Source organism: Anolis carolinensis, chromosome 3 (genome assembly GCF_035594765.1).
Source record: "Anolis carolinensis isolate JA03-04 chromosome 3, rAnoCar3.1.pri, whole genome shotgun sequence".
NCBI lineage: Eukaryota > Metazoa > Chordata > Lepidosauria > Squamata > Dactyloidae > Anolis > Anolis carolinensis.
The window spans coordinates 27158301-27221860 of NC_085843.1; the positions used below are offsets into that span (position 1 = coordinate 27158301).

The 63560-nt window shown below is 39.4% G+C and overlaps 1 protein-coding gene and 1 long non-coding RNA gene across 2 annotated transcripts; one reads left to right on the plus strand and one right to left on the minus strand.

Moving 5' to 3' along the window:
* Nucleotides 1-18408: 18408 nt before the first annotated feature.
* Nucleotides 18409-33884, plus strand: fdx1 (ferredoxin 1). Its single transcript, XM_008107963.3, has 4 exons — nucleotides 18409-18641; nucleotides 29032-29156; nucleotides 30431-30560; nucleotides 30974-33884. Exons 1-4 carry the CDS (start codon nucleotides 18514-18516, stop codon nucleotides 31086-31088), a joined length of 498 nt encoding a protein of 165 aa, XP_008106170.1. The 5' UTR covers nucleotides 18409-18513; the 3' UTR covers nucleotides 31089-33884.
* On the minus strand, nucleotides 23951-25078 carry LOC134297362 (uncharacterized). The gene is made up of 2 exons (XR_010004069.1): nucleotides 24532-25078; nucleotides 23951-24446 (listed from the first exon to the last, which is right to left on the minus strand). It is a non-coding gene; the product is annotated as an uncharacterized LOC134297362 (long non-coding RNA).
* Nucleotides 33885-63560: the final 29676 nt, after the last annotated feature.

Genomic DNA, 63560 nt, shown 5'->3' on the forward strand with positions numbered 1-63560 from the left:
TTTTGTTGTTGTGGATAAGAAAGGGAAGAATTGGAAAACATTGTTTTACCAGAAAATTTTGGTGGAGGTTGGAGACCTTTAGGAATTGTACTTTCTCATATCATAAATTAATTTGTGAAACAAGCCTTGCTGTCTGATCCTCTGGATCAGAGCTTCTGCATCTTTCCCCACTTGCAACTCTTTCCACTCAAGAAAACAGGTACAGTAGAGTCTCACTTATCCAACATAAACGGGCCGGCAGAACGTTGGATAAGCGAATATGTAGGATAATAAGGAGGGAATAAGGAAAAGCCTATTAAACATCAAATTAGGTTATGATTTTACAAATTAAGCACCAAAACATCATGTTATACAACAAATTTGACATAAAAAGTAGTTCAATACCCAGTAATGCTATATAGTAATTACTGTATTTACGAATTTAGCACCAAAATATCATGATATATTGAAAACATTGAATACAAAAATGCGTTGGATAATCCAGAACGTTGGATAAGTGAGACTCTACTGTATATAGATGTATAAAATAGGTATAAAATCAAACATTAATGATAATAAATCTGCATTTGCAAACCTTGCTAAACAGGTTGATTATAGCTGAAGCCTTTTATGGAGTACTATAATCACGACATATTGTTACTAAAAAATGTGTTCAATAACCTTTTACTGTTGCCAGATTTTTTTGTGATCCCAATATTGAGCTAAAGGGACCCCATTTGGGGTTGGGACCCACAGTTTAAGAAGCAGTGCTCTAGATTTAACCTTTAAAAGTAAAACAAATGGGAAATCAGCTACTGTTCATGCTGCTCTGCAAGCCTCTGCTGCGAAAGAGCACACAAGGTGCAGTTTGACACCACTTTAATTGCCATGGTTCCATGCTATGGAATCCTGGAAGTTGTAGTTTGGTGAAGTACCAGAACTCTTTGGTAGAGAAGGCTAAAGGTCTTGTAAAACTACAACTCACAGGATTCCATAACATTGAGCTGTGGCAGTTAACGTGATGTCAAACTGCACTAATTCTACAGTATGGTGCACCCAAAATTCCTGTGTCCTGAATTATAGCTATTTATCATTGGTCTTTGAATATTCTGAACCCTAACTTCCAGAAGCCCCCAATCCTGGCAGCAAAAAGTCCAGAATATCAGATGAGAGGTCAAGGGCCACTGATGCAGAAGAGGGATGTTTGGGTATAAATTAAGCAGTAGGTGTAACTAGACATGCAAATTTCATCTTCCAAAATTCTCAGGACAGCCCTACTAGTAAGTAGATTTAGGTGACCAATGCTAGGGATAATCATGGCAATCCATTTCCTCTTTGGTAATTCTGATCCCATCCCATTCCCCCTGAGGTAGTCCATTCAGCTTTGGAATTTGCAAAATAGCACATGATCTTGCACCACTGCTAGTGTGATGTAGAAGTTTGAGCATGGAAACCTAGATTTGTTTGGGGTTGGAATCCCCACTTGACCATGGAAACTGACTGGATGACCTTGGACAAGTCACAGTCTCTCAGAATGCATCTAAGCTGCAGAATAAATGCAGTTTGACACCCCTTTAATTGCCATAGTTCAACAGTTCAGAATCATGCCCAAGAGTGCTGGTGTCTCACCAAACTGATACTCCCAGGATCTCATAGCATTGAGCCATGGCAGTTAAAGTGGTCTCAAACAGCATTAATTCTACCGTGTAGATGCACCCTCAATCTCAAAGGAAGGTAAAAGCAAGCCTACCCTGAACAAATCTTTCCAAGAAAACCCCATGAAGGTGTTGTCTTAGGATTGCCATAAGTCAGAAAGGACATGAAGGCCCACAACAACAACTTGGTCTTGTCTTTGGCTGGTTCTGCACATTCCTCTTTTCCTTTATGACTTTCCAAGGTGCAGAAACTCTTTGTGGCCCCTGGCCTCACCATTTGGTGCCCCTGTTTTTAACTTTATTCTCCAACTTCTTTGAAAGCTCTAGCCCAAAACTCGGAAGAGAATTACCAGCCAAAATACAGTTAGGCTAAACTAAATGGTGGAGGAGTAATATCATGTGGTTTCAGAGCTGATGAGTCCGAGTTACAGGTGTTGATTAAAGAATGAGAGAGATTGTGTTTTGTACCACATGTCATGGACTGGTAACATACAGCATTTTAAAAAAAACTCATAATATTCTAATTAGTTTTTAAATTAAGTTTTCCTTACATTGGAACTATACTGATAAATTAACATTTTGGGGGCTTCAAATGGTAACTGGGACAACTTACTGTTTAAAAGAACATTGAGTCTCTATATTGGTAGAAAGGAAGATAAAAATCAAGTAACTAATGAAATACTTTAAGTAATTTTTGTCAAGTGCTGTTCATTTCTGAGATGATCTTTCCCTCAAAAATAACACATTTATGAGTTCTAATAGTCCCTCATCTCCCACTTACTTCAAGGTGAACAGCTAAGGTCAGCTTCCTAGTCAGAATGTGTGTTAGTAGTTGACATATAAGTTCAATTCATAACAATAATGATCTAGTGCTGACAAGTGCAATTCAATTGAATATGGATCCATGTTGCTGTTCAGTGTGTCAAAATACTTGTTGAAAATACTTCAATAAAGTCAATATTATTTCCCAAGTAGCAAAACATTCTGCTGCATTCATATTCCAAAAATGCTCTCATAACACTTGGCTAAATTCCTTTTTAATTTTTTTTTATTTAAACCACCTTTGCAGTGACCTTGCACCATTTCTATTCGTCTCCCTATGACATGCACAGGATAGCCACTTAGCAAATTTGTGTTCCATTTATTTAATAGAAGAAGTGCCATTTAATCTTTTTATTTCGATTACCAGAATGCCTTGTACCAGTTTTGAGAGTCAAATTAGAACAAAGATACCAATATAGTGCATCAATACATGTCTTGGACAGGTGGATGAATTTCATTTCATTTTATTCACAAGAATTTACCAAAAAAGGTCCATTCTTTTTATTCAGGATGGAAATAATCTGAGATCTGAAAATGTGCGAGAAAATTGAAGTGACAGAGATGTTCATCTAAGCTTAGGCTCTGAGAGCTGAATTTTTTAAAGTGTTTAAATCTCTGTGTTATTACTGTACCATGTTAAAATGAATTAGGGTTATCACTTCTTAATTCTGCAATGCTCCTCTTCTTTAACATCTGTATTTCAGGCAAATACATCATAGTAATTTCCATGTTGGGAATAGCAACACTGGTGGGAATTTTTACTTTATTTTGGGGAAATTTACAAAAAGCTGCAAATTTCTTTATATAAGAAGAAGCTGGAGAAAACAAAACTTGCAATGTTTTCATCTTTATGCTCTTGTCATGCTACTTTTAAAATATTTGAATATTGATTTGAATATTTGTCCAATGCATGTGGTGTCTTCAATAAACGGATGTGATCTAAAGGGCTCCTGTTCAGGAGTCCAGGAATTATCTAATTCTTTCGTGATGTTCCATTCCATTTCCATTCCATTTATACTACTTTCCCACAGTTTTCTCCCCCCCCCCAAAAAAAAACCCCACATCTTGCAAATATTACTTTTTACTGTAGCTCCCAGAATCTCCTATCCAGCATGGCTGTGCTTGTCAGACCATTCCAAAGGCTAAAAAGAAGTAACATTTCCAAGTACTGCAACACACTTTTGGTATTCTTCAGCTATTGCTCATAATTATCATATATACTCGAAGATAAGCTGAGTTTTTCAACCCTTTTTTTTTTAGCTGAAAAAGCCTCCCTCTGCTTATAATGGGGTCAAGGTCAAGGCCAGGCAACAGAACCTGGAGGCCATTGCTTGCAATACATGATAAATTTCTTTCTTACCCTCCTTTTTCAGTGTGTTTTCCAAAGCCTCCCTCGCTCTTAAGCAAGAGAATGTTCTGAAAAGACGCCCTTGCAAGTCAGGAAGAAAAAAAAATCCATTAATCTTATAAAAGCATTTTCCCCTGAAATATTTGTTAAACTCTCCTACAGAGATATAGGCATTAACCCCCTGCATGCATTTGCAATCCCTATCTACTTATCTATCTATATACATTAATTTTATATATGAATTTTCCCTTCATATGTTTGCAGATCTTTGCAAATCCTATATACATATAGATCCTTGTACCTGTATATCTGTATCCATATATATACATTATTTAACCTACTGATGCCTCAATTAATGTAATTTTGTTGGTATCTATTTTTATTTTGAAATTTACCGGTAGCTGCTTCATTTCCCACCCTCGGTTTATACTCGGGTCAATAAGTTATCCCAGTTTTTTGTGGTAAAATTAGGTATCTTGGCTTATATTCAGATCGGCTTATATGCGAGTATATACGGTAACTCCCTTTGGTTTTGAGGGGTAGAGGAAAATTAGGATCCCCTAAAATTCTGGGAAAAAATGGGAATCCTTTTTTTTTTTTTTAAGCTGCATAAGGATCTATACCAGGAGGCTGACGTTGGTCATATCACACATCCCTTTCCCATTACCTCTTCAGGTTTTGGAGCTATTACATCAGAGTTAGGATGTCTTTGGATCATAATGCATTTTAACTACAATGGTAGTTTCTTCTGCATTCTAACTACAGACACAGACAGATGGCAAATGTTTCCTATAAATTCAAAGCAAGCTCTTTTCAACTAGCTCTAAATAAGAAGGCAGAATGGTCTTTAAAAGTTGGGTTTCTGCCATCACAGTATTCTTTCCTAAGCAACCAAGCTAAAGCCCTAAAAGTTCAAGGAACTTGTTTCCAAGTCTTCTCACTGGCTTCAAGAAAACTGTTCTCACAGTTTTCTCACGCTTTTCTCACAGTCACTCACTGCCATGATGATCACTTAGTTGGACGAGGGGGACTAAAATGTGATGCTCAAGGAAGAAAACCAATGAAAAGGAGGCCATAGATGATGATGATGATTATTATTATTTATTTATTTATTTATACCCCACTTTCTCTCTCCATAAGGAGACTGCTGCTAGTGTATACACATAGATGCAAAGTTAAACATAATTCTGATAATTAAAAAAAGAAATAAGACACATTATCATTAGAATGGTTCTGACTAGGTGATTTAAACTAGGTGAGTTCATGAGGAAGAGGCCTGGTAGAGTTCACTCTGAGCATGCAGGATTCAAGCAGAACCAAAGGAAACCAGAAAGGTCGCTTCCAAAAACAGTCTAAGGTCTGAGCAGGGAAGAAGTCATCCATAAATAAGTTCTGGAGTTGTTTCCAAACAAACATGAAGGAATTGTAGACATACGTGACCTGGAACTGATGCTCAAAATATTGTTCCAAGAACCAATTATTTGTTTGGCAATGAGGTTTTTCAACAGGAATGCCCATAGTTCCATCAGAAGCATCAACAGAGAAAATGTAAGTGAAGTGAAAGTACAGTAGGCCTCCGCTTTCATGAGGGTTAAGAATGCAGGATTGCCATGAAAATGGGAAAACAATGAATTAAAATAAAACTATTTTGTTTAATTTGAGAAAACAGCTCTTTAGAAATCTATGGTTAACTTCTGCTGGAATTTAACAATAGAATTGCATTGGAGAACCTCCAAATGCCTAGAGAAGTGTTCTCACTGGGAATCCCTAGATGTTCCAATGGGACCTATAGCAGAAATTGACCATAGAGTCTGTCGCACCCCAAGGCTGCATAGGCACCTTGAAAACCACACTGGAGCCCAGAATATAAGCAATCAAACTGTTTATTGTAGAATATAAATAAGCACAAGCAAATAGAGTTCAAAGTCAATAAAGTGGACGAAAGTATAGTTCAAAGTCAATAAAGTGGACAAACCACCCAGCAATATACTTAACTGTCCTTAAACAGAAGTCCAAGAAAGTCTATCACTGATGTACTCCAAACTGGAACTGTGCTTAGTCCCACAAGAAGTATCAAAGGTAGTCCACACAGAGTTCCCTTTCCAAGTAGGAAACAGCAAAAAGCCACAAGGAGCAAGAACCAACCTCAAGGTACTCCAAGAAATTATAATCCACAGGGCAAGGAATCAGGAAGGTCCAACTGGAACCAAGATTGACAAGACAGGAGATCTTGAAATTCACAAGGCAGGATCTTGACTTGAAATACACGAATGCAAGAGCACAAAGAGAGATCTTTCTCACTTGAATTGCAATGTTGACACCTCTGCGGTGCAAAGGAAGCAAGGAATATTTAAGGAGACTTCAAGGCTATTATTCCAATGGGACCTAGGGAGTGCTGTTTGTCTCATGAGAAAGTTGCTCATTAATGCCTCTGTGAAACAAATGCTGACTTTGTCTCCGAAACTCCCTTTCACTTCACTCTTGCATAAACATCCCCTTTCTGTCAAAACCATCCATCTTCTCCTCCAGGCTAACAAACCCATCTGGCTGAACTGGCTTTGACCGCTCATCAGAATGTTCATCCCTGGTTTCAGAGTCCTCTGTAGAAACCAATTCAGGTGCCCGCAGCTGGATTGCAGGCCTATAAACAAAGTCTTGGATGGGGCCAAAGTCAGATTCTGATTCCAGCTCAGGCTGAGATACAACAGAGTCATCCTGGAGGGCCTAGAAATTCCTGGAGTGAATCTATGAATAATCAAATCAGAAAATATTAAAACCCATAAGCATGGAGAGCCGACTATAGTATGAGGGTTGAATGAAAAGTAATGTTTCCACCTTCATTACTTGGGTTTGGATGGGAGTATTTTAATAAATCAAACACAGAAATAATCCTTATAATGTGCTCTTTAACTACCACTATTCACTTTTCCACATAATCACCAGACAATTGGATACATTTCTGCCAACAATGAACAAGTTTTCTGAATCCATCATGGAAGAAGTTGACACTTTGTTTCCGCAACCAGCATCTCACAGTACCCATCATGCATAGATCTTCCGATAGCCAAGCAAAGCAATAATGTGACACGCACATTCTTGTGAAATGCCGATAATGCTGGAATTTCTCTCTGAGTGATACGACGATTGTCCTGAATCAATCTGTCAACCTTTTGCTTGTGAAATTCGGTGGTTCCTGTCACAAGACGTCCAACTCTTTCTTTGTCACGCAAGTCAGATGTTCCCACCTCAACATCTTTAAACTTACTCACCCAACGACGCACAGTACTCACATCAACACAGTCACCATAAACAGCTTGCATTCTCTGATGAGTCTCCTTTGGGGTGACACCTTCTGCTGTCAAGAATTCAATGACTGTATGTTGATTAAGTCGTATTGACCAACCGTCTGCACAGGGTTCCATACTTCACACTTTAACAACACAACTGCTCAATGCTAAGGCTTCCCACCAAATGGAACTAATTGTAGAGGAGAGTCTACTGAACAAGCCAGTACCTGCCGCATACCATTACTGCCATCTGTTGAGGAGTTACAAAGGTGGAGGCATTACTTTTCATTCAACCCTCGTATAAGAGGAAACTATTTTAAAAGGTTGAGTCAAGCCCCTCCTAGCCAGCTCCAAACAATTCACTGGAAACAGGTATTTTGTTTCCTTTACCATTTTTTATGTACCAAATAGATTTTTTTATTCTGATCACATAAATAACTTAGACATTTTATCACCCAAAATTGTGGAAGAAAAAAAACATTCCCAAAAAATTGTTGATCTGCTTTTGTATATTCCACCATTTGGATCAGCATCTCTCATGCTTTCTACTTTTAAATGTCTTGATATCCATCAATTTACATTGAATTTACAAATCACTTTCACTGTTTGTTGTGTATTTGTTCAGTCGCTTCCGACTCTTCATGACCTCATGGACCAGCCCCCCCTCCCCCGAGATCCCTGTCAGCCGTCGCCACCTCCAGCTCTTTCAAGGTCAAGCCAGTCACTTCAAGGATACCATCCATCCATCTTGCCCTTGGTCGACCCCTGTTCCTTTTTCCTTCCATTTTTCCAAGCATCATTATCTTTCCCAAGCTTTCCTGTCTTCTCATTATGTGACCAAAGTACTTCATCTCACTACTTCCAGTTATATTTTATCAGAATGCTATCCAGGATTTCAAGCAGGAATCTGTGGGTGTTTCTATATAGACTCTATAATGCAGTTCAAAGCTGGCTCAAGGGCAGAGTGTTCACAAAATGCACATTCCCAATGCACGCTGTACCGCAGATCAAGCTGCAAACTGCATGTCAAAAAAACTCACCAGAGAGTCCAGAACAACCAGATAATGCATTGCACCCGACCAGAGTATATTCCATGCAGGGCTTGAATCCAAGATAGAAAAATGTGGAGAGACATGGCTAGTGCTGAAGCATTTTTAACAATGCTGAAATACAGCTGGCTGGAGGCTAAAAAATTACTCCAGAAAACCCACATCACTGCACTGAAATGCCAGATAACATTATTTAGTGTTCTAAATATGAAATGTCAGATAAATACCTGATAAATGTCTAAGTCTCTGAAAAGCCAGATAATATTATTACAGCTCTGTACGTATAATGTTATCTGACTTATTGCATTCGGTTTAAAATGTTATATTGAAAGCAATTCAAAGCTTCCTGTGGAAATTATTTTATTGGAATAAATTGTAATAATATAAGTAGAATAGCATATAATTCCTTAAAGGGAGCCATATCTGATATATCAACTGTACTTTTTGTTGAGGTATAACTGCATAAATACTTTACCTTCACTGCCTCATTCTCAGCTGAAGAAAAATCTGATTACAGTACAAATAGCTATATATTCTATTTCACTAGAGAATTGATTGCACTACAACAGCATTTGAACAGCATATAATGTAAGCAAGTGTGTATCTTCAAATCGTCTTTTGATTTATGGTGATTCCATGAATTAGAATGTGTTTTCTTGAATACTCGGATGGTTTGTCATTCCCTTACTCTGAAATATAGTATACAGTACCTTGGTCTCCCAACCAAGTACTAACCAAGGCTGACCCCATTTAACTGGGATCTGGTGCCTTCATGGTATTTAGGTCTTTAGAGCATACATGAGCAGCCAACTAAACAGAAATATTCTCTTCTTTACTCTTTTAATTTCTCAAAACTATTTTGTAGTTTTCAATTTAATTTATAAATTAGCATAGATTAATTATGGAAATCAGTGCCATCCTCTATTTTGATTTCTTTCTCTTCTTTACAATGTCAATATATACAAACCAACTGGGTGGAAACATATTGAAGTGTGGTATTGCAAAACTGTCTGATTTTCATTTGACCTCACTTCTGCTATCTCTTGGTTCTACTTATTTGACTTAGACAAGGAGACAGAGGACTGGATACAGGTTATAGAACTCCAATATGCTAATGACAACGTAGTCTGTGTGCACTCAGAAGAAGAGCTACAAGCCACTCTAAACACCTTCGCAGAAGCATACGAGACGCTCAGCCTCTCATTGAACATTGAGAAAACCAAAGTGCTCTTCCAACAGGCACCAGCGAATCCCTCTGCAATGCCAGGAATACAACTTAATGGTGTAACATTAGAAAACATTGACCATTTCCGCTACCTTGGCAGCCACCTCTCCACAAAAGTCAACATTGACACTGAAATACAACACCGCCTGAGCTCTGCAAATGCAGCATTTTTCAGATACCAAGGTGCTTGTTTACAAAGCCATTGTCCTCACAACCCTGCTCTACGCCTGCAAAACGTGGACGGTCTACAGACATCACACCAAACTCCTAGAGCGTTTCCATTAGCGTTGCCTCAGAAAAATCCTGCAAATCTCTTGGGAAGACAGGCAGACAAGTGTCAGCGTGCAGGAAGAAGCAAGGACCACCAGCACTGAAGCGATGCTCCTATGCCATCAACTCCGCTGGACTGGCCACGTTGTCCGAATGCCCGATCACCATCTCCCAAAGCAGTTGCTCTACTCCGAACTCAAGAACGGGAAACGTAATGTTGGTGGGCAGGAAAAGAGATTTAAAGATGGGCTTAAAGCCAACCTTAAAAACTGTGGCATAGACACTGAGAACTGGGAAGCCCTGGCTCTTGAGCGCTCTAATTGGAGGTCAGCTATGACCAGCAGTGCTGCGGAGTTTGAAGAGGCACGAATGGAGGGCTTAAGGGAGAAACGTGCCAAGAGGAAGGCCCGTCAAGCCAACCCTGACCGGGACCGCCTTCCACACGGAAACCGATGTCCTCACTGCGGGAGAACATGCAGATCAAGAATAGGTCTCTTCAGCCATCTACGGACACACCCCCAAGGTGGAAGACAATCATCCTCGAACTATGAGAGATTGCCTAAGTAAGACAGGTAAATCAGCTGAGGCCAAATCCAGACTGCAGGGGAAAACACTGTTCTATCAGTAAGCAGAGGTTGCAACTTTTTATAACTGCATTGTATATATTAAAGTACACTGTGGAAGACTGAGATGATAAAAAATGTAAGCTAGCTGATGAATGGACCTTCCTTGTACAAACACTGTTAATGTGTGATTAGATAAACATACAGCTTTTTATTCTTTGCAGCAAGAATTTTATTGTAAATACTCAAAGTCAACAGGAAAACCACAAAGAGAAGACAAAAGACCGCTCTGTAGGCTGATCTATGTACAGAGCTATAGATGATTTGTTGGAAGGTTCAACTTAATCTACTAGATACCACTATAGAAATTGCAAGTCTGTAGAAATAGTTTCGCCATGAATAGACAAAGCTCTCAATAATAAAATTCAAGTTAGTAATTAGGTGAAAAAGTGGATCCTTAAATTCGACCTCCTTCAGACTGGATGACATGGAAATTTGAGTTGAGGTTCCACTTCTGATATCAAAGGGGGAGAGTCCAGACCCTTGATGTCATCAGTTCTCTATTGAGTCAGTTAGGAGCCAGCTTTGTTCTGGCCATACCCTTCACAACTGAGGAACATGGGGTATGGATGAAGCCCCAACTGTGTGGAAGATTACATTTTTTGTAATCTGGGGTGAAGACCAGAGGCATGGATGAAAAACAAGCTCCCCAACATCCACTGCAGGCCAAATGGCAGAACAGATTCGTTTCAGGAATTGAGACTAATTGATACAGTTTGTACCACAGTCCCAAGAATGACAGCTGTCTTACTATTGTAGCACAATAATAAATAGGACATAAAAATATTAAATACCCAAACTGTTATGCCACATACCACCACATGTAGTGGGAATAATTATATGGTGCTTTAGTTATTCCATAGAATCATAGAAACATAAAGTTACAAAGGAATTCAAGGGGCATCTAGTACAATCCCCTGTCAATGCAAGGATATAAAATAGAGCATTCCTCGTGAATGATCGTTCAATCTTGATTTTAAAACCATCAGTGCATCAGTTCCATTTACCATTAGGAGGTTCTTCCTAATATTTAATCAAATTCCCCTTTCTGTAACTTGAATCCAATGGCTCTAGCTCTATCCTCCTGAGCAGCAGCCAACAAGCTTGTTTCATTTACAACCCTTCAAATATTTTATAGTTACCATATCATCTCTGTTTTCTCTACTTCAACCAAAGGTATCCATCACTTCAGCTATACTGTATTCATATGGTTTAGTTTCAAGGTTTTTTATTACTCAAATAATTGTTCTGTGAACATATTCCAACTTGGCACCCAGAATGGGACATAGCAATCCAGAGGATCTCTGACCCAAGAAGAATAGAGTGGTATTGTTATTTCCCTTGACCTGGACACTATATTTCTGGATACAGTCAAGGTATCAGAGTATGAAGCACTATTACTAAGCAACTACCATAAAAAATGAACCAACCAAAGCTGGTAAAAGATGGTCCATGAATCTACCAGGGTCACCTAACCTACAGGGACAATACTGGATCAAAGGCAGCGTGTCTAGTTTGGGTACAATCTGCTCTAGAATAACTGTTCTCAGATCCAAGAAAGACCTACTCACATAGGACTTCTAGCACGTCAGCTTTCTCTTTATTTTTGCCAGCAATTGAAAACTTGCTCCTGTGTTTCTGAGAGGTGGGCTCTATAATAATATAGCTGCTGCTGCATAATGAGATTGACATTTTATAAAAGTGTGTATTTGGAAGTTAGATTTCTTTAATGTGCTGCATTCTAGATAATAACTGCTATAAGCCTAGTGAACAATTTTATCACCCCTTGACTCCGGTATTTCTAAAAATCATACTTTTTATTATAGCTCCTTGAATGGGAGATTCCAGAAGTTGCAGTTAAAGAAATAACATTTTCAAACTCAGCTCCCAGCTTTGCAATCCCCCATTTTAAATATCAAGCTCCATAAACAGGTTTAAGGAATTCATAGTCTTGCTATTTCCTCATACATACATATATGAGAAAATGAAATATTGTAGTGAAGTTATTGCTTAGTTATAATTTTTTCTCATGGAACAATGCAGCTCATTCATACATTCTGGAATAAAAGATTAAAATAAGTGGATAGCAATGTAATATACTTTTTGATATCATGATTACTTTGCCCATACTGTTTGTGTTATTGCCCTGCTATAAGCAGCATGTCTCTCACTATGCTACAAATGCATCTATTTCATATATCAGATGCTGAAAAATATACATAATGTACATAAAACATGTTCCCTTTAATACCATGCGTATTTTCCCTTTCTGGGTTTACTCTGCCCCCTAATGGCATAGGATTGTATTAGATATTATGTTAACTTAGTTGTGAATGCTAAATGGGGGGGGGGGGGAAAGCTCACCTTGGAATTGTGTGTAATTAGCAGGATTTATTTGCTGAGTAACACAACACCAACTAGAAAGCTGTGAATTCATGAAAGTCTAATAGAAATTCATAACAAGACATTGCATCCCTGACAAATTCCTAAAATACCTCTTGTATCAAAGTAATAGCTTTGTGCCACCTTAAAACCTAATTACTTTATTAGAGCGAGAACCTTCATAGGGAGGAATCTGCTTGTCAAACACAGGATTATGGAATGCCTCTACACCAGGTGAGTTTAAAGGATAAAGGAATATATCCTGCAAGTACAAGTCCTTTGTAGTAATTAACTGGTTAAGGCAGCAATCCTATACATGTTTACCTAGAAGTAAGTCCCTTGAATTCTGAGAGGGTTATTACTAAGTAGACATGTGTAGGACTGCAGTGCACACCTGACGAGATCCTAAACACAATTTAGTAGTTGCATTATATCAGTTTATAGTGACTATCTAGTCTCTGAGCCAGACGCAGCCTCTAGGAAGTCCTCTTCCTACTTCCCCCTTCCCGCTTACTTTTATGTCTGATAAATGGAACAGTGGTTGTGTTTTCAAGAGCATTGTAGATGCATCTGTTGTTTCATTGCTATTTCTTATTTCTTCTCCATCTTCCTTTCCCTTCTAAAGAAAAGCAAGGCCATGATCTGGTAACTGATATAGCAGAAATTGATGTATCCAACATTAAGGTAAATGTAGGATTGCTCAAGCATGCTACTTTGGTATGAATGGGAATTAAATGGGATTCCTTGCCAAGCCATCTGGTTTAACTTGTTTGTGGGCTGAGTCATGGGGATATCCCTACAAAGTAGATGTTGCTGTTGTGCTGATAAGCATCTTGAAGACTAGTGCCTAAATCTGGATGATCAATTGTGCAAATGTTGCAAAAGCTGCTGTCAGTAATACACACACATACACACAGAATGAAGTTCCTTATATTTCAAGAGAGAAATATTCCCGAGGAGAGAAGTCTATGTTATTGGGTACCTTTCTAACACTGGGACCCTAAAGCAAATCTGTCATAAGGTTTTCCTGGCAGAATTTGTTCAGGGTTTGACCATGCCTCCTTCTGAAGCTGACAGGATGTGACTTGCCCAGTCTTCCAGGGGGCTTCCATGGTCAAGCAAGGATTTGAACTGTGGTGTTTCAGTGTCCTAGTCTAATACTCAAACCAATACACCATGTTGGCTCTCAGTGTTTATCGATCCATATCCCTCAATTGTTGGCCGTCCATACCACCTGTCCAGACCCCATTTCCCAGTTCCAAAGTGAATGAAATGGTGGGTAGCATGAGCCCCCAGCCTTGGTGATGTGAATTTGAACACAGTTGAAACAGATGCCCAGAGCTGCCCCATATCACTATTCTCAAAGGATGGCGCCTCTTGTCCTGGCAGTGCTGCCAAACTCTTGCAGTGTACAGCTGGCACTCCATCAGGGTTGGTCAGTCACATATGAGCCAAAAGATGTTGGTCTTTAGAAAGTGTTCCAAGACCTCATCTACCTTGACAGTGCCTCACCTAAATGCATGTGTGCCAACTAAAATAAAATGTAGATGAATTTTCATGTCGGTCTTGCACTTAAAGGTGGGACTATGGAATTTCAGCTGAAGCAGTTTACTGCCTGGGAAGCAACCCAAGTGGGAGAAAGGTCATAAAGTTATGTGTTGTGTTTACAGGTCATGATTTACAAGAATAAAGGGATTCCAGACTGGGGGTTATCAGCCACAGGATAACAGCAATCCTAGCTAGCCCAAAGACTAGAGGATTAGCAAGATCAGCACAAGTGGCATTGTCCAGTTATAACAATGGTATCTTTACTTTTCACCTATTTTCATTTTAGTTCTTCAGAAGGAGGAGTGTTAAATATTTGGCTGCATGAAGACAACATGGTATTTCCATGTTAGGGGATAAAGACAGACCATATGACATATGCATCTCTGTCCTTCATCAAAGAGGATGGGTCCAAAGGACTAAAAGATGGGGATCTCTGTTCCTGTCCTCCCATCACCTGTAATCTGAAACCATCACGACTCAGGCATGTAGCCAGGGAGGGGGGGCTTGAGGGGCTTTAGCCCCCCCCCCCCCGAAATTCTCAGGGTGGGCCGCGAGAAGGCCTTACATTTATTATTTAAACTGTTATGTTTATTCATATCATGATCTGATCACCATGCTCAATATATCCCATATGCATGGGGTATTGGAATAACTATACAAAAGGTTTGCTAGGGTAGATCATCTCTCACCCAGACTCAGCCCCCCCCTGCCCGAACTAAAATCCCAGCCCCTCTCGAATCAAAACCCTGGCTACAGGCCTGACATGAATTGATAAAGCTTCCTTTGAATGTATATCAGTCCTCTTCCTTATACTCCTTCTTTTACAGGAGTACTTCAGTTAACAAAGTCTCTAACAGAAAAGGTCCTTTCCATGGTCTTTTCATGCCCAATAAGCCCCCTTTCCCCCATTGTCCTCAGTCTAGCTCAGAGGTTCTTAACCCTTTTTGTTCCACGGACCCTTTTGTTAGTCAGGTAACAACCATGACCCCGTTTTCAGAATGTTGCAGTTTTATAGCATGACTTTAAATTTAATTTTAGGATTTTTCAAAATTCCAAAACTACTCCTATCAGGCATCACTCAGGAGATCTCCTTCTCTCTTCTGTATTGCCAGATTGTTGATCAACTACATCACACAATAGATGTACACAGAAGAACTGTGATCAAGTGTGATCTACATCGGGTCTAACACCCACCATAATTTCAAAGTATGGATGAGTGTAAGCATTTTTAAAGATATACAACAACTCCAATTGTATACATTCATAAGTGAAGGAAATGCTAGATTTCATTTAGAGGTTAAAGAAAATAAGTTGATTTTTTAAAAATTCAAATCATTCAAATCACTGAAATCATGGGGATCCACTGACCCCTAGTTAAGAATCTGGCCCAGCTGGAGGGTTTTTTTAACAGCATCAACATTGGGAGGATGATGATGGAAAGCTGGAGAAACATATTGTTTCTGCATCACATTGCAACAGTGTGTCATTATCATGTTGTCTTTACTTCATACAGTATAATAAAAACAGGACTTGAGAAATAACAGATTTCTGCTCATGTTGATCCTACTAGTGTTGCATTATTTGCCTCGCAATAGCAAGGTAGCTCCCTTTATTTAGCATCTATGCTAAATAACAAACAAAAGGGGAATGCAGACATACCTATCTCACCAGCAGCGTGATAAAAAGGTTTGGCTGCTAAAATGGAAAGCATGACAATAATGGAGGCTAGTGAAAGAAAGGGAAAAAAATCACTCCTTAATGCATTTTGAAAGAAGTTTTAAAGTTGTCTAGAAGGTTCAAGATCCTTTTGTTTACTAATGCAAGATTTTCCCTCATTTGGTTGTTTTATTTTGTGGTACTGTTCCGGGATCCCAGGTGAGTTGTTTAAAATCTTGAAAGATGATGCTGTCAAGGTGATGCATGCCATATGCCAGCAAATATGGAACACACAATTGGAAAAAAATCAGATTGGAAAAAAATCAATTTATATCTTCATACCAAAAAACGGAAACGCTAAAGAATGCTCAAACTTCCATACAGTGGCACTTATTTCACATGGCAGTAAAGTAATGCTCAAGACCCTGCAAGGTAGATTCCTGCAATACATGGAGCGAGAGTTGCCAGATGTACAAGCCGGATTTTAAAAAGGCAGGGGAACAAGAAACCAAATTGCCAATATCCGTTGGATAATGGAGGAAGTGAGGGAGTTTCAGAAAAATATCTATTTCTGTTTTATTGACTATTCTAAAGCCTTGAACTGTGTGGATCATAATAAATTGTGGCAAGTTCTTGGTGGTATGGTGATACCAAGTCACCTTGTGTCTCCTGAGAAATCTGTATAAAGACCAAGTAGCTGCAGTAAAAACACATCACGTAACAACAGACTGGTTCAAGATTGGGAAAGGAGTACAGCAGGGCTGTATACTTTCACCCTACCTATTCAACTTGTATGCAGAAGACATCATGCGACGTGCGGGGCTTGACGAATCCAAGGCTGGAGTTAAAATTGCTGGAAGAAATGTTAACAACCTTAGATATGCAGATGATACCACTCTGATTGCTGAAAGCAAGGATGAGCAGAGGAGGCTTATCACCAAGGTGAAAGAAGAAAGTGCAAAAGCTGGATTGCAGTTAAACATCAAGAAAACCAAGATTATGGCAACCAGACTGATTGATGACTGTCCGCCTGGAAACTGATGTCCTCACTGCAAAAGAACATGTGGATCACGAATAGGTCTACAGTCACCCACCGCTTACATTTGGAAGGCAATCATACTCGGCCACGAGTTATAGCTTATGATGCTGACTCAACCTGTGGCTAGAAAAGTGCATCTTTTCTAAATACAGTAGGGTCTCACTTATCCAAGCTAAACGGGCCGGCAGAAGCTTGGATAAACAAATATCTTGGATAATAAGGAGGGATTAAGGAAAAGTCTATTAAACATCAAATTAGGTTATGATTTTACAAATTAAGCACCAAAACATCATGTTTTATAACAAACTAGCTGTGCCCAGCCACGCGTTGCTGTGGCGTTGTCTGGTGGTGTTGGTGAGAACTTGTTGAGGTAGTGGTGGTATTGAATGCCTGTTGTATGGTTGTCTTTATGTTTAGTATGCATTTGGTTGTTTGTGTATTGTGAAAGTGGTGAGGGTAGAGGGGGGTCTATGTCCCTGTGTAGTATTGTATAATATTTATATGTTGTGTGGAAGGGCCTTGAGTCTACACTGCCATATAATCCAGTTCAAATAAGATAATCTGTATTTTATAGGCAGTGTGGAAGAGGCCTGAGGCCTAACTGTGCCTGTCCCCTGGGCTGAGTAGGTTGCTAGGAGACCAAGTGGGCGGAGCTTAGCCTTCTAACTGGCAGCAATTGGATAAAAAAACAATTATTCCTCTCCCTCTAATTAGGACTTTTTCTTTTCTGTTGTATGAACGTAGAGGCATGGATGAGGGGTTGTGTTGCCAAGTTTAGTGTTTCTGGGCTGTGGAGTTTTGTTGTTTTGTCCTAGGTTGATTTTTTTTTTATCCTTTTATATATATAGATTTGACAGAAAAAGCAGTTCAGTACACAGTAATGTTATGTTGTAATTACTGTATTTACTAATTTAGCACCAAAATATCACGATATATTGAAAACATTGACTACAAAAATGGCTTGGATAATCGAGAAACTTGGATAAGTGAGACTCTACTGTATATAAAAGTCAAAAGTATGTGTGTATGTATGTTGGTTTGTTTGTACCACAAAAGGCACCTACATGGCTTGATAGATCTGGATCATACTTGGTACACATACCATTCTTTATCCAAGTTAAAATGATTGAGGGGTTTGAACTAAAAAAAAAAAACATCCTTTTGAGTGTAGGTCATTTATGGGCCAACTTGGACCCTCCAGGTGTTTTGGACTTCAACTCCCACCATTCTCAGGCCCCTTCCTTTTCCCCCTCAGCCGCTTAAGCGGCTGAGGGGGAAAAGGAAGGGGCCTGAGAATGGTGGGAGTTGAAGTCCAAAACACCTGGAGGGCCCAAGCTACCCATGCCTCGTGTAGATGCACCCATATAATCTACGCACAGTCCACCATCCACTTCTCTTTCTGGTAACGCTTGGCCTGTGTTACAATCCACAATCGAGAGAAGCCAAGGAAGACACATCGTGTGAGGCTAAGTTGAGGTAACCCCTCCTCAGCGTTCGTTGCGCAATTTGCGTGGCTTTACGCAACTGATTCCAAGCGGAAGAGGCGTTCCATGGGCGGTGCCAAGGGCTAAGTAAGAGAAGAGCCGCGGCCTTTGGACTCTGAGAAGCCGGGCCTGTTCTGCTTTCCGACATGGCGGCCCCCGGCCTCCTCCGCGCCGCGGCTTCCTCCTGCCGCCGGATCCTCCTCGCAGCGCCAGCCGGGGCGGGAAGGCCCAACGCAGGCCCCCGCCGCCTCCTCCACGTCTCGCCGCGGCCCAGGTAAGGAAAGAGGAATAGTAGTTGGGCCTAGTGCCAGAACATTTCAGTTGGGAAGGCTCAAGGCCACGTAAAACCACAATTCCCACGTAAAGTGGGTGTCAAACTGAATGGATTCTCCAGGCATTGACAAACTTACCGGCTGTTAGCAATTGTGGGAGTTGAAGTCCAAAACACCCGGAGGGAAGGCCAAAGTTTGCTCATTCCTGCTTTAAAATAATTCATATTGGATGGATGAGATAATGACACTTTTGCTTTCTGATAATGTAATGTACACAAACTTTGCTTGATGCATAACATTATTAAAACACTGCGTATGCAACTATAATGCTTTTTTATGAGGCGTATATACAGTAGAGTCTCACTTATCCAACGTTCTGGATTATCCAACGCATTTTTGTAGTCAATATTTTCAATACATCGCGATATTTTGGTGCTAAATTCGTATATACAAGTAGAGTCTCACTTATCCAACGTTCTGGATTATCCAATGCATTTTTGTAGTCAATATTTTCAATACATTGTGATATTTTGGTGCTAAATTCGTAAATACAGTAGAGTTTCACTTATCCAACGTTCTGGATTATCCAACACATTTTAGTAGTCAATGTTTTCAATACATCGTGATATTTTGATGCTAAATTTGTAAATACAGTAATTACTACATAGCATTACTGCGTATTAAACTACTTTTTCTGTCAAATTTCTTGTATAACATGATGTTTTGGTGCTTAATTTGTAAAATCATAACCTAATTTGATGTTTAATAGGCTTTTCCTTAATCCCTCCTTATTATCCAACATATTCGCTTATCCAACGTTCTGCCGGCCTGTTTATGTTGGATAAGTGAGACTCTATTGTATATATGAAACATAAATGAACGTTGTGTTTAGGGGGGAAATTAGGCAAGTACCTACCCTGTTAGCCTTTAGGAAAAGTTTTAAAACTTGGCTTTTCCTGTGTGCTTTTGAAGAATGAATATCTAATTCCCATGTCAGGTCCCATCTTAGTGTCAATCTGTTTTTCTGGTGCACTTTATTTCGTCCCTCAGTTGAGAATAACCTCATTGTTATCCCACCCCGAGTTTCGTACTAAATGCAGCACTTTATCCATCTGCCTCACCCACAGGTTTTATAATTTTCACTCCTTGCACTTTGGCCCAGTTCACCCTCGTTTAAGTCTTTTGTACTGTTTTTATACTGTGTGTTATTATGCTACTGTTTCTATTTTATTGCTTTACTATGTTAGTTTTGTATACATTTTATTTTGTTTTATTGTAATTGTCTGGGCTTGGCCCCATGTTAGCCACCCGAGTTCCTTTGGGGAGATGGAGGTGGGGTACAAAAATATTATTATTATTATTGTGTTTAGACTTGGTCCCATCTCTATTATCTACATGTAGGTATTACAACATCCAGAAAAATCCAAAATCTAAACTTCTGACCCAAGCATTTTGGATAAGGGATACTTGTACAGTGTTATCACTGTACAAGTAGTCTACTTTTTTGGCATCTAGTAGACTACTCTACCCTACTGAGAGAAGAAGACTACACAACCTCTAGACAATTGCTTCCATTGCCATATTGTTCTCACTATCCACAGATACATAATTCTCACTTTCCAACAGACCCCTCAACCTCTGAGGATGCCTGCCATAGATGTGTCAGGAGATAATGCTTCGGGAACATGGCCATATAGCCTGGAAAACTCACAACAACCCAGTCCCCTCTAATGTACAATTGAAATCTATTGTCTTGTAAGTTAAAATGAGGTAGCAGAGGGCAAACCTGCATCACCCTCCTTGCAACACTACTTGAGGTACAGAATTTAAATAATGCAATCATGTCGCCTCCAGACTTTCTCTTTATCTGTTTGTTCTCCGTATCTCTTATCATATTCATTGTTGTCCTCTGAACTCATGCCAACTTGTCATTCTTAAAATTTGGCACCCAGAACTGAATGTCCTACTCCAAATGAGATCTGAGCAGCACAAAATATAGTGGGAGGATTACTTCATTGACTTGGAAACTACAGTTCTATTAATTCAGGCTAAGCATTTGCTTTCTTTGCCATAGCATCACACTGTTGACTCTTGTTCGACTTTGCCTTAGAGTTGCCATAAGTCAGATATTACTTGAAGGCACACAGCAACCACAATAGTTGTTACAATACATTCCTGGAATATTGTGTTGATGTGGAAAATAAAGATAATGTTCAAATTCTGTAGAACCTTTTCAGAGAGGCAGCATGATGTGATGATTTGAACGACTGTGACTCTAGGGACCAGTTTTTGAATTCCCACTTGGCCCAGAAACTCCAAGTAATCTTGGGCAAGTCACATTCTCTAGACTTAGCCTCTGAGGAAGGCAAGTGCAACTTCCCTCTGAACAAATCGTGCCAAGAAAATCCCATGATAGAGTTGCCATAAGTCAGAAACTGCTTGAAGGCACAAAACAATGACTCTTAATCAGGTTAGTTGCTACAGAAAGAAAGACCATAAGGTGGGTGTGGAACCAGAAAACAAGAAAAGTGGCTAAAAGCTGTGACTGTAAAAGTATGTAGTGTAGACCTTGTCTCATAATTTAGATTTAAGAGTAAATTAACTGGCTGGTATTTGAGGTATCAAAGTATGCCTAGATATATATTCTGGGACAAAAGCAATGGCTAATATTTTCTTTTTGAATAAGTGCTGCAACCACTCACATCCCTGTCATGTCCACTAGTCTGAACCTGTCACAAATTATGTGTAAAACTGTGAGTTATTAAATAAACCTATTGCATCATTTGATTTAATGGGAATAGTTAAAGCTGGTTATGCGTAATCAGACAAATAATTTTATGCGATCCAAGCTGCTTTGATATAGTCATTTCATCTGGTTCAGAATGTGGATTGAAAAGATTTGATTCACTCAGAAATGCCTACATAGGTACCCCAAAAACTAGTTCCAAGCTGCCATGGAGTCCACAATGGATCCAGAACCAGGATTATCTTTTTCCCCTATCTTGTCTAGTGTGATACTCTCGTAAAAAACAGATTCCCAGTGCTTGATTAAAAGCTGAGCAAGGCAAGAGATGGCAATCAAGTGTTCTCATGAGAGTATTGTGGGAAGGTGTTTACCCTAATTCTGAGTTGTGTATCTGGTTTCAGTCTCTGACTGCTACAGTGTTAGCCCTCTCTACATAAGCGCTCTGAATGTATCTTCCGGATTCCTGCTGTGCAGTGTTTAAAGCTTCTTTGGAGTTTATGGTTTAATCCGAAAATTCTGATGAGTTTAATACGCTATTTCTTTCTGAATGCATGCTGGAGCTCACATTGGGAGTATATGTTTTGTAGACACCCTAACCTTGAGCTCACTTAAAGTTGGATTTTAATGACTATGTAGAAGGTTCCCCAGTTTGGTATTTTCAGGAATTTAATTGACTGCTCTCCAAAAAATGCATTTTTGTGTGTCAGCATTTTGTGTGTACTAAAATATACAATATTTTGAAATGTGCAATCAAAGCATGTAAATCCATGTGTGCAAATATAAATTCAGTGCCCATGATTCTTACATTTCCAGGAAGCATGGTTAAATTAAATGGAGTAAAAATGTACTCTACAGTGTTTTTTTAAAATTGCATGCTAAAGAACAGGTTACTGAGATGTCTGCAAAAATCTCTTTACAATTAAGTAATTTTAAGGAGCATACTATATATTTATTTCAAAGTGAGTTAACATCAACAAGCCTTTCTCTATGCCAGGCTAGTAAGGTATCATCCCTTGTTTGAACTATGTGGTTGCCATTGCCTGCGGCTAGTTAGAGGCATGAAAAGCTGCAGAATTCTTCAGAACCTTTAATGCTTTCGGAAAAAGAATATAGAAAGAAAATGTACTACTATGAAGAAAGAACCTTTTGACATAGCTCCCTACCTAAATCCGTTTCTGTTTTACCTTTTTCTGTCAATATTTTCATGCTTATGTGATAGCTGTGGTCAGATTTTGGATGAAGCGAAAGTATAACTTAGTTTTATTGGCCTTTGTCCCAGATGGGAATTGTTGAACTCCAACTCCCGCAAATGTGCTCCCAAATCCAGCACATTTGCTTTTGGATTATAGAAGGAATGGGATGCAAAAAGTTAAAAGTAGAATAACCTTACTGGATTACACTAAAGGTGTATCTAATGAAGAACCATCTTGATTGTGTCCAGTTGGATAGCTCTGAGTACTAGGATGGTAAGCAGGCAATAGTTCCTTGCTTGCATTGCGATCTAAGGTTGATTGGGCATCTTGTCTCTATATTAGGAAGGTTGTTATATGTTTTCCGGGCTGTATGGCCATGTTCCAGAAGTATTCTCTCCTGACATTTCACCCACATTTATGGCAGGGATTCCATGTATAACTAGTGGCTATTGATATTTATCCATCATTAGCTTGTTTAGCTGTCCTTTAAGATTATCACCCTGTTGTGGGATGCCCAGGATTTGTATTGAATCGTCCTTGTGGTCTCTTCCAACTCTATGATTCTAAGTTAATTGTATGTTCTAGAAGTGAAGTTATCAGTATTTCATCCTTCTTTGATTTCCTGAAAATGAAGCTCAGCGAATTCCCTTTCATACATTCGGACATTGAAGGAGAAAAAAGGCCCCGCATAATGTACAACTGCTTTAATGTTCCATCTCTCTCAGGTCAGTTTTTCCAAAACTCACAAGCTCAAACAATGTATCCGTTGCATTCTCATCAAGTAATATATGAGCCCTAACTGGGCTCCTCTAAGGTGTCCTTATTGCAGGATTTTATTGGCCAATTTTGTTCATAGAGGGTTTGCCTTTGCTGTTTTCTGAGGCTGAAAAAGTGTGACTTACCCAGGGTCAAGCAATTTCCATGGCTGAGTGGGATTTGAATCCTGGTCTCTCAGTATCCTAACCCAGTACTCAAAACCACTACACAACAGTGGCTTTCATTGAATCTGATTGTTATTTTTGTGTCATTAGTCTGTTCTTTTTCCCTGTTTTCTAGGTGGCCAGATGTAGCACGAGTATTAGACGCTAGTGGTTTTCACGAGCAAGCAGAACATTAGATTTGTTTTCCCTGGAAGATCTTGCCCTCTCTTCTGTTTTCCTTGTCCTTCCTTTTGTCTTTGAATTTCTATCGTTTGTGGCCAACTTTAGTTTTGCAAAAATGCAGTTTGCCACACACACTCAACAAAGGGGCAATGAATACGTAAAAGCATACTATATTGTTTTAGCTTATCAGAGGGTTATGTATTCTTTCTTCAGTGAGCATACCAATTATGTAGCAGCATGATCTATGTCAAGGACAGAACGCCACAAGATTCAAAGTAACAGAGTTTATTAGATTACAGAACTCAAAAAATGCCCGTAAAACACAAGGGCCAGGCAGTATTTGCCTTTAGGAGCAAAAAGGGACAAAAATAAATGTTCAAAAGATAAACCGGATTAAACCGGAGTTTAATCCGGGTAAAAACAAACTGCTTGCTTCAGCCTGGAGATAAACAAAACGAAAGCCAAGGAACAAAAGATACAAAGAATGCAACTAATTGGCAGCAGATTCCTCTCTGCTGCCAACACTGTGCTTAGAGTAACTTGCGTCGCTCCCACACACACACAGCAGACAGGATTTCCAACACGAGCAGATCAGCCAAGGATTGTAGCAGTAGAGTAGACCAGTTCCGTTCCGTAGATCAAAGCCAGAAGCAGACGTTTGTAGTTTTCCAAGTCCAAGAAGGGGGGAAGACAAGCCGTGGTCAGTTCAGTCCGAGTTCTCAAAGCAGGAGATGGCGTCCGTCAAGAAGACGACGGAAGGTCAAGCTAATAAGAGTAAACACAGGTTTGCACAAACAAATGCCCACACAATTCCTCCCGCCGTCTGACCCTGAATTCCAAAACAACTTACGTCTCAGCACAGGAAAACACACCAGTCTTCAGGAAAGCGTCCCACACACACAGATCCCAAGCGTTTGTCCAGATTACCTTGCCCAACGCAATTTGCAATTGCTCCCAAGCCCCATTTTATGCCAGTTACAAATCCTCATCACTGTCAGCTGTCCTCCTTAACCCGGGCGTTTCCTCATCACTTTCCTCGTCAGAGCTGGAACACCTCTGACTACGCCCAACAGCATCTCCAGCTGTGGATCCCGTCCCATCCCTCCAGCTAAGCCATGGGTCTAATCCTGAAGGTCCCCATTCATCTTCTGTCCCATCATGGCCAGTGGCACCCAATTCCTCCCTTACCCGAGTCCAATCCATCTCATCCTCCTCTGAGCTAACCAGCCCCTCCTCCATTCTCTCCGTAAACCCCTCGAAAGACTCTTCGTCAGATGGTGCTGCAAATATGTCTCGCAGTCTTTTTCTCTCTCGCTCCTCGAGAGTATCTGACTCTCGAGGAGTCTTACGCCCACGTCTGTCAGTAACAGAGCCATGAGGCTCAATCATAACAATCTATGCCATGTGTTGTTAGCATGAGAATTACAGCCATCCAGTGCCCACATTATTTTTATAGATAGTGGAGAGAGCACCCCATGGTTACCTTGGCATCTGATTGCAGTTAATTATAAGTTACACAAGTGCCCTACGCTTATAGTTTTGTTGCCTGTAGTCAAGTGAAATGTTGCTTGTTAATTATATGTTCATTTAGATCCCATTTTTCATCTCAATCAAGAGATAAAAGCAAGATGATGATGATGATGATGATAATGGCTTGCTACGTAAGACAGTGTGTATAGAACCATTGTTCATTGTACCTTGGATCTGATTTTTTTGCCCACTGCATTCTCATATACCAGGGGTCCCCAAACTAAGGCCCGGGGGCTGGATGCGGCCCTCCAAGGTCATTTACCTGGCCCCCACCCTCATTTATAATATAATATTTTATATCCGTTTTAATAATATAATATATTGTATATACATATGATATTGATAATAATATTATCATTTTATACAATATAATAATAATAATACCATATAATAATATTAATTATATGTTATATATTACATATAATATTACAGTATAGTGGTATAGTTCAAAATAGTAATATACAATGCTAATATTGTGCTATGCTAATAATATAATATATTGTATGTACATACAGCTGCTCTGAGTTCACTTCAGAGTGAGAAGGGTGGGATATAAATGTAGTAAATAAATGTAGTAAATGAATAAATAAATAATTTTGGACTTAGGCTTGCCCAAAGTCTGAAATGACTTGAAGACCCACAACAACAACAATCCTAATTAACCTGACTATCTCATTGGCCAGAAGTAGACCCACACTTCCTATTGAAATCCTGATAGGTTTATGTTGGCTAAAATTATTTTCATTTTTAAATATTGTATTGGTTTTTCATTGTTGTTGTTGTTTTGCACTACAAATAAGATATGTGCAGTGTGCATAGGAATTTTTTTTGGGTTTTTTTTCAAATGATAATTTGGCCCCTCAACAGTCTGAAGGATGGTGGACCGGCCCTCTGCTTTAAAAGTTTGAGGACCCCTGTCATATACCATACTTTCACATTTCTGGTTTTGGCTTTGGTGGATTTGATTATTCATGGAATTGATTAAAATGTTCTCTCTAGGAATCTATAGGTTCTCCAGTGTGACTCTACAGTCAGCTTTCTCCAGCATCTAACGCTTTCTGGAGAAAACACCTCTAGGAATCTCTAGATCCTCCAAAGCAATTCTGTGAACAATGTCCAGTGCATGTTAACCATACAGTCATGCTGGAGGATTAAGAGATACTTATAGAGATGGTCTTTCAGGTTAAAAAATAGCAATTTCTTAATTCCTAGTTTTTTACTTTTATGATTCTCCCGTGCCCCATAACCCCAGTGAATTAAAGGGCTGAATGTATGGTATATTTTTGAGTTTCTATATGCTTTGCTCCATTCGATTTCAGACATCCCTGTAAATCCAGCATAATACTTATAGTACTATTAATACACTTTGTTAAAACTTTTTAAAGAAGTCTGTCCTGTGGATAGACATGAACACCTCAAAAGTCAAGATTGTTTAAAAATTTAAAATGTTGTAGTTAGAATCCTGACTGCCTTCTATGCATATGGCCTAACATTGAGTTTTAAGCGACAAGGCCTATTGATGGTGGTAACTTGATGACAGAACTCAGAGTTCCCAGTGGCAGTCTGCTTGTTCTCCAGATTGTTGTTTAGGTATAAGTTAGAAGTGCCGTAAATAAATAAGTTGAAAATGCCTTCTCTGTATGAAAGCTTTTGGGGATAAGTGCTGCATTTATTTAAATTTTCTTTGTTTTCCTTTGTGGTATTATATTTGTGATTGTATAATCATTATAATCATGTCTGTGTTTTGTAGCATATGTATCTTATGCAAATTGTCAGCTGCTCTGGGCTCTTTATCACAAAGAGAATGAGGTATATATATAAACAAGAGAGGTCCTTAGAATATGTACAGATATGACAGTTCTGTGTACTTGAATGCATTTGTTTAACACTAGAAATTCAGGAGGCTAATAATCACATTAATATAGATTTGATTGAATTTTGCTGATAAACAAGGTCAGTCTTTCATTGCTGATTAAGTCTCAAGCATGCATCCTTGTTCTGGAGAATTGCTGGTGGCTGTCCTCTAGGGAGGACAGAAAAGGCTGAGGGGATATTTGAGAAGAATTGAATGTGACATCATAATAAATCACGCCACACACTGTTGTTAAAAAGTCTTACAGTAGAGAAAATCATGCTTAATTGAACATCACATTTCTCCTTGAGAAACAGTCTGGAATAATATTTAGGTGAAAAGTCAGACCAAAGATTTTAAACAAAATTGTAGATCTGAAAGAGGCCAGCCTCCTGAACTCTAATAGCAAGATTATCTTTATTATTGTGTTCTAGAATTATTCAGCATTAATGTTTATCTGTTTTACATTTCTTAGCCTATCTGCACAATTAACAGCATCCCACTGGGCAGTATTTGCTGCATTTTCAGAATGCCGCTAAGGAGTCGTCCAGATAAACAGTACCTAAAATATATATTTAAATATCTAGGATGATGCCATGCCAGAGAGAAGAATTTCTCTCCTAATCTTATCTAACATATTTTCCACTTTCAAGGAGTTTGTTTAGATCTTTTGTCTGTACCCTGCATGTAAGAGTACAACTCCTGTCATTGTATTTGATCATGCTGGCTGCAGAAAACTATTCAGGCATTCAACCTTTCCCATCTGTATTCTGATGTAGTACAGTACTCTAGATGTACATAATATGTAATTGTTCACATCTTTGTCAAAGCTGGCAAGGGCTGATGAGCACTGGAGTTCGACAGCATTTTAAAGGTCATAGATTCTCCCTCCCTACATCTTAAAGGGTTGCTTGTAAAATCATAGAATTGGAGGGGGCCTCATGGGGAGTCCAAGCCCTGCTGAATGCAAAATCTTCAAGTTAGAGTCTTCATAGAAGCCTCTTTTTCAAGATGTCCAGAGGAATAAACCCCACCACCTGTCAAGGCAGTGACTTCTCTTGCTGAACTGCTCTTACTGTGGAGAACATCCTACTAATGTTCAGTTGAAATCTAGCCTCGTGTAACTTAAAACCATAAAACCAAGTCTTGCCTTCTGAGACAAAGGGACTGACAGCATCCACTTTATGTCAGCCCTTGAGTTTTTTAAAGAGTGCAACCATGTCACCTCAATATTATTTTCACTCAGCTGAACATGCCCGTCCCTTCAATCTTTCCTCTTACATTTTGCTCTCTGTAGCTGGTACCTTATTTGTTGTCATGTTCTGAACCCACTCCAACTTAGATATATCTTTTGGTACATATACTTCACATTTAGTTTCTCCAGATTTGTTGATATGGCTGTGCTGTTTTGTCAAAGTAGGATTGATATTAACATGATGAGTCTGATACAGGTATTTTTCTCCCTCCTCTGTTCTTGTTTCCACCTGCATTGTGCTTGTTGTTGTTGATGTTGATGTTGATGATGATGATATTACCATCATGGGGAGGGGCTGGGATTAATTTTGTTCTTCCTGTGGTGCCTATAATATCTCTATTGTTCTATATATTAACTCATCATTACTGTTGAAGCTACATTCATATCATGTTCATATCATGAACTGTGCCATATAATTCTGACACCAGTGTACAGATAAACAGATTTCTGAAATGTTCCAGTAATATTCCAAAATTAAGGAGAAGCCAACATGTAATTTATAATAAGTGATTTTTTTTTGCCGCTACACAAAAGGATTAAACAAAAGACGTATAGTCCTCAGCCATGATTGAGCAGCATTATTTATAAATATTCAAAGGTTGTGTTAAATAGCTTCCTTAATCTCTAGAAAGTCATACAGTCCTTTTGAGTCTTGCACATTCCCTTTAGATACAGCCTGTGAGAAACATTTGTTTTTGTTTTTTATTTTGCAGCTCAGAAGATAAAGTTACAGTGCACTTTGTAAATCGTGATGGTGACAAGCTAACAGCCCAGGGGAAAGTTGGGGACTCACTTCTAGATGTTGTGGTTGACAACAATCTAGACATAGATGGATTTGGTAAGTAAATAATTAAAATTTGAATGTATGATTTCATAAGCTAATGGATTCCTAGTTCCTTTTTAAACTTCTGAATATATGAGTCATAATCTTTGTGGGAGAGGTTCCAATAGTTTGTTGCCACTTTTGGGTTCCATCAATTTGAACAAGGGTGTTATGCATAAACTTTTCATCAGACAGTTATAAAGCAGAGCTTATTTTTAGGACTATAATTCAGAATCCTCCATCCATTTCTATGTTTCCTGGGGAGTTCTGCTGCAAAACTAGGACACTAAAAGCAGATCAGAATGGGATGATTTACTGCATTGTGCAACAGGCCTGTTTTTGATCTGGCATTGATCTCCACAAGAACCTAATAGTCTAACCCAGTGGTTCTCAACCTGTGGGTTCCCAGGAGTTTTGGCATGGAACTCCCAGAAATCCCAGTCAGTTTACCAGCTATTAGGATTTCTGGGAGTTGAAGGCCAAAACATCTGGGGACCCACAGGTTGAAAACCACTGGTATAACCGGAGCCTTAATTTTGCTCTATTCTGTGGGTTGTTGTGGTTTTGCATATACAAGGATGTGTAAGATTGTGGTGTGCACACGTGTACGTAAAAGACTTGTGAGAGCAGTGTATTTAATTAAAAGGTAACATTTTCTGTTTTTACCATGTTTTTATTCTTTGAAAGCTGGGTTGAGCCCTGCGACAAAGTTGTTGTCAGTCTTTTTTGTTAACTTACCCTCAAAAGAAGCTCTTGATCCATGAAGGACTTTGTATTTTTTGTTTTGTCACTAGGGGGCATTGCAGGGCCAGTTTACTTGCTGCTCTCCAAAGATTTAAACATAGTTGCCTATTTGATGCCATCCTATTTTCTTTCAATATAGCTTTCTTTAAGTGTAATAGTTGCTCTGTTGACTTCATAAGAGAATTTAATATCTACACTTCTTTATATTTAATTATTCTGGCATTAGCTCTGTTGCTAATGCTTACCAGAGGCTAGCTGCATATTTTACATAAATTATCCGAGTCTGTCATCATCAATCCTTATTAAGATTCATGTTTCCTGCCATACTTTTAAATACATTGTTCAAAAAAAAAAGAAGCAGAAAAGCTGTTGTGTCCCTCCTGTCGATGAACTAATTTCTGTTATTAATCTCCAGAACACCTTAAATTTTCTTAAACATTCCCTCAGTAGTGAACTAACTGTATATTCAATCTTAAACAATTGAGAGTACTGGAAAAAAAATTCATAATATATGTCTAATTATTTCTTTTTTTGAAATAAATTAGGTGCATGCGAGGGAACGCTTGCCTGTTCCACTTGTCATTTGATCTTTGAAGACCAGATGTATGAAAAACTGGATGCAATCACCGATGAGGAAATGGATATGCTGGACCTTGCTTATGGGTTGACTGACAGGTGAGATGGAACCAGCTTCATATTATTAAGAGAGGAAATCTTGATTGTGCCAAGCTACCTTCTGTCTGTCTGTGTCTCACACATTTACACACATAATATAAATATATGCCTGAAGCTTCTCAGCCTTTCAGATTCGTTCTAAGAATTATAAGAAGCACATGTGAGCAGTCTAAAGTTAAGTGTTGTTGACTGTGTAGTTGACTTATGTGAACATGGAATTACAGTACTACCTTTCCATTTTCAATTCTTGCCTGGAATATTTAATTGACTTTATCTCCTTTCTGCTGTACACCAACAGAAATCACTGCGACTTCTTTGTTCTTACAAGATGTGTGAAATCATTAATTTAAAATCAAAATGTTCTCTTTCTCCTTTTCTCTCTTTCTCTCTCTGCTCATCCCTATTCCCTATAGATCTCGATTGGGTTGTCAAATCTTCTTGAAGAAAAATATGAACCAGATGACAGTCCGAGTGCCTGAAGCTGTTGCTGATGCCCGACAATCCCTAGATATGAGCAAGAACCCTTAAAATAAAGCTTTGGCGGGTATTCTGTGATATTAGAAAGTATTTTTATAACTTATTTTTAAATGTTTAATTATATAAAGAAATTCATATATGCATTTATAATTCTCAATATTAGTTTATCAGGGTCTCTTCTGTCAAAATCAACCTTATGTTTTGATTCTAAGAATGAGAATCGAAAGGACCTGTAAAATGATAGACATGCAGTGCAATATGAGTGTCTTTTCTCTTAAAGAAATACCTTTATTTGCATTTAATAACAAACATTTTCCACCTGCTGAAGTAGTGAGTTTTATAATAATAGTTTGGAAATTCCCAAGTATTCAGGATTTCATTTTAGCCCACTGGATTCAGGGTAAAAGTAGAAGTCTCTTTCTTAAATACAGTTTTATTTCCTGAAACACTTAAAGGATGTGCTACTAAAAAGCAAAACTCATCTCAGATGTTACACAGCTGTTGTGTGGAATATTAGATGTATTGCATGCAATATCTGTTAATCTCATAAGATTTGAGGGTCAGAAGTCATTTCTGTATTGATATAGTAAGGCTTCATTATACAATTACTGTTTTGAGAAAGTGGTTTTGCTTCAGCTTTTATTGTTCCTGCAAAGACGTATATAATATGAAGCCTTTTGCTTCCCAAAGTTTCCACAGAGGGATTTTTTTGGGGTGGGGGTGGGGGGTGGGGTTGACATCAGCTAATGAGAAGTGCATTGAAAATGTTCAACTGCCTATTTGCATCAAATCCTCCTAAGGTTAACTGAATTTCAATATGCATAGCTCTGTCCGGTGACATGGCCAAATATATTTTTAAAAGCTTCATATTTCAAGCTGTCACCAGTAACACTAGAAAGTTAGAGTCAGGAAGCTGTATATATAGATGTTTGCATCTATAAAATTTCATTATATGCAACAATTGCCTTATTCCCAAAACGTCAGTGAGGGTGAGTGCCTGGGGCTTGTATTGGATCTTATATTTGGTGGCCGTCATCCAGTAAATTGTAAGGTGGATTTAGAATCTTATAACGGCTGGAAATTTACATTTTACAGTTGTTTGTGACCAAATTCAAACCCCTTCCAACCCTGCCTTTTTTAGCCTGTCAGCACCAAAAATCCAAAGATTTATGGGGAGCTGCTGGTGTCATTTCTCTATGCCCCAATCTGTAGCACCTTGGAAACCCTTTGTTTTGGGGCACTGCCAAGTTCAAAATATTGGGTTGTTTTTTTTGGGGGGGGGGGGGGCATTGTCAGATGTGATTCTGATGAGGCAACTTTTGCCATCATAGCTGCGTCTGATGAGATAGAATCTAGGGCTGTGTCTGGCATTTGATACAGTATCCCTTCAGTCAGTAGGTTAAAACTGGCAGTAATACAGTTTAACAAACAAAAGCAGCAAAAAGTACAAGTCTTCACTCAGCAGAAATAACAAAATAGCTATCACATGAACTTCTCTTGGGAGAAAACCCATAGATCAAGGGCACCTGCTGAGCAAGTCTGCTTCCCATTTACCTCGTTTTAATAGCAAGGTCAGCCAGAGGAAGGCCTTGAATGAGTATTCCAAGCCTACATGCAGCAACTTTACCTTTGGGAACTGTGATCCATGCCATGTAGGAAGCAATTATTCTCATATTGGGTTGCTGCAAGTTTTCCGGGCTGTATGGCGTTCGTATAAAAAAACCCCTCTAGAATCAGGACCATAAAGAATAAATAAAGAACAACAGTAAATAAAAAACAACACTCAAAAAGGGGAACTCCAGACAGAAAACAATCAGAGCCAGCTAACACTTCCCAACAAAGGATTCCCCCATACAGGAAGCAGCCAGGCTTTGAAGCTATAAGGCCATTCAATGCTAATCAAGGCGGCCAGTTGCAACATTCATACTTGCCTCAAGCAGGCAAGAGTTCTTTCTCCCACCCTGGGCATTCCACAGAAAACCCCCACTTGCCTAGTTTCCAACAGACCTTACATCCTCTGAGAATGCCTGCCATAAATGTGGGCGAAATGTCAGGAGATAATGCTTCTGGAACATGGCCATACAGCCTTGAAAACTCACAGCAACCCAGTGATTCCGGCCATGAAAGCCTTCGGCAGCACATTCTCATATTGGTTTAGGGCTTTTTGGTTTCTGATTCATAATTCTAAAGTATGTAGGATTTTGGGACTTTTGACCTGGGTGGAATATTAACTTGGATTATGTAGCATATTATAGGAAAGACCTAGTTAATTCCAAATATTTGCTGGAACATAAATGAGAGGAATTAGAAAATAAAATAAGTTCATGATAAAAAAATGTAGATGTTTTCCTCCATTTCCCATGAGGACTAATTTATCTTGCTTTGCTTCTTCTATACTTGGGAGACATCATATCTTGTGCACTAATGGCCCAGAACAAATAATACTTCTTTGGTCTTGGTGAAGAAGACATGTTGATTTTTCTTACATCAGTCAAAACAGTTTGCACAGAAAATTGAATCACTGTATGTCTACTGTGATTTATAATGTCAGTTACAGACAGATGCAGTTGCAAAATGTCAAACACATATAGCTTGAGTTTTTTTAAGGTCATTTTGTGGTGGTACATCAATGCAGACTTGACCTGTGCTTCCTTTGAAATGTAAATATTCCTTGAACATAGTTACAAGGATTCATTTTAATATAGCTAGGCAGGAAAAAGTCGGAATTCCTTTCCAGTCTACTAATTGTCATATAAAGGTTGCTGCTTAAACTGCTCAAACTTCAGAGATGTATGTATTTCTCAATTGTTTTTTAAAAATCTGGAAATAAATCATTTTTCTATTTTTTCCCAAGTTTTTTCTTTGAGATCAGGCAGTGTCTTCCATTTTTTGACATTGGGTGTAAATCACCTCACATACTATGCTAGGAGAAACCTGAGATATACTTTAAATTAAATAAGTAAATACTGTAAACTCTGTCAATAGTAGTTGACATGAATACTGTCTTCAGGAAAACGAGAAAAGAAACCAGACCTGGATCCTTAATCCTCATGGTAATGTATCTGCCTCGATATCCTGATATTGTCTTTTTAATGTTGCTTGCTAATATACCAGTTTATAAAGCCACATCATCACCTTAAAGAGAAATGAAACCATTTCCTGTGTGTTGGTCTGTGAATAGAAACATAATTCTTGCTGGCAAGACAGGACTACTGGTGTGGGAGTTCTATACATGGACAGAGTGTTAAAGATAATGAGGACTCAAAACAAAAGAGGACGGGATAATATGAAAAATGATCCCTGTGGAAAAAATGTGGATGTGTAATTTGTAGCATAGTAACAGGTAGCCATCTATGACCTGTTGAAAAAGCTCCAAAGGAGATAATTTATTGCCTTTTGAGGTAAGAGTGTTCTGTTAGACAGCTCTTACCATCAGAAATTACTGTACTTCCCAATATTTACTAGTATTTTCCTTCCTTGTAGTTGGATTCCATTGGTTTGGGTCCTGTTCTCTAAAATAGCAGGAGAAAATCCACCCTATTTTTCGAAAAATGGCCCTTCAGACACACCATAAACATTTGTAATTGTAGCTACCTAATTACTAGTACTTCTTAATCTTCTCAAGGCTTTATTATCATGGTCTTCACCCCGCAGACATTTTCCAGTTCATTGCATTATTTCATGCTATGGAATCCGAAACGACTACTGTTGCAATCTGACCAAAGCACCAGCGGTCTTTTAATGTGGACACTGTAGCTCGCTGGTGTAGTCTAGAACTGCTTTGGGTTTGTTTGCTTTTAGCTTTTAGGTCTTCTTAGGTCCTTTTTATATTTTTTGCATGCTCTCTATCTTGACATTGAAAATCTTTATTAAAAAGTTGAACAACATTGAGACTTGCGCAGAATTCTGCTACAACCCCCTTAGCACTTGTCCCCAGAGTTACAAGGAACCATCAGTGAGCACCTTGGGTTTAATCCATCCGACCTACTCTTTGTCATTTATTCTGATTTTGCATAGTTGAATCCTGTTTCACTTTAAGCCTGAAGACCTGGACAAAGCAGGTATTGAACAGTTCTATTTTCTCTCACACTGATTAGCAGGTCACAATTTTCACCTCACAACAGATCTACAACTTCATTTTTCCTTTTGCTCTGAATATAGCTAAAAACATATTATTATTTTTAACGTTCATGTTTTAGCTCATTTTGACCTCCTTAAAATCACTGACTACATTTTTTGGTCATGTATTTATATCCTTCCGGTTCTTGTACACATCAATTTTAAATCCTAGCTCAAATAAGTTCCAAATATATCCAACAGCTACCTTTCTTTCTCATCAAAATTATTTGTGTCTCGCCTTTACTATATCATCATTAAAAAAAACTCATCCATAATGAATTCCTCTCTTTTTTTAGTATTTTACTAGCGGGTCTTTCCCATAGTCGATCCTTACTACTTCTTAAGGCCAAAGTGGGCTCTGATTTTCTTTCCAGCATCCTGTTCCACTCCTGATCCTTGGCAGCCAGATCATGTCTCATCTTAGCTATTCCTCCTTTCTCCTCAGGACCAATAAAATGTGGAATTGCTCTTTGTAATATTTCTTTCAGTAATAAATAGTAGTTATGTTTCCAAAAGAGTGAGATAAAGTTCCAAATGATTGTGGCTGAGATCTTCATTGCCTAATGTAGTATGTGTTTCACAGCCAGATCTCCATTATAACTCATCCCCCCACAGGACTCATGGCCTTGTTGTGATGGCATTCTTTAATGACTATTCCACGGCTGATTGAGATCTGGCTGAACCCCATAGCCAGATGCAAACCGATAACATCTTCTGCCACAATCTGATGATGGTGTTCTTGTTCTGCTTCTGGCTAAGGATTATTGTTCTATTTGCCATCAGGTCAGCTTTGACATAGTGACTTTGTGAATAAGCGGCCTCCAAGAGCCACAGTCATCGACTGTCCTGCTTAGGTCTTGCAAATGCAGGTCAGTTGTAACTTCATTGATCCAAGTCAAAATCTACCACTAGTGTGGTCTTCCTCAACTCCTACTGTCTTGTATGTAACCAGGCATTATAATCTTGTTATAATGTCACGTCTTGTTATATGTCCATCTTCAATATGTTATATGTCCATCTTCAATTTAGTAATCTTGGCTTCTTAGGAGAGTTCAAGCTTGATTTGCTCTAAAACCTGTTGGTTTATCTTTTTTACAGTTCACAATATTGACAGATTACTTCTATAACAGCATGTTTCTGTGGAGCTACTTTTCTTCCTGTCAGCTTTTCAATAACCCATGGAAACATTTGGAATAATATATTTGGATAAAGTAAAGGATTATTACAGAAGATATTTCAGTACTACTTTGTAATCTATGCACAAGAATCTTGATTTTATCCTGTTGTTTAGTTCATCCTTCTTCTGAGGATACAGCTCTCTGTATCCTCAGATTCTGCATCCACAATTTGAAACCATCCACAATTTGAATTTTTTTTTTAATCCCCAAAGGAATTCTTGATTTTGTCAATTTATATACAGGATACCATTTTACTATGCTGTTGTGTATGATGAGACTTGAACACATGGATTTTGATATCCATGGTGGATTCTAGATAACCAAGGGCTCACAGTATTTATGATTTTAAAATAAATACATCCTTTTGAAAAAGTATTCAACTAGGTATATGAGGAATTTCTACTTTTCTGTTTTGCATTCTATGTATATATAGTTCAGGTTTTCCCCTATATTGTCATACTTGGAAAATAACATTGTATTCCATAATTAATTTTGCATAGCCTTGTATTTATGGAATACCCAACAGATGAAAATTGGATTGCATTAGGCTATCAGTAGATAGAGAGTGTATTAGTTTGAGGTTATGTGAAATATGTTTCTGACATGATTACTAATAGAGGCAAAACGAATGCCTAGACATTGATTTATAGCACTAAGATTTTGTTTCTTCCCAGAAATAAGACTTTATAATGTTTGCTGCTGTTGCTGGCCTTAAAATGTCAGCTTAGATGGCAAGGACAAGGAAGAGAGATTTTTCACAGGGATCTTCAAAGATGCTGTCCAAAGCAACCAGCTGTTCTTTGTATCAAATCAGGGTAAAGGACAACTTCAGACAAACCAGGTCAGAGATAAAAGGCATTGCGGATTGTAGTAGTCTCTGTAGACACTAGAGTTTTTCTGTAGTCTATATGACAAGAATGCGATGATACCCTGTATCTTCTTTTCAGATAGTAATATCACTTTTAGTTATTTCTAGGAATCTCTAGGTCTTCTAATGCAGCTGTAGGGCATTCTTGAGCCAAAAGTAAACTAATTTAATGGTGTTTAAGCATATCCATGTATCTGCAGTTTCAGGTAACTGCTCTGGTCAGAAATATGTCCCTATTGATATAGGTGTTATAATGTAAAAAAATAAATAAGTAAGACACTATTAACTCACATCTCCTGTTATAAAGGTAATTTCTGGTAATACTACATTTCATGTCACATTTTTTTTCTCCCATGATGTAGGGGAAATACCCATACTCTAAGAAATATCCCTACCTCCATTTTTGAATTAACTTGGCAGAGAGTGACCCATTGCCCAAGTCGATTCACAGTCACTTGTGTTCTTTTTGCCCTTTCTGCCTTTTTAAAAACAGTTGCAAATTCTTTACTTGTAAAGAAAGAAAAGGAAGGAAAGAATTTTAGATTATTCTTGTGTAACACATAGCAGCAGCTCAATACATCTGGAGTTAATCAAGCAGTTGAAAAGGCATTCTTGGACTCTTGGACACACTTTGCCATTTCCTTTCTGAACTACAAGCTTCAGTTTGGGAAAGGGAGGGGAATCATAATTAGAATCAAAAGTCCATCTTAGAAGTTTTTCCATCATTGATAATTCTGTCATGTTAAATAGAAGGACACACTGAAACAACAACTGACCCAGTTGCTGCGTGTATGGTGACTATGGTATGGAACCTGCCTGGCTGCATCATCCATCAAACTTTCTACACTCTGCCTGTTGCCAAAGGTCATCATACACAGTTCTGGGAGGAGTGGAAAACTGAATCTGGATTGGTTGGTCTGCTGAGCAATTCCATTTGAATGATTAGAACAAATGTTTATTTTAAAGCCTAGTGTTCAAGCGAAGGGTATTGTTTTCCCTGCTGAAGGTACAATTCTGTAAGTGAGAGCCAAATACACATCATCAAATCATTTTATGTATCAGTTGTGACAAGCTGCCGCTTCATTGGATTCTCGCACATTGAATTCACCTCTGTCCCTGGTTTTAAAACTTTTAAATATGTGTGGAACGAGATTACTAGAAGGTCATTATTTATTTGCAGAGGCTGGATTCCTGTTAATGACAAATAATATGATGTCTAAATGTGCTTTATACTATTCACATTTATAATTGATGCACTCATAGTAAACGAAAGTCAGAAAAGTCTTTTCAGTGCAGCTCCTATACCCCTCATGGCCATTTCTGTGTTGCCAGAAGGCAGGAAGATAATTGGAAGCACATATAGCACTCTCCTTGTATATGGACATGCTGCAACAGTGTCTGCAGGTACCTCAGTATGTCTCTCAATGTAGTAAAAGTAAGCTGTAATGATCACTTTACCAAAAAAGGGATAGCTGCTATCCTGCTTATGCATACATACACTTTTTTATGCAAGTGGTGGACGTTGTTGACCAATGTGTAACAGCCAGGCTCCGTTATAAAGGATTTCATAAAATTATAAAAAGCAGGGATATACAAGTGTCATTGAGCATCACTGCAACTTGAACATTTCACATTTCATATGGTTGTGACTGAGCATTGAGTGCATGGTTGCACATCAAAGTGTAATGTGAATTGGCTGTGTAGTGTCACAATTCTGTAACAAGATGGCATGGTGCAATTGAGGGATAACTTTGTGAGTGTGAAGCAGACTTTCAAAAACGTTGAAGGATCACTAGAGAGCCTTTCTTTTAGGCATACATAACTAATGGAAACCATATGCTTACAAATGCATTCTTGTGTTTTGAATTATGGATAATCTTTACTTCCAGAAAAGGATTGATCAAGCCGGGCTCTAAAAACAGGTCTTCCAGTGTGGAGCTATTTCTATTCTAGCAGCCATAAGTAGAGTTTTGGGGTGTCAAGCATTGTTTTCCTCCACCATGCCCTGCCCAGCAATATCTCCTTATCTCCCATTAATCGCTGGCTTATGATTTAGATGGTGGGTCACTGAAGAAAGCAGATCATCTTGGAATGCCTGAAGATGCTAGATATGATGGATATAGTTGGGGATATGAGGAAAAATAAGAGCAGAAACCAGTGAAAAAATGTGAAGTCCCATAAAAGAAGAGGGAGGAGAAAACATTGTGCTCAGGGGAGAATATATGCCTGAAATATCAAAAAGGTTTATGCTATATATTGTTTTAGCTATTTTGTTTTAACATATTGTAAGCCACTTTGGGTCCCATTTTGGGAGAAAAGCAGGATATTGAAAGAAGGACAGTTAAATTGATTTGATTGGACACTCCCTTGAGCTCCTTAGCTGTAAGGCAGAATATAAATATTCTAAGAAATGTATTTATCCATCCCCAGGAGTGCCCTTCCCCACACTATAATACAGTAACATGGCAAATGTTTTGAACAGTCGTAGCATCCCTGAATCTCCACTGTAAAATGATGAGAGCAGGTTGCTTAATCTTTTACTGAAAGGAAAATAATCTCAGTGCGAGAAATCAGGCAAGTTCTCTGGAGCAGCCAACCACCTTGTCTGAAGACGCCAGAGCCACGTCTCCTATAATGCTTTTCTCTGAATAAGAACCAACTGGAATGAAGAACTTGAGTCTTTCCAGCTCCCTGGAGAGCTTAGTTGACCATGTTTTGCAGCTCCGATGGCTAACACATCCACTGAGATGGGCAGTGACAAAGTGGCGATATGATGGCAAGAATATAGCCAAACTTTCCCTTGCCTCGAGTGGTGGGATAGCTTGCATCACCACTGCCATAATGGAAGAGAGATGATGGGACTGTTTTCTGAAAATACCGGGAGACGTTGCTGGGAACTAGACTAAAGCTGACAGGTTTTCTGTAGAGCAATAAGGGATGTGTGATGGAGGCTTGAATGGGGCCACCTTAAGCCTTCCAGTCTTGTGAGATTTCAGGGCTCCAGTGAGATTTCATGTTGCTCTGGGTAAGTATGGCTGAAAAGGGGATAAACGAGTGGTGCCAAGCTGGCTACAGTCCCAACAGAGGGATCTCTGGCATTTGATATGTAAGGCCCAACTGGTGCATAAATACCAAATGCTGGGAAGTCAGTCTAATAGGAGTCCAGCTGGTACACATTTTCAAACATAGGTTTGTGGTGCTCTATACTATCCTCAAACAGGACCTGGCTTTAAGACTAATACAGTGGTTCTCAACCTGTGGATCCCCAGATGTTTTAGCCTTCAACTCCCAGAAATCCTAACAGCTGGTAAACTGACTGGGATTTCAGAGAGTTGTAGGCCAAAACACCTGGGGACCCACAGGTTGAGAACCACTGTCCTAGACAAAATGAGACTCCTTGGAAACTTAGCATAGAACATAAGCTCCCCTCTTTGTAAGCTAATGCAAGACAGATTTTACATAAAGACAGAAAGAGCTGCTGTATAAAGTCCATCTTCCTCACTTGTGAGCAAGGTGGTCTGTATAATACATTTTATGTCTTTATGTAAACTGATCTCTCAGCCAAGCACACGGAAGTGAAATATCTACTGCGAGATGGGAAGTGATTAGGAATTGCCAGACAAACATGAATTATGTGAGATGAGTTGACCTTTCCTCCAAATACTTCTCTCTGAAGGAGTCTGAAATGTTACAGTCATCAAAAGCATGGTAGACACATACAGAGGCACGTGCAGCTAAGGATGTTGTTATGTTATTCTGGTAAGAATTTCATGGCTCTTCAGATATTGCTGGACAGTAAACTCTAATACCCTTAGCCATCATAGTGAATAGTGAGGCATGCTGGGAATTGTAGTTCATCACTATCAGGACAGTTATGATTCCCACCCTGTATTGTCATCATCACCATCACCCATTCTCCCAAATTTGGGAGTTAAGGAGGCTTCTAATTTTTAAAAGAACAATAAAGCTGAAAACGTACAAAAAGTGATCATTAAGATGGAATTACACTATTCACTGTATTCAGTTTGAACCTATTTAAAACTGAATCAAACTATTCATTGCATTCAATTTAAAATGCAATTTTTAAAAAATGGAATAATAGATTCCTTGATTGCTTTTGCTGAAATACCAGTAAATTACATCAACGGCATTCAGATCATCTGAACTAGTGACCTGATCATAAAAAGATATAAGATTAGTTTGGCAGGATTTGTTCTTGACAAACCATGCTGGCTCCTAATGATTGTCAGCAAAATACTGTCCTGGGAACATGGGAGTTGTAGTTTACAAGATCTTTGGGCTTTTCTGCCCACCCAAGAGTTCTGCTGCCTCACCAAACCACAAATGCCATGATGCCATAGCACTAAGCTATGACAGTCACATTAAATCTGTACTGCTGAAGATGCACCCTTGACCAGTTTAATTATTTTGTTGTCATCTGTTAGCATTTTGCCATTGTTGCTGAACAGTGATCTCACTGTTTCCTTGGTCATTCTCTTTGTTTCAAAATCCTTTTTGCGGCTTCCTGCTTCCTAGTGAGACTGAGTTAATTTTGAAATCACTTTGCCATTTTTAAAATTCAATTTAAAACAATACAGCACCCATGTTGTGTGCCTTCAAGTTGTTTCTGACTGAACCCTAGGCAAATCTATCACCAGGGTTTCTGGGACTGAGAGTGTGTGACTTGCTCAAGGACACCCAGTTGGTTTCCATGGCCCTTAGCCTGTTCTTTAAAAACATTTTGTTTTAAAAGCTTCACAAAATAAAAAAATGAGTTTGCCTGCCAACAGACAGACAGTAAGATGGTGACTTCTCTCAGGAGGAAGTTTCAAAACCTAAGTAAGTATGGTGACAAAAACCATTGATTTATACCCTGCTTTTTCTGGCAAATTACAGAGTTTAGAATAATAATCTTTTTTTGACTACAGCCTGGAGTATGCTTCAGCCAACCTTGTGAATACTGATTTGGTGATTTTGAGGTCTGCAGTCCAAAAAAGATAACCTTTCCAAACTTTAAGAATAGTATGGCAAACTTTTCCTTAAGTTGAGGGAGAATGTCTTGTTCACAGCCACACATGGGGTTTCCATGGCTGAGCTGGGATTTTAATCCTGACTTCTTGGCGTCCAGGTCCAACACTCAGACTACTGTACCATTCTAGTCTTTATTGAGTCCCTTGCATAGTATGAAATCAAATTTCAGTAAAAATGAAAAGCATCTCCTCCTATGAAGGAAAGCAACTGTCCTGCTATAGGATCCCGGCTTATAGAAGGAGGAAATAACCTCTTGCCATCTTTTGTTCTCTTCCCTTATGCGTGAATGTTAGTATGCTGTATTGTTAGCAAATGTCTCATTAAGTCTGTCAACATGCAGCCTTCCTCATTTCTATTTTGCATTAGTATCAGTTCCCCCTTTTATAGACAGAGGCTACTGCTTGCATGCGAGTAGCTTTAGAATCAGTCTTTCTTCAAAAGGCAGCTGGAGGCTGCCCCCATTCTTACAAAGGCCAGGCTGTCATAAGTCTCTTTTGCACTATGCAGTCGTAGCCCTTCGATACCACTTAGACTGCCATGGCTGCATCCAAGACAATATGGAATTTGTACCTTTGTAAAGTACAGAGATTTCTAAATGCCTTCCAAAAGGTCAGGCTTCAAGACCTCAAAGAATGCAGTTATGGCAGTTAAAAGTGTCAAAGTACTGTAATTGTTTCGAATGAAAGACACCTAGGGATGTAGGTATTTGTAGATGCTAATTGCCATCAAGTTTGACTTACAGTGACTGTATGAATGGAGAGACTTCCAAGTCACTCCATTATCATCAACTGTCTTGCTCAGGTCTTGCAATTCAGGACTGTGGCTTTCTTGACTGAGTCCTATCCATCTGGAATGAAGTCTTCCTCTCTTCCTACTCCCTTCTACCCTACCAAGTATTATTGTGTTTTTGAGTGAGTCATGTCTCCTTGTGATAGTTTCAGCAGTCTCAATTTAGTCATCTTAAGAGTCTGGTGAGAATTCTGGTTTTATTTGCTCTAGGATTTTTATCTGTTTTTTTAGCAGTAGCTGCAGAACTCTTCTCTAGCACCACATCTTAAATGAGCTTTCTTCACTGTCCTATAAACCTGCCTTTGCACTTTCTTTCTCAACTTTCTTGAGCATTAGTTTCATATCTGCTATTTTCTGCTAGTAGCATATCTTGTTGATGTTCCTTCCCAAGTTTTATGACTCCTTTCATGTCTAATTCCGCTTTAGGAAAAGGTAAAAGTTTTCCCCTGACATTACATCTAGTCATGTCCGAATCTGGAGGGTGGTGCTCATCTCCATTTCTAAGTCGAAGAGCCAGCGTTGTCCATAGACACCTTCAAGTTCATGTGGCTGGCATGACTGCATGGAGCACCATTACCTTCCCACCAGAGCCTTCCCACCTATTTATCTACTCACATTTTCATGTTTTCAATCTACTAGGTTGGCAGAAGCTGGGGCTAACAGCAGGAGCTCATCCCGCTCCCTAGTTTCAAACTGCCAACCTTTTGGTCAGCAAATTCAGCAGCTCAGCAGTTTAATCCACTGCACCACCGGGGGCCCTATTTGTATTCAGCATATAAGTTAAATAGGTAAGCGTGATTACCGGTAAATGCAGCCTTGCTTGACCTTTTTGCTAATTGGAAACCATTCAATTTCAACTTATTCTGGCCTCACAGTAGCCTCTTGTCCTGAATACAGAGAGCACAAATGTTTGGACAGCCATTTTTGTTAAAGAATTATCCATTGTGTATGTATAGGGAGAGCAAAATGGTGGCGCTCTTACCCCTCTCAAGTAAGAATTATACTCCCGTGACATTTTTCTTCCCAAATTTCTAGCATTGAAAAATTCTGTTGGCCACTTAGTTCTGACAAATAAAGATACCAAGGGGATGTAAACATCAGTTCTAAGTGTCAGTATCTCACTATCTGCAATAGTAGAAATTTGGGGATTGAGAGCACAATCATTGGGGTGCTGAATTTGAGGGGCGGGGGGGTGTTCTCATATTGCTCTCTTTGTAGCTGCATCACTGGAGACATCTTACTTGAAAGGCACTAGTTTAGGGAAGAATATTTTGTTGCCATGTGTCTTCAAGTTGTTGAAGAGACATGGCAACACATGGCATTCTCTCAACATCAGGAGAGAATGCTTCTGGAACATGGCCATACAGCCCGGAAAACCTCACAGCAACCCAGTGTCTACAAGTTTTTTCTGATGTATGATAGGAATGGGTTCTCTTGGCAAGATTTTTATGGGGTGGTTTGCCTTTCTCTGAGTATGACTTCCTCAAAGTTACTCATGGGGTTTCTGTGTCTGAGTGGGGGTTCAGATTCTGGTTTCCAGAGTCATAATCCAACATTTGAACCACTACACCATGCTGGTGGTCCCATCCCATGCTGGTAGTTTTTTGTTATCCTTTTGCACTAGATCCCTGCTTCTTCCTTACCTGAAATTTGCCTGGATCTGTGATGCAGATAGCAAGTGAAGAGCTCTGAGACTAGTTACCACCAGGCGGATATTTTAGCCTGAAAGAAAAGACCGCAATAGAAGCTGAAATGCATGAAACTTTTAAGTACATGAACAAAAGCTGAATTCTAACAAAAGGATTCTGCAAGCTATAAACCAAAAAGTAACATTTACCATATTCTAGATTTAAGATTGTATTTGCTCTGCATGGTAGAAAAATCCCGACATGATGCTTTCCCACATTTTGTTTCAAGTTCTAGCATGCTTTTCACTTCTTAGGCAATTTTCTCTCACATATGATGCTTTTTTTAAAGCAAAGCTCTTCTACTTACAGGAAGAAAGATGATTCCCTCTGTTCTTTTCATATATCTCCTCTCCCTCAGCCATTCCCCATTCCTATTTTTATCTGAGAAACATTGCATGGTGGCCTTTGTTCATCTATCCCTTCTTTTCAGGAGTTTCTGAAAATAGTAATTCCAAACAAAGTTGCCATTGTAAAAAAATGCCCTTGGTTTCTAATCAAGGCATTCATTTCACAAGACAGCAGTAAAACTAATAAAAATGCCTGCTGTCAATTTAAAATAAACCCTGCAAGACAAATAACAGTGTTTTTGTGTCTCAGGAAGACTATGCGTTGTAGACCAACCTTTCCTTCAACCTGTTCTCTTTTCTGTGACAATGACTTCTGTTTTCTCCTCTACTTCATTTCTTGAAAAACACATAAAGACTCAGTAGAGCCACAGCTTGCCAGTTTGTCTTGAGCAGCCTGGTTTGAAGCTGGCTCTCATCCTCAATTTGTGGATCAGTACTGAATATACTCTGGGTTTTATCCCATAATCTGGTCATTTCAGATGTTTTGGGCTATGTAATTCTCATCATCTCTATGGGAAGCATGGCTGTGCTGCTCAGGAATTGTTTAAGTAAGAGAACTCAAAGGGTGTTCACCATTGTGTCTTTTTCGATGTGGAAAGAAGTGAGGAGTGTTCCGTCCTGGGCCCAGTTCTGTTCAACATCTTTATTAATGACTTAGATGAAGAGTTAGAAGGCACGATCATCAAGTTTTCAGATGAAACCAAATTGGGAGGGATAGCTAATACTCCAGAAGACAGGAGCAGAATTTAAATGATTTTATCAGATTAGAGGGATGGGCCAAAACTAACAAAATGAAGTCTAACAGGGACAAATGCAAGATACTCCACTTAGGCAAGAAAACATGAAATGCAAAGATACAAATTGGGGGATGCCTGGCTTGACAGCAGTATGTGAGAAAAAGATCTTGGAGTCCTCGTGGACAACAAGTTAAACATGAGCCAACAATGTCATGCGGTGGCGAAAAAAGCCAATGGGATTTTGGTCTGCATAAATAGGAATCTAGTGTCTAGATCCAGGGAAGTCATACTACCCCTCTATTCTGCCTTGGTCAGACCCGACCTGGAATACTGTGTCTAATTCCTCACTGTGAGAGCTGTTCAGCAGTGGAACTCTCTGCTCCGGAGTGTGGTAGAGAATCCTTCTTTGAAAGCTTTTAAGCAGAGGCTGGATGGCCATCTATTGGGGGTGCTTTGAATGCGATTTTCCTGCATCTTGGCAGGGGGTTGGACTGGATGGCCCATGAGATCTTTTCCAACTCTATGATTCTATGAATTGTGGGAGCAGATGACTAACACAGAGAAGACTGGCATGTTCCAACTGATGGTGGATGGATTGCCCATAAGTCCTACTTGAGTATGGTCTCCTCTCTGAAGGGCTGCCAGTTTTTAAACTCTATCCATGTTAATTCTTGTTTACAACCAGAAAACCAAGATAAGTGGATATGGTGGCTTCCAAATTCTGGGAACTATGGTCCAAAACATAGCTTCTTCAAGCTTCTGTTAGCAGTAAGATTGTGGTTCATTCTTCTGTCATACAAAGATGTCGATCTCATTTGCTTTTTATTCTAACATTGCAATTCTATCTCACTGTAATCACCTTGCCTTCTCTTTTCTCTGAAGCAATCTGCAACAGTTGACCAGTATCCCAGATTTCTCCCAGGGAGGAAGGGTCAGCCTCTGACAAGTCTCTGCTTGTCACCTGTCACAGAAAGAAATAAAATAAATCAATCAATAAAAGAAAAGGGCTTGGCAGTGAAAAAAATAAGAATATGCCCAAAGGCAATTAAGTGCTTCCTACTTACTCTGCTGCCTTCTTCAGATCTCCAGCCAGCCACCAGTCTCAAGCAATTGACCCAGGAGGTGACATCTACAGCCTGTGACACTTCCTTTCATTTTCTTTTCTATTGGAAAGAGCACAATCTCTACTGGAAATGCTTCTTGAAAAAGACATGGGTCACTGGGGTGACACACTCCATACTAGGAATCAAAGACCCCCAGGATTCAAGCAAGACAAGACCTGTCGAGAAATGGTGTTAGCATTAACTCCACACCTCCCTGCTTTGCTACAGCCAAGGTCATGCTTGCTGCCATTTTAAATGTTCAGTTTTGACAGGCACAATAGAAATCCATCCTGCTGAATATGATATAGTATTATGTGAGGTTCTCCCAGCACAAGTATTGAAGAGTGACACGAGCCATGAAAACCCAACTTCATTTTGGACCAAAGGAGAGCCAGCTGTGGAAAGGATCTGTGGCCTAAAATTGATGATATTGCCAATATAGCCTCTATTTCCCCAACCCCCATAACCCCTGATGTAGTCAATTTAACCTCTGATCTATCTAATTTCTTTTTTAGTCTGCAGTTTATGCAAACACAGGTACAATAGCTTTCCACTTCTGGAGGGGTTAGAGGGACAGGTTCCCCAACAAAAGAGGGAAATGCCAATAAAAAGCACAGTTCTTTCCCTGAGAAAACACTCCTTTAGGAATCAGTGGATCTTCTAATACCACTTTATAGTTACACTGGAGAACCTATGTTCTCTAGAGAGAACGTATTAATTCTGCATATGATCAGACCTGAAAAAGTTAAACCCACAAATGTGGGGGTCCAACTGTATTTATTTTGGTAGTCTGTTTACTTCCATGTATGCAACTGTTCCCAATATTTCCATTTTCGTAAATTACTTTCTCCTCTTTTAAAGTTTTACAGGCAATTGACCTGCAACCTAACATCAATACACAATACTAACTTAAAATGAGGAAAATGCAGGTGGAGTTTCTGAAGCAAGGTGCTTTAGATTGGGCAGGAGGGCCCCATTCATTTTTGTGAGCTTTTCCTCTCCCCGTCCAATGATGAAAAACCTTTGTGTGTTTGCAAAGCCTTATTTTACTAAAAGCTAACGGAGTTAAAATGAGCGTTATGTTTATCCCAATATATTTATTCCAAATTATTCCAGTTTAGATGAGAACAGGAAAACCCCCAATTTTCATAAAGGATCTAGCTCTTAGCAGGTTCTAGAAGATGAAAGCTGATCTTAGGTAAAAGGTGCAACAATGTAGTGATCATATCACCCTTCACTACCAAAGAGAATGATGGAAAATTGACACCAAAATTGACAAGGTCTTAGAAGACATTGTTGAATTCTATAGTAACACCTTTTAATGACGTAGTGTCTGAAGAATTCTGCATTTAAAAACCTGCCTCTTGCATTTCGTGCCTATTTGGGGGTTTGCTGCTTTTCCACGTCATATTTGTTCATTCCCCTAATGGAGACAAATGCATGTGCACACAAACCTGGAGGGTCAGCTACAAGCGCTAATAAGGATCCAACTTGTCAAACTTCTTCTGCCTGACGCAAAAACGCATTCTTTTACCAGAAGCATCATTGCTGAATGACTGATCCATGAAACACACAGGAAGCAATTCTGTCAAAAGCTTCATTCCTGAGAGCAGCAAACTGCTCCAGTGTATAAAATGAGCAAATATATATGACACAAAGGAAGAGCCATGGAAGTGAAGATCTGATCATGGTGGAATGGCAAAGTAGTTTGGTTTTCTACTACCATTAAAGAATAATAAGTGGGGAGGGTGAAACTTTAACAGGCATTCAAGATATGCGGTCCATTTGGGCCAAAACTAAACTAAACTAAAATCATGAACATAAAGGACAAATTCACAAGTTCTTCTTTCATAAGAATTAGTCTACTTTCACCCAGTTTTTCACCAAGAATTTATTTTCAGTTCACATTAGCACTTAAATTTTGTTTGGCTACAATGTGGTAGAAAGTCTTCCCATCTGGGCTACCTAGAGTTTGCAAGTCCTTTTGAGATCCCTCAACTCCTCATTGTTGGCTTTCCAATACAATGTAAAGACTTGGGGTGTATCTGCTCTACAACTATATCAGTTTCCTACCATTTTAACTGATGTGATTCCATGTTTTAGAAACCTTGCATTTGTACTTTAGTGAAGTACATGGATCCTTGCCTGGGGCTCAAAGGCTTGTCAATAGATCATTCAAAATAGCTCACCAAACTACAGATTCGAGAGTTATGTAGAGTGGTGACATAGAAATGAAAGTTGCATGAAACTGATATAATACAGATGCATCCCTAGTTATTCATACTAGGCATTTGATCAGCCAGTGGGGGTAAAGGTTTAATCTGTAACTATTTCATCTCTTAGATGTAACTTACTTTTTTTGTTTGTGATTTCTTTTCTTCTGTTATGATTGTAAATTGGTACTTGATAGTAACTTATCTTAGTGTATTAAAAATCTTAAGAATTTCCCCCCAAAATTCAGATCTACAATATTTGGCAATAGAAAACATTTTGAAGTAAATAAAGAAACAAAAAGTTACTCCTTCTATCTACAGGCCTTTATACAAAAGACCAGGGACACATGTAACTCTCTAGTTAAAGAAAAAGGCATGTTTGGCACAACACTGACCTTTGAGATTATGTGAGCAAAAAACAACATTAGTGTGGTCGAGATTCAAAAGTTGTTCATGAGGAGAACATACATAAAAGCAAGGAGGACTGCAGCAGTTGGCTTTTCCCTGATCCTACTGGGAAGGAGACAATTCCCTTCCCTCCTTTCCCCTCTCTTCCCCTGAGTAAACTGAATTCAATCCAATTTTCCACTTTGAACTTAGTGTGTACCAACTAAAGTAAGCTACAATGGACAAAGTGGGAGGAGAAGGAAAAAGGAATTGGGACATTTTAAAGCCACCTGAAAAAGTGAGACAACAGAGAACTGATAGGAATTGTCCCTGTTAAACTGGAACAATTGTGGGGTATTAAATATTCACTGATATCAGTGAGACCAAATTCCCACATTCCTTAAGTCAACATCCATTAGTTTACTCCTCGATTAATGCCAGTCGAGCAAGGTATATTTTTTATTAAACCAGACAATACCTATGGTTCACGAAAGTGTTCTCAATTTACATAATAAGACTGCAGAGAAATAATTACTGGAATTGAAACAAAAATAAAATAACCCTGTGGAGAAGGCTGTGAGGACATGACCTTTGTTCAATCTGCTCTTAGTCTGCCTGCTGTTCAGTCTGAAAAACCAGTGCACTTTCAGGCTTCTTCGGTAGGATTATAGTGTTGAGATCAAGGGAAGTATCAGTACCACTATGTTCTGCTTTGGTCAGACCTCAGCTGGAGAAATCTGTCCAATTCTGGGCAGCAAAATTCACGAAAGATATTGACAGACTGGAAGGTCTCCAGAGAAGGGAGACCCAAGTGTCAAAGGTCTGAATCCCTGTGAGGTGTGGCTAAGGAAATGGGTATTTATTTTTAGCCTGGATGAAAGGAGAGGTAACATAATAGCCATATTTCATATTGAAGATTATCGATCATATTGAAGATTGTCTTCTTCTGCTCAGAAGACTAGGACAAAGAACAAAGGATTCAAGAAACCCCACCTAAACATTAGGAAGAACCTCCTGATGGTAAGAGTGGTTAAAGGGTAGAAGATGCTGCCTTAGAGTGTGGTGGAGTCTCCTTTTCTGGAAGGTTTTAAACAGAAGTGGGATGGCCATCTGTCAGGGGTGATTTGATTGTGTATTCCTGAATGGAAGGTTTTGGACTGGATGGCCCTTCCAACTCTGTGTGTCTATGACTTAAGTGTTAACTTCTTCAGCTTCCTACAATGTTTAAATCTTATATTGGATAAGACCCTTCAAAAGGAGGATACTATTCAACAAGGATGGGCCTTTGGCAGTCTTTCAAACAGAGGGCTGTTCTTCGTAAAAGCAAAGCACATATCCACCTAATACCACTTTCATTTATTGTTCAGTCCCAGTTCTACATTAATCTGTGAATGGTTTTATGAATACTTGGGTTTCAATAAGTATTCCCAACTTCCCAATGTTTATATATTTGTTTCTCAATTTATTTTGTTGTTCCTTCCCAAAATAAACCACTTCTGAATTTATTTTCTTTCAAAATGCTTATGTTTAGAGGCACTGTGTTACATTTTTTTTTTCGAGCCAAGAACTGGAAGGGCACCTCTGGGAAGTGTGAAAACTGGTGGACAGTGATGTTCCAGTCTGTACTTTTCCTCCGTACATACAGATCAGGTCAGATTGCATCACAATCAGCAAAGTGCTATTCCTTAAGCAGCCCTCCTTGAAACTGCACAATCTCTAGGACCTCTTGCTATGTTGGAGAGACCTTTTCCCTTAAGACAATCTGCAGTTTGTGTAACCTGATGGCAGGGCATATAGCCGTGTCATTTGTAATTACATGACAAGTTGTCAGGATGCAACCTGACAGGGCTTGCCACATCTTCCTGCCTCCTTCAGATTGCTCTCAGCGATGGCCCAATCTGCTGGGTGTAATATTTAATTTGCATGGAAGTAATCATGGGATTGACAGCCTCCATCAGTCATGTCATGCCGGCTGTCTTGGAAACTGTAGCAGCAGAATAAGAGAGGAAACATGGGAAGTGTCTTGAACTTATACAACATCCACAAAAAAGCAATATCTTTGTATTGTCGAAGGTGTTCATGGCCAGAATCACTGGGTTGCTGTGAGTTTTCTGGGTTGTGTGGAGCATTCTCTCCTATGCTTCTGGAACATGGCCATACAGCCCGGAAAACTCACAGCAACCCAGCAATATCTTTACTGGTCAACCAAAATGGGAAAAAATGCATCATGCAAGCTTTTTGTCTTCACCAGGCAAAGCTGTTAAGAAACATACAGGAAAAGAAAGGTCACCATGTTAGAGCCACAGGCCCATATTTTGTCTCAGATCTTAGCCTATTATCAGTTAAGATAGTATTGGAGGATCTCAATGAAGGGAAAAGTCACTCTCCTTCTTGTCCATGTGGAGACTGGGGACAAAGGACAATAAAAAACAGGTAAGAAAATTCCAACTCCAGAAAAGTAATCTCCCTTAAGGTCCAGGCTAACCCTGAGCTGTGCCCGTACCTTGGAAAGCCGGACTTGGCCATGGTGGTCCACGCTCTGGTTACATCCTGTTTGGACTAGTGTAATTCTCTCTATGTGGGGTTGCCTTTGAAGACGGCCCGGAACCTCCAACTAGTACAACAAGCGGCAGCCAGATTAATAACTCGAGCCGCATACAGGAAGCATACCACCCCCCTGCTAAGCCAGCTCCACTGGCTGCCAATATGCTACCGAGCCCAATTCCAAGTGTTGGTTTTGACCTATAAAGCCCTAAATCAGTGGTTCCCAAACTTATTTGGCCTACCGCCCACTTTCCAGAAAAAATATGACTCAGTGGCTCAACCCTGTCTCGGGCTCTTGGAAGGAGGCCTCACCCTTTAGTCCTAAAAGGTCTCTCAGGAGAGGCTCAGCCCTGTCTCAGGCTCTTGGAAGGACGCCCTGCCCCTGCCCCTAGCCTTGCCCTTGAGTCCTACAAGGCCTCTCAGGAGAGGCTCAGTCCTGTCTCGAGCTCTTGGGAAGAGGCCCCTCCCCCTTCCTTAGCTCCACCCTCTGTGTCCAAACAAGCGCCTCAGGAGAGGTATAGATTCTCAGCCCTGTCTCGGGCTCTTTTGAAGAAGCCACGGCCACTCCTCTAGCTCCGCCCCCTGTGTCCTCACAGGCGCCTCAGGGGCTCAGCCCTGTCTCCAGCACTTGGGAAGAGGCCCCGCCCCTCCCCTGGCCCCGCCTCCGTGTCCTTATAGGTGCCATCACTGCACCCCTGAATTGCTACAGCACCCATCAGGGGGCGGTAGTGCTCCATTTAGGAATCACTGCCCTAAACGGTTCTGGCCCAAAGTACTTGTCCGAACGTATCTCCTCCTATGAACCTACTAGGTTGTTAAGATCATCTGGAGAGGCCCTGCTCTCAGTCCCACTTGCCTCACAGGTGGTGGGAACGAGGGACAGCGCCTTCTCGATGGTGGCTCCCCGGCTGTGGAATGCCCTCCCCAGTAGTGTTCGACAAGCTCCGACTCTCCTAGGTTTCAGGAAAGCTGTGAAGACATGGCTATGTACTCAAGCGTTTGAGGAGTAACATCTGAGGTCGATATGATGTGAATCAAGGTGCATACAAAGGTGTTAGTGAATGAATTTAACTATACATGCATTTTACATTTTATAATTTATGGTTTAATAGAGTATAATTAGAGTTTTAATTGATGTGGTACTGTTTTATTGTTTATTGATATGTTGTTGTTTTGAATCCGGGGAGTAGTGTGAGCTGTTAGCCCCAGCTTCTGCCAACCTAGCAGTTTGAAAACATGCAAATGTGAGTAGATCAATAGGTACCACTCCAACTGGAAGGTAACAGCGCTCCATGCAGTCATGCTGGCCACATGACTTTGGAGACAAATAGGGGGCACCATAAACCAGCAGCCACTGCCATGTTAAATAATCCAGAATTTAGCCAAGCAGCAACCTAAGAGTTTCCCTTACAGAACTGAGCTCCCCTTCACTTTATAGTGTTTTCTAATACAATTTAAGTAAAAAGTCTGGTTGTAAAAATTATTTTGCTGCATTTCTCTGTAATTTAAGAGTTACCATAGATAGTCTGAGCTCTCATATATTCGACTCTACAGATTTACTTAAAGAGTTAAAAACAGCAGTGTCCTGCAGGGAAGATGGTGCTGAGGTGCTTGAGAAATAAATTCTGACTTTCGCACTGCAAGATTCCCTCAATATCCTCAGGCAATGTCTCTTAACCTCTCTGCTGCCGAATGAAATACGCTTCGCAAGACTGCTGGAGAGATAAGCAAATATCAAATATAAATTCAAAGATTGGAAAAACCCAGAATGCAACGAGGAAGGTATCTCTAAAGATTTTCCTGGCATATTTGCTTTTGGGGGAAAAATTAAATTAACTTTGACTCTGGCTATAACGGTTTTTAAATTATTGCCTCAGCAAAGCGTAATAGGTTAAACAATTCACATCTAAAAGAAGGATGATTGAGCTAGATACTCTTTTGTTTGAATTTCTAGCTAGAGGCAAAAGTAGATGTGGAAGGGAGTCTCTGGCAGCTGCTCAAACAGCAACCAGTTCAGTTCTCTCTTCCTATTGCTAATAGCTATCTACCTGCACAAATACAGACAAAGGGAGCCAACAACAAAATATTCCAGTGTAACCTCATTAGCATCTTCCCATTCATGCTCCCTAAAGATTGAAGGTATTTGTGCTCATATTAATGGGATTATATCCCCTTCATTACTAGTAGTGATTAATAGTCAAAACCTTTATCAATTTTTCTGTTCCACCTTTAAAACCATCCAGGTTGATGACCAGCATTAATCAAATTCCAATGCAAGTTGAGCATCCTTTGTCTGGAATTCCAATATGCAAAATACTTCAAAAATCCAAAAATGTCCACATGGATGATTGAGACAAGGACACCTTTACTTTCTCTTTCCATCTTCCTGGTCATTACCTCAATATCAGAACTCATCACAAGGCAGCACCATGTGGCACAACACAAACCAGGACTTTGAACCACGCAGTATATCTCCTCCCAAGTAACTAGAAAGATGCTACAAAAGTAGTGGAAATAATAGTAGTAGTAGTAGTAATAATAATAATAATAATAATAATAATAATAATAATAATAATAATAATAATACTTTATTTATATTCTGCCCTATCTCCCCAGAGGGACTCTGGGCGGATTCCAAACATAAAAGGCCAACATCCAGTGCCCGAACAAAACAACAATACCCCATAATAATGAAAATTGGCAACCCAACATTTAAAAACAAATTAAAATTAAATTAAAAACGCAACCTGTTATATCAGACAAGAAGCAAAACATCAAAACATTGAACAGAAGCCTTCCCAGTTCCTTGGGGGCAAATAGATTGATCATTGCTCATGATGTCTATTGAGCTGGTGGGATGAACAGGACACGAATACAGATAGTAGCTATTAATCGGAGGTGTAATATAAATGATGGAAATAAATAAATAAATAAATAATGGTAGTATTACCATCTATTTCATCTATTCCTCCTCCTCCTCGTAAGCCAGTGAGCGAAGGTACTTCTTCAGCTGTTTCTTGAAGGTGGGGAGGGAGAGGGGCATCTTTAACCCCTTAGGAAGTTAAAGGTGAGAGGCGGCAATGGAGAAGGCCCTTTCTCTCATTCCCACCAGCCGCGCTTGGGATAGGGATGGGACCTCCTTCGATATGCACAGTGTCCAAGTTGGTCTGCAGTGGGAGACACTGTTGCACCCCAAGGCAGCTTGAGCACTCAAAAACCAGACAAGAGCCAATATAACACACTATATCTTTATTAAAGCAATTATAAATCCAAAGGAAGTTAGGTATAGAGTCTGAGTAAGGAATAGTTCTTTTTTGAAAATCAATGGTGATTGCAAATGAGTAAAGGGAAAGGTCCGATATTATAATCCACAATGAGAACTCGATAGTTCTCCAAAGAAATCAAAATGTCCATGAGTTGAAACAGAGAAACAAGACTGGCAGAAACAGAGTTCAATCCACTGGAAATACTTCGTAGCAATCAAGGCAGCAAGGTTGTCCAGGCTGAGGCAAACTTGAAACAGGAACAAGGAAAACAACTGAAGTAAAGTCAAGGTCTGCTTGAGAGTCGCGGTATGGCACGGCCCGACTGGAACTGGAAAAAACTTGGCTTGGGAACAAACAAGAGCTGGAGACGGAGAAAACCTCTTTCCAAGAAAGCAACGTTGACACCGCAAGAAAATCTACTGAGCGAAACACTTTTAACAGATCCCGGACTGTTCAGAATTTAGGGAGTACAAACTCCCAAAACTTTCCCATGGAAACACGAACCATTATCCCATCTATTTGCCAGTCTCTGGCTCCAGCGGACCCCTTGTTTTGCACTTCTGTCTCTGGTTACAAAATCTCTACGATGAAAAACCCCGTTCCCAGGCGTCTCAGTAACATCTGGCTCTATCTGCGAGGGAGGAATAGAAGAATCTTCCCCAATTAGTAAGTCTCCAGAGCCAATATCTTCGGGCACCTGCAGCTGTAAAGGCCCCTCCATGGTGGGTGAAATGTCAGTATAATCCTCAGCATTATCTGTGTCAAAGTGCAAGTCCTGAAACACTGCAGACCCTGGTGCCCTGGCTGGCTGGGATCTAACAGATACGGTTCATCAAATAGTCTGGACATGAGCCGTTTAAGGCTTTTAAGGTAAGAACCAGCACTTATCTCTTTAAAAGGCTCATGTAATGAATGGAAATTAATCTTCGTCACTGAAAAAAAGAATCTGGCACTAGTAGCTGATATTATTATTCATTATTCATAACAAGTTATTTCCAAGCTCCAACTTCTAAAAAGACACTGTGCATTCAGTGCTATGGAGCATATACACGGTGCCTCATAAAACATTATATAACCTTAATAGTTTATAATTCTGGGAACTTTTTGCTTTTTTTCCAAACAATTTATACCCCCTTAACAGCATTAAAGATTGCAATCGTGTTGCAAAATTATGAGACAAAGTGAGGTTTCCAACCATATACTTCAACAATGCAAGCAGTGCATTTGCTGCACAGAGGTGACAATTTGAACAACGATATTTCACATAAAATTGAAATTTAAGATGGAATTTGTAACTCTAATTACACCAGTATTATATCATTTATTCTTCAATGTAAATATATTGACTTAACCTTCAAGTAATCAACATAGTTATTACTAGCTGCCAAAGAGTGCATATGTGTATTTTTGGGACACCCTATATATATCCACTGAATAGGCTGTCCTTGAATGTGGGGTTTCTCCATAATTTAAACACAAACACACACTCACTGCAGGGATTACATTTATGCAACTCTCTGGGTTCACCTGAACTTCCTGCTGCTTTTTTTAAACCCAGTGCTTTCATTATGATTCCAGCCTGTTTGGCACACATCACCTGTTTGCTATTAGGGCGGGAGTGATTATATATATTGTATGTAAGTATAAGGGAGCTATAATTGGTGAATTTTTTTTGAAACGTTACTTGCTTTATATCCGGATGAGATGAATAGCTATAAATAATATAATTGCTGGAAATGTAATTGCTCCCTTTGGCTGATTTTCTGCACACATACCGGGGGGGGGGGGGGGGGGGGAGAGAGATTCCTGCTGTGCAATCAATTTGAATAAAAGTCTTGCTTGATCATTAAATGAATGACAAATTGCAAAAAACGGCTAACTTCTAAAAAAAACTAACAGTACTCTAAAAGTATCATTCATTTTAGTGTGAGATCATGCTAACAATGTAACTACGTGTATTGTAAATAACCTTTAGCCACTACATATGTTCCCTATAGGATCCATATTAAAAAAAACTCAGAAAAACAACTTAAAGAATAGGCTACAATCCACCTGATGAAGACTCTCTTGAGTTGAAACCAGTTGTGGTTTTGGAGTCTACTATCCATAGTAAAGAAATAAAAACAATTATTATATATAAGAAGAGGAGTCAATTTGTGTATTTGGAGTCTACTGCTTCCCAGTAAAGAACAATTATTGTTTATGAGAAGAGGAGTCAATTCATCTTTCGAGAGAGAAATATTATTCTTACTGAATGTAACCGTCCTTTGTTTTATTGTATAGCAATGCTTTTTGCATTTGTATTCATATTGATGCATTGAACTAAATATAGGTTTAATGACATCTAAAACAATTTCTGTATTAATATAACAGTGGATACTTGTCTTTGTAGTAACAATGTGCTTTTGTCTATCGAGTTGTGGATAAGCTGAAAAGCCTCATGAACAATGTAACAATGAAGCATTATGAGTGATAGACCAGTGGTAACACACATTAAATAGTCTGGAGTAGAAGTGGGCAAAGAACCCGTCAAATAATAATAATAATAATAATAATAATTATTATTATTATTATTATTATTATTGTTATTATTATTATTATTATTATTATTATTATACCGCCTTATCTCCTCAAGGGACTCAGGGCAGTTTCCAACATAACAAGGAAACCATACAACAACCATACAACAACAAAACACAATACAATAATGAGCATCAGTGCACTAAACATACAAATCAATCAATTAACCACAGGCTTAAGATCTAATAACAAAATACTCCATCAGTGCCACAGGATACAGTGATCAAGGGTGATGTTGAACTTTAATTTCCAGCATTCCTCATCATGACCCATGCAAACTAGGACTGTTAGAATATGCGGTTTAGTAGAATGGGCCACATTTGTTCAACTTCTGCTCTAGAGTGACACTATGTAAGGGACATTTCCAATTATTTTAGGAATTAATATGCTGGCTCAAAGTGAATGAAGTGATCCATAGAATCCTTGCTACTGCATGTTGACTTCTAGGACAGACTATATAAGAGATTGATCCATGAGAGAGCACTACAAATTGTCTGGCAAGTAACAAGCCTTTACTAGGAAGGTTGATATAGGCCAGGGGTGTCAGATTCATTTTCAGTGAGGATCTCATCAGCCTCATGGTTGCCTTCAAAGGACCACAAAATCATTAGAAACCAGGTCTCTAACTGGTGCTGGTTATAGGGAGCACACGATGCCCCTATTGAAACAGCTCCACTGGCTGCCGATAAACTGCCGGGCCCAATTCAAGGTGCAGGTACTGACCTATAAAGCCCTAAATGGCTCAAGCCCTACCTATCTCCATGATCACATCTCCCCCTATGAACTGGTGCGGGCCTTGAGATCGTCCGGGGAGGCTCTTCTCTCGCTCCTACCTCCGCCCCAAGTACGGTTGGTGGGGACGAGGGATGGGGCCTTCTCGGCAGTGGCCCCCCGGCTCTGGAATGCACTCCCAAAAGAGATTAAGCAATCCCTTACTTTATCCACCTTTCGTAAGGATCTGAAGACCTGGTGGTTTTGGCAAGTTTTTGAGTAATCCACTCTGTATACCTCCGACCTATGGCCTTTAAACATGTTATATAAGATTCATCCATCCCTAACTGGATTGTTAGGAAATTTGGCTAATGATCCTTGTCCTCTCAGCCATGGCTAGCTTGTAATGGTTATTTATTGCCTATTTTAATTGTATAGTTGCACTTGTTTTAATATTATCTCTCAATTCTTGACTATGTAATGTATGTTATTAATTTGATTGGAAACCGCCCTGCGTCCCCTGGGGAAGATAGGGCGGTATATAAATAAAGATGATGATGATGATGATGATGATGATGATGATGATGATGATGATGATGATGACTATTATTATTAATATCATGGTGGGCCAGATTTGGCCTGTAGGCCTTGAGTTTAACACATGTGATGTAGGCAATGGAGGACCATTACCATAGTATGAAGCAACTCTTCATAAGCAGATTGGATCTTTCAGCACAGCAATGAGAAAGCAATTTTTATCATTTTCTCTATTAGCCTCCCTAAGAATTTCTGACTGGGCGACAGCAGTGTGATAAACTTCTCTTCGCTGTTCCAGATGATGCAAGCAACAGAGTGAATCCACCTGTAACAAGGTCTCTGGGAAATTTCTCAACATATTTCTTCCTGATGGAAAATGAGGAAGTCACTCATCAAAAAAGTCCCCCCAAACCCCGTTGAATCAGCTCCTTTAATCCTTCTTCCTGCAGTGGAAAACAGTAAGCATCTGGGAAGCCCAGAAGGAAAGTCTGAAATGAATTTTCCCATTCATACTGGCATTTGGTAGCTCTAAATAGCCAATAGCCTTTGAGAAACCAGATCTTCCACTAAATGTATCCAACCTTCCTCTAAAGTAGAGATGGAGATCATGTAGTGACAAACATGTGACCCATGTGTGAGAAGTCCATTCCCTGGCAGACAATATACAGCAAAAAAGGAACCACTACTTCTACAAACGACCAGAATTGTGAATCGTATTGAAATCTGGATGTACCTTCTGCAATGAATTCCACTATCCAGTTCTGAGTTGTAAAGTACATGTTCTGAAGGAACATAAGGCATTTGCTGCATCTTATCAAGTGAGCATGGGTCAGAAGTGATAATATAAACGCTGTCCAGGGTCATCCATTGATGTTAATTCCACAGAAACTGAAATTCAGAACAAAAAAAAGGATAACAGAAAAATATGGAATATACTATTGTAAGATTTATCAATGCATACTGAACAGTGATTAAAAGGGCCAAGTTACCAATGTAGTGGTTTGAACACTGGACACAACTCTGGAGACCAGGGTTTGAATCACTACTCCGCTATGATGGGCAGAGCCGGCCCTAGGTATTTTTCAAGTGTAGGCGAACAGAATTTTGGCACCCCCCCCCCCCCTCCCCAAACCAATCACTGAAAAATAAAAGCGTTGGATAAGCGAAAATGTTGGATAATAAGGAAAGATAAAGGAAAAGCCTATTAAACATCAAATTATATTATGATTTTACAAATTAAGCACCAAAACATCATGTTTTACAACAAATCAATAGAAAAAGCAGTTTAATACATGGTAATGTTATGTAGGAATTACTATATTTGCGAATTTAGCACTAAACCTTGAACAGGGATATAGGGCAGTGTGGATTTAGATAACCCAGATAGCCCTCAGTATTAAAAAAAACTCTAAAATCAGGACAATAAATAAAGAACAACACTCTGAAAACAGAAGAAATCCAGACAGTAAACAATCAGGGACAGCTAACACCTCCCAAAAAAAGATTCTCCCAGGCAAGAAGAAGCCAGGCCTTGAAGCCACAGGGCCATTAAATGCTAATCAAGGTGATTAATTACAACATTCATACTTGCTTCAAAGAAGAGTTCTTTCTCCACCCTGGACCTTCTACAGATATATAAACCCCACATACCTAGCTTCCAAGTTCCCACAGACCTCACAATCTCTGAAGGCCCCAAAGGTGGGCTCCCGTGGTTCGAAGGTGGGTCTGCACCGGCCGGAAAGCCCAGCACGGGCACCAGGAGGCCCAGCGTGGCCGCCGGAAGGCCCAAAAGAGAAGGAGGTGGAGAGTAGTGCCCTCCTCCCAGGACGATGGCGCCCCTGGGACGATGGCGCCACAGGCAAGTGCCTAGTTCGCCTTATGGTTGGACCGCCTCTGATGATGGGTGACCTTGGGCACTCTCTCAGCCTCAGAGGAAGACAAAAGGTCTTGCCAAGATAACCCCATGATATGATTTCTAGCTTGAGTATTACCATAAGTTAGAAACAACTTGAACATCAATGACCCTTAGGAGCGTTATATACCATCCCTACTATAACAAGCAATATGCCTCTTTCAGTTGCTCACAGTGTTTTCCAGAGTATGCTACTGCATTCATGTTCTGCTTGTAGGTTTCCAAAAACATCTAATTGGTTGCTTTAGGAGCAGAACTGCTAGAATTGAATTTGGACCTCATGTAAAAGCCCCCTCCCCTTATGTTAATGTTCACTGGGATGCAACTCTGTGATCCCACAATAAATACCCTTGACACTGAACTAGAGTAACTGTCCCTAGGTTTATTTCATACTCCTTCTGTAGATAATTTGCTTGTCATTCAACTTCCTTCCTAGAAAGTAGCTGACTCAGCACCCTATGCTTCAGTCCTCAGGATATTTATTCTCGTAGTTGTGTGTCAGCATCAACCACAAGATGTTCCCTGGCCATACTTCCCTAGCAGCTGTGTGCAAATTACTTCTGAAAATTCCCCACTCTGTTTGGAGGAAGGGAAATGGGTTGGGTGATGGGCAGACTGGGTTCATCACAGATTTACTGCTATAAAAATAATGGAGAATATTTAAGTGGCCTTCTATGGTCTACAATCAGTCGTCAGGCCAAGTTAAAGTAGACCCATGCAATCATTGGGGACTTTAAGTTAGCACTTATGTAAATACTACCACCGGTGTTTGAGCCCCCAGTGGTGCAGTGGGTTAAACTGCTGAGCTGCTGAACTTGCTGACTGAAAGGTCGATGGTTCAAATCCACCGAGTAGGGTGAGTGAATAGATTGATAGGTACCGCTCTGGCGGAAAGGCAATGGCGGTCCATGCAGTCATGCCGGCCACATGACCTTGGAGGTGTCTTCAGACAACACCGGCTCTTCGACTTAGAAATGGAGATGAGCACCAACCCCCCAGTCGGACGCGACTAGACTTAATGTCAAGCGAAAACATTTACCTTTATTTAAATACCACCGATGCAATGAGCATGCTCTAATTAGGAATAACAGTTAGATTTTAAGTAATGAGGGAGAGAAAAAGAAACATTTTCAATATTTTTCTGCTTAACTCTACTCCACATCCCCTGAAATATATGCACCATGCCACATGTTAATACTGTTATTGAATGGACAGATATGACGTTATCTAAAGATGACAAGAAAACCCATAGGCTGCTCAGGAAGAGAATGGGACTGGTAGAAGTTCTCAGTATTGATGCAGATGTACAGGGGGAAAAAACATCAAAGATGATCAGTTTTTAGAAACCTCAAGGCTGACAGCTTGCTAAATTGAATGGCTTTCATTAAAAGGAATGATTGTAGGGAATTCTCAGGTATGTCCTGTGAGATGATGGAGAGGCAGTAAATGGATCTAGTATTTTAAGATATGCCATGCACATTCAAATCAGAGGGCCTACCAGCCTCAAAGCTGAAGGAATAACCCAGGAAGGTAAATATTAAAGAGCAGAGGAAGCCTTTGACTAAAGATGGGAAAGAAGTGGAATAGAGACACACAGTTTCAATATCTTCTCACTCATTGCATAACTTTTGGGTTTTGAGTAGTGCGAAAAGATGCATCCTTTGTACCAGAAAGAGAGAAATCCTTTTAGTTGGTTGTTGACTCTGAAGCCATCAACTACAAATAATATTTTTTTAAAATAATCTGCTAGTAGATCCCAATCAACCTTCAATCTTTCTTTGCTCTCAATTACTCTGTAAATTGGAGATGAGCACCAACCCCCAGAGTCGGACATGACTAAAATTAATGTCAGTCTGCAAATACTAAATCAGAAGAGCAACAGGAAATAAATGGACATTATGAAATATTTTTAGGTATAGTAAAAACCAGATGTGGTTCGAAATCCCTGATCAGACTTCTCACAGCAGACTTGATGAGGTCTGCATCATTGAGAAGATGTAGAAGATGACAACTGTTTGATTCCATCAGGTTTCCTTGGCTCTGTATCTTTTTTGGAAATATCTGATGTTGGCCTCAACTTATGGTGACCCTAGGGGTGGAAGACCATGTTATTAACAGTTCTCTCAGGTCATGCAAAGGAACATGCTTTATTGAGTCTTATCAATCTATAATGTGGTATCTCTCTCTCTCTCTTTTTTACTACTTTTCACTTTAATCATCCTCATTGTATTTTCCAATGAGTCACTGTCTACATAAATGTCCAAAGTATGACAATCTCAGTTTAGTCATCTTGATATCTACTGAGAGTTCAGGACTGAAATATTCTAGGAACTATTCATTTAGATTTTTAAGAAGTCCACGGTATTCACAAAACTCTCATCCAGTAGCACAATTCAAATAAGTTGATTTTATTCATGTCGGCTTTCATCAATCCCCAAGATTCAGAATCATCACAAGAATCAAAACTATTGTGCTATGCAAGATTCTGACTTTCATATTTAATGATGTATGAT

Bases quoted from the DNA above. Each gene is read 5' to 3' on its own strand.
- fdx1 (XM_008107963.3), top strand. From the start codon at position 18,514: ATGGCGGCCCCCGGCCTCCTCCGCGCCGCGGCTTCCTCCTGCCGCCGG. The intron at 18,642-29,031 runs GTAAGGAAAGAG...TTTATTTTGCAG, and splicing joins CACGTCTCGCCGCGGCCCAG to CTCAGAAGATAAAGTTACAG. The intron at 29,157-30,430 runs GTAAGTAAATAA...GAAATAAATTAG, and splicing joins TCTAGACATAGATGGATTTG to GTGCATGCGAGGGAACGCTT.